The sequence below is a fragment of the Elaeis guineensis genome, chromosome 6, assembly GCF_000442705.2.
Source record: "Elaeis guineensis isolate ETL-2024a chromosome 6, EG11, whole genome shotgun sequence".
Lineage (NCBI taxonomy): Eukaryota > Viridiplantae > Streptophyta > Magnoliopsida > Arecales > Arecaceae > Elaeis > Elaeis guineensis.
This window is the reverse complement of record NC_025998.2, coordinates 22860753-22932841: the sequence shown is the minus strand read 5'-3', so window position 1 is coordinate 22932841 and position 72089 is coordinate 22860753. Positions and strand designations below refer to the sequence as shown.

At 39.0% G+C, this 72089-nt stretch overlaps 1 protein-coding gene across 1 annotated transcript; it reads right to left on the bottom strand.

The window, feature by feature from the left end:
* Positions 1-27831: 27831 nt before the first annotated feature.
* Positions 27832-32009, bottom strand: LOC105032731 (sugar transport protein MST6). Its single transcript, XM_010907262.4, has 4 exons — positions 31760-32009; positions 31337-31659; positions 29040-29669; positions 27832-28528 (listed from the first exon to the last, which is right to left on the bottom strand). Exons 1-4 carry the CDS (start codon positions 31890-31892, stop codon positions 28049-28051), a joined length of 1566 nt encoding a protein of 521 aa, XP_010905564.1. The 5' UTR covers positions 31893-32009; the 3' UTR covers positions 27832-28048.
* Positions 32010-72089: the final 40080 nt, after the last annotated feature.

Below are 72089 nucleotides of genomic sequence, written 5' to 3'. Positions count from 1 at the left end.
TTTAAAATAAGTAAATAAATTTATTAATACTGCTTGACTTACTAAAATGGCTGTGACAATGAGCTCAGCTGATGCATAGATGTGGGTCCCGAAGAATCTCAACCATCATATCGCAGATGGTGTCCTAAAAGCTTTGAGGTTGTTAGTGAAAAAACCTCTGCATGACCTCCTTAACATGTGCATCACCCCATGTCTGGGTCGTCGAGGCCTGAAAGGAGGATGTCGAAGATCAGCAAGCTACTGGAGGGTCGAAGCTATACCCGAACCCTATGATCCAGCTCCTAATAATTCCTCCGGTGGCTCTGAGCCATCCCTTAAGGTCAAGAAAAGGCTGAGAGGATGGGTCCTAACCATGCCACACTACGACATACTCCACATAATTGTTTAAACAATTTAAAAATTTATTAGTGCTAATATACATATCATTATATATAAAAAATTAATAAATAATATTTTAAATTATCGTAATACATCTAGACCTAGAATCTAAGTAATCACCAATCCTCCTAGGCTGGTGCGTGGCTCCTACAACTACAGCTGTTGTGGAACATGACCCAGCTGTCATGTTTACAATAAATAAAAAAAATCAAGTTAATAAAAACTAACATATGACTAACTAAATATGAGATTAATATATGTTTAAAATTTTTACAATCTATCTGTAATGACATGTGTGCCAACAGAGCCACCGATGTACTTGATCGGATCCTATTGGATAGTTCGATTCTACTGGATCCTCTACCGTCTATCAGAGTACTCCTCACTGCTCCACTGGTCACAGAGGATCTCCCAAATATCCCCCCGCATCTAACGATCCATGAAAAATTTTTAGTCCTACAGTGACTCAGAACTGGAGAACTCAATGGTGGACTACTTGAGGTGGTATAGCCCATCACGGAGCCGACGTGTGGCGACCTCCTCGAAGGTCCAACGGCCAACCTTTCCATCTTGAGAAGTCTCGAATCGATAGTATGATTGTAAATAAAGGATGGTATGTATCAATAAATAGAATACAAACGTACCGTGAATTTAAAAATTAAACATCTTTGACTTATCAGAAATATCTCCCATGCAGCATCACAAGCCCCCGATGGCCAACTGGAGAACTCATTCACCGGCTCTGGCATCAATTATCTGATGATCCCAGTAATGACATGAGACAACCCAGGCTCCCTGAATATCCTGCAAAATTGATTTTAAACAATAAAAGTTAATTCTAAAATGGTAAAAATTTTTAAAAAATATTGCTTGAGGATCTAGTACTTACGTACGGCTTTGAATGTGCACTAGCTTTCTATCTTCTGGTCGAGTCGGAGGTGCCGCGAGCAGAGTAGGTCCTCTACCATGGTGCTGAGGCTTAGAGCTAGCTGCTACTCTGTGTGACTATGGGGTCAATGGTGATCCCATAACATCCGAACCTAAGAGTAGCAAAAGATCATAAAGAATATTATATCAAATAGTAAAAAATAAAATAACCTAATAGAGAATTTCTAGTATTAGATTTTATCCCTTGGTATGGATGCTGCAGAACCATATGAGCTGCCCGTTTGAGAGCTCTTTTCTCTGGAGCTCTGTCCTCTGGAGCTCTCTCTTCGGCTAGCATGGCTTCATCTACCAGGAGTACTCATCCTGTAATCTCTAAAAATAAAAATACATAGATTCATGGATTAATTATACGAATTGACAAGCAATGTAATAATTGAAATGATGCAAGATAAGTATGAAAAGTAAATAAAATAATTAAAATTATTCAATAACGGCTCCATCTACCATGGGGCCGACTCCTGCTGTGTGCCAGTCTTCTCCAGCATGCTAGAGTTAACTTCTTTGTCCTTGGGGTCGCCTCCTTCCTTCTTATGGTTGACTACTTTTCTTCCTCTTCAAATATTTGGTACCTTTTAGATTCTTCTACTAATTCTCCTCTTCCTTCTCTTCTTCCACTTCTTCCTCTTCTTTACTTTTTTGGATAGGAAGCTCTTTAAAAATAAACTCAATATGATCTAGCTCCTCATGTTGGCTATCATGTAGAAGAATTTCTGGAGCATCTAACTCTGCATCTATGAAATGATGATAAACTCCTCATGTTTCATCTTTCTGAAAGTATTCTGATAAATAAGACTCTTCTTCTTCTTCGAGCTCATAATGAATGGCTCGAGACTTAACTTTATATACAGCCCATCAATCTTTTCTTAGTCTCTCCCTTAATGGAAAAAGAGTATAATATACTTGAATAACTTGTTGAGCTAGAACAAAGGGATCATTGAAATATGCTTTTGATCTATATTTGATTTCAATAAGCCCATGCTATGGATCAAACTTCATATAATTATCGGTATCAAACCATCGGTACTTAAATAGAATGACACTATTACCTCCAAGGTAGGTCAACTTTATCACTTCTTCGAGAATTTCATAGTAGTCACTCTCCACCTCTGCCCATCAGCTTCTTTTATATACATATCACTATTCATTGTACTCTTATGATATCTATATTACTGCATGTGAAATTTAAAATTATTTACATTACTGCCATTAATTATAACATGTCCACACTTTGTTGGTCTGTAACCTAATGGTCTTAGTTTTTTAGGTATGGATTCACCATCTTGCATGACCTGCATATTATAAAAAGAGTAAATTAAAAAAAATTAAAATAAATAAAATGACAATGGTCACTTACTAGTTGATAAAACCAATTTGTAAAGTTCTGTGAGCGCTGAGTGAAAATTTCTTCCTTGCTTATCATCGGGTTGTCCCATCTCAACATCTCATCATATTGCCTATACATGCATAAGATAAGTACAGCATGATAAGTGATTAAAGAGTTGAGATTGTGATGGATACTTATTCAATATATGGATCGACCTCTGTATAGTTTAGCAAAATATATGCCTTTGCCTATTGAATTTCAGTATCAGTTAATATCCGACGAACCTCATGCCCAAATTCACAAATGGGATAGGCAAATATTGAGATCTTTACCTCTGATCCCTCACCACCACCATCATCATTTTGATCCACTTGAGTCAGCTTTATCTGCACGCTGGGGTTAAGGTAGTGTCAGCTGAAATTAGAAATTTTTTCAATTATATAAGCTTCCACAATAGAACCTTTGATTCTGACTTTATTTTTCATTTTTTTCTTGAGACTGTGCATGTATCTTTTAAATGGATACATCCACCTTTATTGCATTGGTCTCATGACCCTAGCTTCATATGCTAGATGAATCATGAGGTGCTCTATAGAGTCAAAGAAACTAAGAGAAAATATCTTCTCCAATTTACATATAGTTTCTATACTACTAGCCTCAAGACTGGAGATGTGGTTGGTGGATAGTTCGATAGCACAAATATCTTTAAAGAAAAGATTAAACTCGATCAAAGAACTCCATATAGGGTTGGAAAAGTGATCACGCCAAGCCAATGAAAGTAATCATTGCATGAAGACATGGCAGTAATGACTCTTTGGCCCATACAACCTGTAATCTTTGATATTGACGCACAGAGCTTGATTACTTGCATAACTATCTGAAAATTTAAATTTTTTACCTTATTCACATATGTTCTTTAACTACTCTCTCATTAAGGTGTCAGTTGCTTTCGGCTTCAGAAATTTTTTCGGAGACATCTCAATCAGCTCTAATAGAGGATGCTTGCATATATTCTTTATATCTGCTCAAGCCTTGGGGTTGTCCTTCTTCTTACCCTTCACATCCATAATAGTGTAGAAAATATTATCAAACACATTCTTCTCAATATGCATGACATCAAGATTATGATAGGTCAAATTGATGGATTAGTATGGTAATTCTCAGAAGATGCTGCACTTCATCCAGTTATGAGTTCTACCGAATCTTCGAGATTTTTGCTTATCAAATAGTATGCCAAACTGGACTTTATCCACTTGAGATAGCCTTTGAAATACTTCCATGTCATTGAGTTGTAGGGGTGCTTTATCTTTCTCTATTTTATTCCTCCTGAAACTGTCCTGCTGCTTTCGAAAAGGATGATGCACGGAGAGAAATTGACGACAATCAAACCAGCAGGGCTTACGACCATGCTCAACTTGAAATCTTTTATATTCTCCATGCAATAGAGACATGCTAGCTTTTCATAAGTACTCCAATCTAACAACATCCCATAAGCAAAAAAATCGCTAATAGTCCACATTAATACAGCCTTCATTATGAAATTTTACTTCTTTGATACATCAAAAGTATGTATGCCATCAGATCATAAAAATTTCAACTCATCAACAAGAGGCCTTAGATATACATCAATGCTTCTAGCAGGATGTCATGGTCCAGGAATGACTAATATAAGAAAGATGTTATATTCTTTCATATACATCTCAGATGGTAGATTGTATGGAGTAATAAAGATTGGCCAATATAAATAAGGTGCCGCTGCATGACTGAATGGTATAAATCCATCGGTAGATAGATCCAGTCTGACATTGCATGATTCATGAGCAAATAAAGGATGACAAGCATCAAATTTCTTTCATGCCTAACTGTCTGATGGATGAGTCATCAAATTGGAGTACTTGCAAATTTTTTTTTTGTGCCATCTCATCTGTCCAGCAGTATTCTACGACAAGTAGGGCCTTCGAAGCCTAAGAGTGAGGGGAAAGTATCGAAGAATCTTGTATGGTATATCTTTTTGATTCCTATCCTCTTGCTTCGCTTAAATCGACTTTCATTGCATATGTTACATGAGCTCTTCAGTTGGTTCTCCTTACAAAAAATATGTAATCATTATGGCATGCATCTAATCTCTCGTATCCCATGTCTAATTCTTTCATCATTTTCTTTGAAGCATAGAAACTCCTAACAAGCTTCTCATCCTTGAGTAGCATTTTCTTTATGATTGCCACCATCCTATCATAGCAATTGATCGTCATATTAAATTTGGTCTTCAAGTTCAACAACGCTGTACAGTCGATAATACAGTGTGTGTTTCATATCCCAACTATAGTGGTTCATCAGCATCTCTCAGCATAAGATAGAAATCTTCATTGCCAGCTTATAGATCGTCCTTCATATCTCAGATAAATTTAGGACTAATAGCATCCATAACCATATCTACCATTCTATCTGTGTCTCTGTCCTACTCATTTCTAACTTTTGCAACTGTCTCCCACACCTCCCTATGCAGGTACCAATGCTTATAGTTGGACATAAATTCATTCCTATATAAACGGACAGTCATTGTATCCCTATCAAGTATTTTTCTATTGCCACATCTCTTACAAGGGCAACGAGCCTGTCCTTAATATACGAGTGCCACATTTTCAAAAGCATAATCACAGAAGTACTTTGCACCCTCCTTATATTCAGCAGAAATCATCTCATCAATTATTTGGTAGTCCATCCAACTACAGTCTATGGTGCACTATCCAAAGATTCTGCATATACAAATACAAGGCAACAGCTAAATAATTATTTTATCATTTCAAACGACTTATGTAATAATTGCATCCTACCATCAACTAATAGGTATAGAAGGTTCTATTTCATTCAAAAATTACATTAGTTCTATAGATCAAGTACAGTAATCAAACGATATACAATAAGGACTAAAAAAATTTCGACAGTATATTCTCTTAGTTCTCCCCCATATAGCGTAAGATGTATGAGAACTAAAGAAAAATACTATCCGAGATTTTTTTCGAACCGTTTGATTACTGTAATGATCTATAGAATTAATTACATTTCCTAAATCCTTCATATTGGACAATCAATTGATCAATATACATAATTTTTTCATCCGTACAAAAATATATAAATATACGAATGCTGTAAATTATATATATTAATCAAAAGATGAGTCTATGATTATATGTAATGTAATATTTTTAAAATTTTTAAATTAGAGTCTTAAAGTACATAGCATCATTGTAGATGGGGATGGTCGGGATGTGCATCCCATGCATATGGACCTAGAGCGTGCTAGATGACTAGGCTGCACGAGCTCACCAGTATGGCATCCAGGCAAATCCTATTCTGAATATTCCAAAGTATCGAGTAGCACTGCAAATAAGGTTGGAAATGGATCAGACTGGGCCGGGCCACATCCCTTCTTGAGTCTGATTTAAAAAAAATTTTGAGCTTCGGGACAGGTCTAGGGCCTAGAATCCAATCGCTGAGCTGCTCCAGCCATCGTCGGAGTAGATTAGCAGGTCAGAGCTGATCTGGTGGTGGCTCGACCTTGAACCCTTACCGTCGAAGGCAGTAGGGCTACTCTCATCGAAGAGTTTTCCAGAGTGATTTCACCTTCCAAGAATAATATTAAATTAAATAATATTATTAATTTAAATAATTATTAATAATATTACTTAAATTAATAATATTATTAATTTAAATATCATTAATATTTAAATTAATAATATTTAAATTCAAATTTATTAAATTAAATAAATCTAATAAATCTAATTTTAAATATTTAAAATTTAAAGAAGAGGCAATGGGGTGTGGCAATGGCTTCGTCACCGTCACCGTCACTGTCACTAATGCTCACCGGGCAGGGAAGACTAGGGTGCAGGTCCGGTGACATAGCTAGGGAAGAAGGGGGGTGGCGGTCCGAGTCCGACAGCGCATCGCTCCGACGGTGTGGCTAGGGAAGAAGGGGGGAGGTAGGGGAAGAAGGGGGAGGTGGGGCATGGCAGATCTGGCGATGGGGAGGGCCGATTCAACAGGGCATGATGGGGCACGGTGGCAGGGGAACAAGAGGGGAGGTCAGGAAGAAGGAGGGTTGTCGGGGAAGCGCGACAATGACTCCGAGAGACTTCTAGGAAGAAGGGGGGTGGTCAGGCGACGCGACAACGACTCCGGGAGGCTTCCAGGAAGAACGGGGGAGTTCGAGAATGCGGGCTCGGGGATGCGGGCTCGGGCCCATGTGATTTCATAGGGGGACATTGGATCCAAAGTGGCTCCGACGGTGCGGGGGCTAGGGGAAGGAGTTCGGGGGCTCCAACGGTGAGGCGGGAGAAAATGAGGACTAGAGATGGGGGAGGAGAGGGGAAGAGGCTGATAGAATCGAGCCCGTCGCGGACCTAGTGGATTTTTAGGACACGTTATTAGTGACAGCTAATTTACATCGCTAAAGCTGTCGCTAGTAATAATTTAATTTTATAGCGACAGCATTCCGTCGCTAATAATCGAAAATACCATTGCTAATAAGTCTAACGATTTTAACTATAGGTATGATTTCTGTCGTAATTATCTATCGATAAAAATAGCTATTAGCGATGGCTTTTTTGCCATCGCCAATAGCTGTCGCTAATAACTTTTTTTCTTGTAGTGCATCAAGAATAAATCTTGGCTCCATAATAAAAATAATAATCATCACTAAAAAAATAGGTTTTAACAATAAACAGGAATAGATCTCATCAAATATGTGGATACTTGAAATAATTATTGAAAAAAAAAATTTTAAAGATCAAAATTATCTAATTTATAATTTTTGATATTTGAAATAATATATTAAAATTTTATTAAATTTAAAATGCGATCAACTATCCAATCATTTAACAAAAGGGTCTCAATTTTTTTTTCCTTCTTTCCTGTTGCCGCCCCCTGATTTTTCTGCATCTCAAAGATTTCCGCGTGCTGTCCCAAAGCTTTCATGCTCGGCTCTCTTTTGATTTTCACGCCCTCCACCGTTGCCCATATTAAATAGACACAATTAATAGAATCTTATTTGGACTCTTCTTCTCTCTTTCTTTTTTTTTTTTTTTTTTTAATTTTATTTTAAGGAGATATAATCTGATACTAGGAGAGACTACCCAACAATAAGGATGGAGATTTCTTAGATAGGACCGTGGTACTTAGTGGTAGTAATTAATTTGGTCATAGTATAGAAGAGTAAAATTATCAATGAAATCCCTGCTCTAATGGGAATGTTCAAGAATATAGTGAAACATAGTTTCCTTTCTTCCTCCATTATGGAATAGAATTCAATTCCAAGTTGGAAAAGAACTGAGTACAATCTTGTAGGAATAATCCCACTTCGTCCGGTTTAGCTAGTCGACTGTCACTTCTCATCCCATGCTCTATTCTCCTTTGGAGCATTAATAAACAATTCACCACCATACATATGGACAGTACTGATGATTACCTAAAGACATAAATTGCTATATATTTAGCGAATATAACAAACTCGCACCCATTCCAAGTTCGAATCCACAAATAACTCTACAGTCCACAATTATAGGAGATCATCCTTTTCTGCGGAAACGTGGGGGATGGTGAATTTCTAAAGTGGGGGACAAATTATGGATATATACTAACCAATTAGGCTATGCTCTGAATTTCTTGTTCCACTCTACAATCCCCTAAACACCCTGGTTCTGCTGTTGGCTGCGTATGTGAGTGACATGCTTGATCCAAAAATTGTATATTCTAGTAGAAGTGCAGGAAGGGCCTTTGTATGCTCTAAATTATAGTAATGATACGATTTAATGTACAGAAATCAAGGAGATTCAGTTAGAGATTGCATTAAGATTGTGTTGAAGATCTGAAACATAGAAGGGAACACTCAAGCTGTAGGTTAGAGGATCTGAAACATAGATGGAAAGACCTGGAAAACAGTAAAATAAGCTTTATATGATTATCAGCAAGATAAGGTCTAGAATGCCCATGTCATTAGCTTCTAAATTGTTCGATGTGCAATTTTGAATGATATTATAATCTTAAAAAAAATTACAATGACACCTTTGAATTTTGACCCATCTATATTTGGATCCTAAAAGAAAAAATTTCAAATAGACTCCAAAACTTAAAAAAAAGTTACAAAGAGGCCTAACTGTCTGTCTCCTTTAGGCAACATTATGATGTGAGGGTCATTTGAGAGGTTAAATTTTATAAAATATCATAAGTATCTTCCTAATAAATTTTTTATTTTGGCACTATCAGAGCTCGATACATGGCCTGAATGAGACTTTTGAAAATAAAAAAAATAGAAAAAAACTAGAAAAAAACATAGAAAAAAATCAACGAAACCAAGGAAGGGTGGAAAAATTAAAAGGCATAACCTTTTCCCGCATAGATTGATAATTTTTTTTTCCTTTCTCCTTTTTCTTCTCATTTCTTTATCTTTTTCAAAGATCTATGGGAAGAAAAGTACATAAGAGAGATCAGAGGGAAAGATTGATGCTGGTAACGATGGGGAGGAAGGTGATGGCAGAGACCAGTGGGAGGTGGTGGCGAGAAGAGTAGGAGGAAGTCGGTATCTCTCTTTTTCAAAGATTTGAAGGAAAGAAAGCACCTGAGAAAGATTGGAGGGGGAAAGTGGACACCAGTGATGATGAGGAGGAAGGCGACAATGAAGACCAATGAGAGGTGGCAGTGAGAAGAGCAGGGAGGAGGTCAACGTTTCTCTTTTTCAGAAATATATGGCAAAGAAAGTACCCGAGGGAGATTGGAGAAAGAAGGTCGACATCGGTGATGATTGGAAGAAAGGCGACAACGGAGACCAGTGAGAGGTGGCGGCATGGAGAGTGGGGAGGAGGTGGGCATCCATAAAGGCTCGAAAAAGATTTGAAGGAAAAAAAAGAAAAAAAATGTTGCTGAACAAACCCATCATGGAGAGAGAACTAAGGTTATTTTAGTCATTTCATCTTTTCTATTAATGCTATTAGGCCGGAGATAGATGGCTGGGCCTCTTTGTAACTTTTTAATTTTGGGATCCATTTGATTTTTTTTTTTACAGGATCCTAGTATAAATAGATCAAAGTTTGAGAGATGTTACTGTAATTTTGTCTAAATCTTGTATGCATTATATGCCTTTGTATCTGTCCTTTGCTCACCATGAACTAATAAACCTATTTATAACTGAATATTTTGAATCATACAGAAGAGCAGCAAACAATATATTTGTCATAAAAATCAGAATAAAATATACCATTACACCTCTTGGTAATCATGGCAGATGATTCTACCAAAAAAAAAATTCGTGGTAGATGATTAAGCTTAGTATTTATGGCAGTCATTTAATTGTCAGCTTAAAAGCATCAAAATGCTAAATAATTATAAAGATTAATACTTATATCATATTGCGATGGAACAAGACAGTAGCCAATTCAAGCTATGACTATTACAACATCAATAAACAATGTAACCTACAACAAAAAAGAAAAAAGAAACAAGAATGCCAGCAGATATGATTATTCACACAACCTAGGAGTAATTTGAATTAGAGATTGAAGAAGAATCTCAAATTGTGATTAACATAATAACTATTTCTACCCAAAAGCTTGCTTTGATCCCTTTTTTATATCTTTTGATGGTATTGCTTTGATCCTTCATGGAAGTGACTTCCAAGCATATATGGATAGTTAATTCCATCTTAATACAATATTAAAGCAAGAAAAAAAATCTACGAACTCGTTTGGTTTGTAAGAAGAATTTTTTTTTTCAGAAAGTAAGAAAGTTACTTTTTAGGAAGTTATTTTCTGAGAATAAAATTTTGACAATATTTGGTTAACCATATAAAAGCAACTTATTGCATAGTGTCTTATATTTGATTGAGTATCAATTTTTTCGAAAAAACTATATAGAATACCTATTATATATTTAATAGATATAAGACCATATATTGTTGCTCCTAAACTTTATAAATAATAATATTATATTTATATTAACATAATTATAATATTAAATCATAATAATTTATTTTATTAATATAATACTAATATATATTAATATTATATTAATATAAATATCAATATATTAATATAACTACTATATTAATATTAATAAAAATATTATACTAGTATAAATATTAAAATAGTATTAAAATATAATAAATATTATAATGTTAATATTAATATTATATTCATATAAATATTAGAATAATATTAATAATATTATATTAATATTTATGAGGATAATATTTAAATGATATTTTTAAGAATTTGTCTGCTCCCTAATCACATATTTACAAAATTATCATCATCTAACCATCTATCGATATTTTGCAAAATCTTAGTCATGGATTTTAAAAAGATATTTTTAGAAAGAGAAAAGCATCATCGATTTTCATTTTGTGAAAAATTCTAAAACCCATCTTCCTCATGGATTTTTACTTTTCATGAAATGTACAAAATATCTTCCTATAGAAAAAGATTTTTTTCATTCTTTCTCCTCTTAAAATTTCAATCAAACAAGAGCCTTTTTCTCCACTTTTCAGAAATTACCTCTTCTCCCTCTACTTCTCATGAACCACACAAGTCCTACATATTCATTTTTTCTTTCTTTACAAGAATAGGCCTCCTCAAAATTAGTGATGCATGATAAATTCAAGAATTTTAGGTATCCAACCCTTGCAGCCTTTTCTTAAGAGTAACTTGATGGTTCTTTAGGTCCGTAGGTATCCAACCCTACTCTCGCTTTATCACGATCCCTGGGGAATCGGGAATAAACCTGATGGGGACTGGGGATGAGTTAGTCGGACTGTCGCAGATTGTTGTGTCAATAACCTCAAAGTTACTTTGGGCTCTTTTTCTTTTGGGCTAGGCCTAGCCTCCCCCTAAGCTCTCAAGCAGGTTGGCAAGCCGCGGGGTGGATCCTTCTTCGCCCAGAGGCAAAGAGGGATTCGCTAAGGCTGTAGTAGAGGTTACTGTCAAGGTTAGGTTCAAACATATCGAGGAGTATAAGGTTTCGATAGATTTTGAGAATGAACTCATCAAGGCATCTTCGATCATTTTCATCTAGGGATTCTAGGATTTCAAGGCACGCCTGCAATGCATGGTCCTAAAATTGAACTTGAGATGCCTTCATCTCGGGAATAATGATGAAGAGGTTGGGAAGTTCTCTTTGGATGAAGGCTAGTTCTTCTTCTTTTTTGTATTTATTTTTGTTACCTTCTTTTTGACAAATTTTGTAATAAATGTCTTGGTTAATAAAAAACATATTTTCATTGTGTTTACCTTTCAAATGAAGTCTCTTGTTTCTTTCTGATATTTGTGCTAATTGGCCCTTGTCATGGTCAAGGACTCGGATGGTTCGGATGGGTCAGCTGCGTCGGTCTTCATATCCAAGCCAAGATCTCTCTTAACCCTCATCAAAGCATTTACTTTAGTACTATATAGCAAGTGGATTTTTTGAAAAAAATTATAGACTTGTTTATGCACTAGATACTAGACACTGGCGGATGTCGTACCACCTTTCATGGATCAAAAAAGATGATCCATCTTTAGGGTCGTGGGGTGGCGGATCATACGACTTAGGAGTCTAATGGGGCATGGCCTTTAATGATGGTACTATCTGATAAAGACGATACATTGGGAAGAACCATTGGGGCTCTTTTCTCCTAAGGACATGGTCTCTAAAGCCTTTTGGATGGTGATACTTGTTGCACCATCAGTAGGGCATTTGAATGTACTCGGGCTTGCCCCCCTTATAAATAAGTGTCTTACTGTTCAAGACTAATCTTGCCTAGATTATCTTTCACAATGTCATGGTGGTGCCGCCTCGTCCGGTGTCAAGAGATTGTTGGAGCTTTTCTCTATCCTAGGCAGTCTTCTCCTTCCTCTGGCTAGTCACAGAGCACTTCAAGAGAACACACCAGTGAGCGTCTCGCTTTGGCATGAGAGATATTAGAAAATTCAATCATTCCGACTGTGGAGCCACAACGGTAGTCCCTTGGAGTTTGCTAATGCATTGTCCTCTGTAGAAAGATCTTGGACTTTTTTAAGGTGTTGTCTTTTGCCTTCCCCAATGTAGCCTTCTGGCCTTCTCTATAGGAATATTTTAAAAGTAGATGGATTTTTGAGAGAAAATCGATCATGCCATCCCTGATATCTTTTAATGATCATCAAAAGAGTGCTTCTCCTTATGTGCATTGTCGAAGATGGCATTGGGTGGTGCTCGATTCTTTGCTCGAGTATATCGGTTGAGTTCATAGAAGCCAATTAAGTCTGAACTTTGTATCTTTTTTTTTGTTATAATGAGCCTTGCTTGAATGTGTACGAACCTCTTGAATGAAGTGTTTCTCTATCAATACCATCTTCATGTATCTTCTAAAGTTTCTTCTTATTTGAGGTGGGGTCTCAAGAGGGTTAGCCCTTCTGCGTTGTCATTGCCAGCTTCTACTAGCAGTGCAGGGTTTTTGGAGAGTTAGCCCCTATCGGCCTAAGTTGGCCATACGAGATCTCTGAAGGGTTAGCCTTTATCTACCTCAGTTGGCCATGCAGGGTCCTCAAAGAGTTAGTCCCTTCATCTTCATCGTCATAGCCTCCGCTTCGATCTGCCTATAGATAAGAAGTGCTAAGTGGCCTGGCGGGGTCCTCAAAATGTTAGTGCCTTCATCTTCTCCATTGTGACCTCCACTTCAACCCATCTATGGCCAGGGAATGCTATGTAGCCTGATAGGGTCCCCAAAGTGTTAGCTTCATCATTCTCTCTATCGTGGCCTCTGCTTCAACTGACCCATGGGTAGGGAGTGCCATGTGGCATGGTGGGGTAAGGTGTTGACTCGAGTTTCCTAAGGCTTTTGCATCTGTGGAACCTCTAAATTCTAAGAAGCCCTAAAGGATCTCTTTATGCTTCTTCGGACACTGAAACACCTTCAATCCCCGAGCCTCAAGAGGTTCGGGGCTTCGTCCTTATGAGGGGTCCAGCATGGGGACTCGATTCCCTCGATTTTGAGAAGTTGAGCTAATCAAGATATCTCTGTGTTACCAAACTATTCGATATTTGATCAAAGCGCAATCAGTTCATAGTCACTGTTTGACAATGATTAAGGACTTGGATGAGCTTGAAAAGCTCAGTATATCCAAGTACAAGAAATTACGAATAGATTTGATCCGGCAATCCCTTATCAATTCATATGAAAGTTTATAGTAAATTATCATATGCATAAAATTGATTGCACCTTAGTTGAGTTAGTGACTACCGATGGGACCTTGAAGAGTTCAAGGAGAATGGTTCCTGTATACCTAAAGAATCTAGAGAAAAAGATAAGGGACATATCTTTAAAAGATTTATTGGATCTATTTGATATTAGTATCTGAGCAGATAGTGAGTGCCGTAGGATCTAAAAGATCCATGGATGAGATAAATCTGAAGTATATGTGGTACCTCAGGTTTGATCATAATGGAGAGGATGGAATAAATAAATTGAAAAAGCATGAGCTCTTAGGCTCATCGACTCTTGAGTCATTTTCGATTTATGAATTTTATCTTCAAAGAAAGACGGCCAAACCACCCATTGTGGACATGAGGTGAAACCACTAATATACTTATCCTAATATATTTTGATGTATGTAGCCCATTTGATGAGCTGGACAAAAGGTGATTCTCTTTACTTCATTATTTATATTGATGACTGTTCACAGTATGGGTATATGTGTAAGACACAAATCAAAAATCTTGAAAAGTTCAAAGAATTTAGATATGAAGTAAAAAAATTAATTTAAAAAATTCTTAAGATTTTTTGATGAGATTGAAAAGGTGTATGCCTTAATGAGAGTTTTCAATCTATTTCAAAAGAATGACATAGTCTCACAATTGACTCTTTTTGATGCACCTCAACTTGACAGGGTATGGAGAGTAGGAATAGGACTCTATTCGATATAATCCGATCCATGATGAGCATCACTTCTTCCTTTATTTTTTTTAAGAATAAGCTTTACTTAATGAATAAGAGTTTTCTCTAAATTTTTCTTATCACACCGTATGAGATGTGAAATGTTTAGGATGCTCGGCCCATGTCAAGTGTTGACATGTAGACAAGTTAGAGGTTAGATCTATGAGACTTATTTCAGAGTATCCTAAGGATTTTAGGAATACTTTCTTCCTAAAGGATCACAATGTGACTGTGATCCAACATGCTATATTCTCGAAGAAATAATTTATCCAAGAAAAAAATAGTGGAAGAAAATCTAAGCTTAAAGAGAAAGTCTCTTAAGAACAATAAGTCATAGAACCTATAGAATCTATTCATGTTGAGCCAGTACATATAGTCCCTCCTTCATCTTATAATCTCTTGTTTTACTCAAAGATACTTAGGTATTTTGGCAGAAGACGTAGAGAAAAAATTTCTCAAAGGAGATAAAGAATATAGTTTTGATGTGATCAAATATTTTTTGAGGGAAACATGTGTTTTTAAGAAGGTCAGTGGAAGCATTGTCACAATCCTCATATTGTACATCGATGATATCCTCCTGATTAGAAAAGTTGTTCCTATACTAACATCGGTTTAATATTTGATTGTTTAAACAAATTCTCTATGAAGGACCTTGAGAAGTGTCCAATAAAGATTTATAAGATAGATCTAGGTCTATAAGATAGACTAAGGAGATGTTAAATCTTTCATAGAAAATATGTATAGAGGAGGTACTGAAAGGATTCAGCATGAATAACTTCTAGAAGAGTTTCTACCCTTTAGGCATGAGACTGATCTTTCTAAGAAGATGTGTTCTGATATATTTGAGAAGATTCAGTACATGAGCTAGATCCCTTATGCTTCGGCTAAAAGGAGCCTCATGTATGCCTTACTATACATACAATCCGATATACATCTTACTGTGAGTATCACGAACAGATATCGATTGAATCCAGGTTAAGAATATTGGATAGCTATGAAAAATATTTATAAGTACTTGAGAAACACTTAAGATATGTTCATAGTCTTAGGAAGGAGAAGAAAAATTAAGGACACATGGATTCATAATTCAAACTTTATATTTGATATTGATGGAGAGAGTCTACATCAGGATGTATTTTCTTATGCAATGAGATTCAAAAAATTGAAAGAGTTTCGAATAATCGATCATTGCTGATTTTAGAAATTGAATATGTCGTTGCTTATGAGGTAGCTAAGAAAGCATTTTGGTTTGTTGCAGAACTAGTTATAATATCATGAGATGGCATAATATTGTTCTTCGACAACGATGGCGCCATAGCTTTAGCTAAGGAGCCAAGGTCTCACCAGAGTTCTTAGCATATAAGAGCGATGATTTGCGACTATTCCGATAAGTAAGACTTCGAGGATCAGAGTAGACCCCACAAAAATATGGCAAGCCCACTGACTAAATGATTTAGCCAGTCAGGAGGTGGGTTGGGATTGGCTCCTCATTGGGTCATCATAAATCCTAAGATCTTTTCGAGACTACCTCAGGGGCACTGTTGTCGAGATCAAGCCTCATTTGACCTTGCCTCAGCTCTACCTTTGCCTCCCTTGGGTCAGCTGGCAATTATATTCTTCAAAGAGCATCATGAAGCAAGATGTCGATCAGACTTTCATTATGAATTGAAATTTTATTTACATCATGGCATGCTCTTGTCAATTGTATGATGATAGTGCCATTATGAGGAATGCACTTCCCTCAAAAATCATCATCAAAAGGGAAAATAATGCCTCCCGAGCATCATTCCTTTAACTTGGTCTCTTGCCCGCCACACTATCGATGAAGCCAAAAATGGTTTGATGACGCTGCCCATCAGTTTATTGTCATTGTTTTCTTCATCGACGGCCTAATTCCGTTGCTCTTGAATATATTTGCTGAGGTAATCTCTTTGAATTAATGTCTTGATCTCATTCTTGAGCTAGCGGCATTCTTCGATGTCATGGTTATGGTCATGATGAAAATGACAGTACTTTCTCTTGCTTCTCTTGTCCGAAAAAATCTTCATCAGCTTGAGTCACTGTAGATACCTCTGATGTGCAATCTGCATCAGGATTTAGGATCAAGGGGCGAACAGAGGGATATAGCTAGAATCATCAAGGCGGACTTCTTGGTATGCAGCTCTTTGGTGGTTAATTGGGAGGGATCTCTTTTGGTTCGGGCTGCCTGAGGATCATTCCAACCCCTCTTTTTGTTAGAAGTTTTCCTTCCTTTCATCTACTTGTGCACCATCCGGGCTTCTACTGTACATACTTCCAGATTCAAACCAGTAGGTCAGCATAGTCTCTCAAAAAATTTTTGTTGAGAAAGAAAATGGGATGCTTATTCCATAGTGCTCGCTTGAGCACCAACATTACTACAGACTCATCAAGGTTGTGCACCTCGAACATGGCGACATTGAAATATACGACATAGTCACGTAGCGACTTATCCTCTTCTTATCAGAGAGAGAGGGCTATCAATTTTTTTTGACTGAGCTCGACTATTATCAAAGTAGATAACAAATAGCTTGTTGAGCTGCACAAACTAATAAATGGACCTGGGTTGGAGTCTCGCATACCATGCCCAGGCTGACTTTCTAAGGATGGTAGGGAAGGTGAGGCAAAGGAGTGTTGGAAGGATCCCTCACAAATACAGAACACGAATCCCCATCTAAGATCATAAATGCTGGTGATGATGTAGATATCACAAGAGAAAGGAAGAAGAGAGATGCACAAAAGATATAATCAAATAATATGGATCAACTCAAGACTTACCTCCACGGGGTATGCAAGCTTCACTATGAAAGAAAAATAAATATAAAATATAAGAGGAGATCACACATTCTTAACTCTCATATATCAATCTCTCTCTCAATAAGAAGCTCTAAAATTCTCACAAAAGGCTCTCAATCAACTCTCTAGAAGGCCCTCTCCCTCTCTGAGCCACTACAAGCCTTAACACTTCTCTCTCAGCTCCTCGCCTCCTTTTATAGGGCCCAAAGCGAGTCTAAATCGAATCCAGAGTTCTAACAGGACTCAAGAATCCTTCTGGCCACATGATCATGCTCGCGTCACTCCCTAACTGTTCAAAAGTGCAAAATAGCATTCGCTCACCATCTTAGCCTTCAGATCGTGCCTAAAGAGCCACTGTCACCATCTGATCGTGCCCACTCGATCATGTAGCCATCTAATCACGTGCTCTGCATGATAGATTGTGATGAAAACCATGGTGGACCATGACTCTCGTGCTCCTAGACTGCGCAGTGGATCATGCAGTGAATCGAGCACTCGTGCTTGGGCCGCATGCTTGCGGGCTATGTGTGTTTGTGGGTTGCATGCGCCTGTAGGCCGTGCTCGCCTATGCACTGACAGACCGAGCCTGTAGGCCTGCGTGCGGTGGGCTTCTCTATCTTGGGCCTCACTGCTGTGGGTTTCTCTACTGTGGTCAAATTCGAGGTATCAAAATCCAACAATCTCCATCTCGACTTGATATTCGACCTCCATATACCTTTGAAAACTTCTAGATGATCTCACTCCCATGCCCTAGGATAAATGTCTGGCTGCTCATAGATAAACAAACATGGGAGTCGAGCCAGACCGCTCGATCCTATCTCCATCATGTGCTGTGATCTGCCGATCTGAGACCTGCTCGAGACAGTCTCCTACGGTAATAGAAACTTCACTCTGCAACATCACCTGTCATCCTTTCGAGTCTCCTATCTCATACCCAATCTATCTGTACTTGAAGCTCCACCTCACATTGAGCTCTCATTAGCACCTGAAGCTCCACCTCATGCTGAGCTCCCTACCAAGAGGTAGTGTCCTCCACACTTCTTCTCCTTCATAACAACCCTACTGCCATGCACAACCTTTAATATTTCATTATTAGCTCTCCATTTATAGCTTTTTGAATCCAGTCTGCTCAGTGAAATCAGATTACTCATAAAACTGGATATGTATTGGACCTCACCCAACTTTCTCACTGCTCTATCATGTGTCTGCAAGTTGATTGTCCCAGTATCCTTGATCGTACAGTTCGATCCATCTGACAAATATACAGTATCCTCACTACTCTTTAGAGAGTCAAATAGCTTCTCTCTATAACAAATATGATGTGAACATACCGAATCTAAAATCTACTGAAAAAAAAAGTAGATACCTCATCTGAACCACAAGCTCATTATCAGTCTCATTAGTGTCGCTACCATGGACCATTGCCACTATAGCCTTCGTCTGATCTCTGAGTTATGTGTAATTTCTGACTTAATGTCCCAACTCATCACATCGGTAGCATCTGATCTTGCTGAACTCCCTCGACTTGGATCTGAATTGACCACCTTGCGATCTTCTATCGCTTCGTCCTTTGCCACTACCACCTCCAGTCATCGTCAAAGTCGAGTCACCGTCTGACCTTGAAGCTCAGTTTTTCCATCTAAAAATTTTATTCTGAAAAAGTATAGAAGTGACATCATCCATCTTAATGGTGCTCTTTTTCATAAGAAGAGCAGTCACCAAAGACTCAAAAGAAGGAGAAAGTGATGAAAGCAAGATCAACGCTCTGGTCTTCTCCTCAATCTTCTCATAATGCTGAGGAGATCACTGAGAAGATCTTCTAGAAGTTGTTGAGATGCTCTTACACGCTCTGCCTCTCGCTCATCCATAGGTGGTCGAACTGCTTCTAAAGGAAAAGAGCGTTGGTGAATGACTTCACCATATACATCTTCTTGAGCTTCGTCCTCATCGCTATCAGAAAAATCTTGTTAAGTACATGGATCACCATGTCATCCATCAAGTACAAGTAGATTGTGCTCACCACCTACATCTAAAGCCACTTCCAATCCTTCTCCTTTATGGTAGTCAGCTTTTCTTCGCATAAGAGAGCATCAATCAACCTTTGTTGGATTAGCACATGCTTCACCCTCACTTGCCATAGGGAGAAATTGTTCTTTCCATCTACTGATGGATCTCTACCTTGATTGAGCTTATCTTCTCCATCTTCTCCGACTTCGACCAACACCGTCACAATTTGGACAACTGTATGCTTTGATACTACTTGTTGGAAGGGTCCCTTATAAGTGCAGAATACGGATCCCTGCCTAAGATTGCAAATGCTGGTTATGATGTAGATACCACAGGAGGAAGGAAGAAGAGAGATGTACAAAAGATACAATCAAATAACGTGAATCAGCTCAAGACTTACTTTTATGGGGCATGCAAGCTTCACTATGAGAGAAAAATAAATACAAAATACAAGAGAAGATCACATTCTCTCAACTCTCATATATCAATCTCTCAATAAAAAGCTCTAAAATCTTTACAAAAGGCTCTCAATCAACTCTCTAGGAGGCCCTCTCTTTCTTTGAGCCACTATAAGCCGCTACACCTCTCTCTCAACCCATTTGCCTCCTTTTATAAGGTCCAAATCGATTCCAAATCGAATCCAGAGTTCTAACATGACTCAAGAACCCTTCCGACTGTCTGATCATGCCCATGTCACTTCGTGGCCGTTCGAACATGCAAACTAGCATCCACTCACTGTCTCAGCCATCAGATCGCACCGGCAGAGCCGTCGTCACCGTCTGATCATATCTGGTCGATCACATAGCCGTTCGATCGTATGCTTTGCATGATAGACCATAATGAAGAGTGCGGTGAATCGTGACTCCCCCCTCTTGGACCGCGTAGTGAACCGAGCACTCGAGCTTGGGTGTGCACTATGGGCCACGTGCCTATGTGTGGGCCTGCGTGCACCAGCGGGCCGCACTCACTTGCCCACCTCTAGGCCAAGCTTGTGGACCTACGTGCATTGGGCTTCTCTATCTTGGGCCTCGCTGCTGTGGGCTTGTTTATTGTAGGTCAAATTCGAGATGCCAAAATCCTACAAAGAGGACATTTGAGATGTCCTACGGCATCATGAGGGTTCTATAACTCTACAGATGAGCAAAGGGATCTATGGAGCCATCATACTGCTTCAACTAAGGTACCTTAAATCAATTTGGGATCGGTTCGCCTAGATGGTCTGTGAGAATGGTGATTGGGAGTTGAAATTAAGGCCATCGTTGTTCCAGTGAGGCCCACTCTAGACCTCACCAAGTCGCGCTCGATGTCTTGAACTCTATTCTTGAGCTCCTCCTCTTGTCAAGATCTTTCAAGCCTAAGAAAGTAGGTCGAGGTTGAATCATTAATAGAGGAAGAGCTTTTCGATCATGCCTCCTCCCTCAAGCTCCAACGGGAGGAAAAGCGAGCTACGAAGGCATGAACATGATGGGAGTGCCATCGAGGCAGATCTCAAACTTTGGGAGTGAGATCGCTGACTGCGATGGGAGGGAGCTGCTTGGGGATTCAACTCCACGTGCTGCTGTTGCTGCTCCGTTACTCGTCGAGTTGCTGCATGGCACCAGTGAGCACCTAGATCTGGTGAGCCAGGACGTCAAGCAGTGGCGGATCTATTGTGGCCGAGATTGCACTACAATGGACCCGCATGCAACACTATTCTGGCTGTGATAGAGAGAATGTCGGTGGGAGATGATGAAGTTTTATACTCTTATCCGCACAATGCTCTCTTTCCTTTCGAGGGGACTAAAGTCCTTCCTCTAATACCAATCTATTATTGCAAGACTCCAAAAAGATGCTAATGTGGCTAGAGCTAGACGTCGTCTGGGACTCGTGACACTGAAGGGAACCTGCAAGAAGAGTCTACACTCACTGGCGGTGCTCTAGCGAGGGACCCTCCGATGCTTTAGTTAGTCAAAGCTTGGGAATAACAGAAAAAAGAGAGAGTGTGTGTGTCATAAAGCACAGTGCTCCTCTCCTAGTTCTCTTTCTTAGCTGAGTTAGCTTGTCTTTGTTACCTGAGGGTCTCCTTTGTATCTTTTTCATATGGAGATTTAACTGTAGGCCATTGGCCAAAATCTGTAGGTTTGTTAGGCTAATTCTTTAGATCGTTTTGCCACATTCTGGCTGCTCATTTAGAGGAAAAACTACCCATCAATTTTTGGATCAAAGTTGTTAGTCGTGGGCATTCATCACGGACTTCATCTGGATGGTTAGTCGAGCTGGTGCTCTAAAATGGGTGTGGGGTCAAGATCCCGCATCCGCATCTAGTGTGACTTTGTCAAATCATTTCGGACACTCTCTATAGAAAACGGTTGATCCAATTGGCAGGTCACTTTCACAACAATCCTATGTTCGCTATGGTTGATTCACAAATTTTCAATTAATTTTTCCCCAAAAACATACATTCTGTAAGAGGACATCTATTTTTTGTTCCACCTATCTATGTCATCCAGGAATTTGGACCCTTCAAGCGATGGGAATTCATCAAACACATTAGAGAGCTCGTCCGATACTTTGTCAGGTAACACGATCCACTCGCCCATTCCCTCCATAAACCCGAACCCATCAGCTCCTCAAAGCACACCCCCCCCCCCCCCCCCCCACAAAAAAATGGGGAAAAATGCTCATTGTTTGATTCTATGATCTTTGCTGACCATTTAATTTAATTCGTAGGAACTCCTTGGCAAAAATCACCATTTATGCCAATCATTTTAGCAAACAACAAAACCGATCAGAAGCTCAGTCCGGTGGTTTCATTGGTACCCAATTTTTCATTGAAAAGATTATAGACAACCTCAATGCGAATTTTTTGGTTTTAGTTTTCTCTCTTCTGTTTGCCAATCAAGAAGGAAGAATTAGTGGTGAAATGCAGGGCAGGGGTTTGTAAAATTTTCGATAGAGCTGGCATAACTACTGGGCTTACCCATTTACATCCTGGGGAGCAACCTTGGGAAAATGACGGGGACCATCTAGGCTCCAAAGTTAGAGAGGCTTGGATTCCATCTCAATGGACTTGGAGTAGGCCTGGGGCATATCCCGAGATACAACCAGGTTTGGTATTCTTTTATTATGTTTGATCTCCAGTTGTATGAGACATTGGAAGGTAACCCTAGATGGCTAGTCGAGTCCATGTATTAATCAAAGAAAGAATTTTTCTTTGATAAATTAGGATAATCATATTAGTCTAGTATTAATACAACCTTAAAAATAAGAAAATAAAACATTGCGAAAAGGCAAAGGGGGCACTTTAAGCATCGATCCATAAGATCCTATCCGAGTGCTCCATGATAATCGAGGTGACCTAATTAGCAGCACTATTTGCCTTCTGTTAAACACGCTAGTATTATACACAATGCTTTCCAAGTATTATGCAACAGCGAGTAAACCTGAGCTGCCCTAGTCTGCTCCTATAACCAACACACAATAGCGGTTGAGTCCTCCTCAATGATGATGTCATCTGCTCCTAGGGTTAGTTTCACGTACATGATATCTGCCTGAAGCTACGCCCTGGGGATAGTGAAATCTACTAGATACTCCCCCTTAGCAATGAGTTCTGGTACAACTAGGTTTTAAACCAGCTATTGCTTGTACTCGTCTTACATACAACTCTTACGTAAGTTCTCTCTTTGTTCATTTCATGCGTAGGTGCAACTGGAAGGGCTTTACCAATTTTTGATCACAGTGGATGAACAAAGAGTGCACTAGTTGCTGATGAAAGAGATTGAAGCCACTCACCTTACAATCCCCTCCTCCTGTGCATAGGCGTCGGGGTCTCTTTTGCATTCTTACGGTACCATGGCAAGCAAAAAGTAAAAAAAAAGTTTTGCTCATGTTTGTGAACCAGTCCAATCATGAAGCAACATACATGATGATTAGTAAAAAGAAAAGGTGCGCAATGCATATTTATGCTTGTTGCTTCGCAATTGGACTAGCTTAGTATGGCCAGTTAGTAAACACTAATTATACGGATTCGGTGAATCATTGCTCATCTAGAAGGTATGGAGTAATGATGACATCTTAGATCCTGCCGATGTGTCACGAGGTGATGTCAAACTTTTTCAAGTCCACTTTTGCATGATTACAATGAATTTCCACGTCACTACATTCTTATCCATTTTTTTATCCACACCATATATCCACAATCCAATTGGACTTGGGGAGGACGGGTCAAGCAAGCACTTTGTATTGAACCTACGCTGCCATGCAACTTTTTCTCCCTTTTCTCATTGGAAATGCGTGATAAACAACTCACCCATCATAGCTTTTTCATGAACTCACATATAAACATTAATCCACGCCCAAAACTTTCGGTTTGACATGTGAAAATTGGGCCCTCCAAGTATTGGGTGTGACCATGCATGTTTCATTTAATTAAAAGGACGTCACCTTCACAAGCTGCACTATAGAGACCATATGTGGTGTATCCAAGCCTCCCTAGCTACATGATATAACCATATCTTTACTGAGAAGGAGAGTAGAAAAAGGGGGAAAAATAAAAGAAAGCAGCTAAAGTGGTTGAAAAAAAAGGAAAAGGCAAAGATTTCCATCACTCGAGGAATACGATTACATTTATTAGGAAAAAAAAGTGGCAAAGAGATGGGTATGTAATAAGATGACTTCAATTGTGGATTAGGTTTGCCGGCGGTGGAGTGGCATGTCCTCACCCATAGGCTGACCATGCCCCATGTTATACATAACGGATGAGTCTACATGGTTATGCGGGTAGCTGTCATGCCGATGAGCAACGACATTCTATTATACTGCAAACAGATTAATCAACAAATTGTATTTGTTTAAAGCATTCATTGGTGCTGCTTAGAAGCTTAATGATGGTTTTCACTTCAATCGTTGCAGGAGACAACAAGCCATGAATGTGTGAGGAAAGCTGCAGATTACAAGGCGAACCACACTGGCATCAATCTAGTTCCATCTTGCATATTACATATTCTCAATTTGATAAAATCTTAGACGAAGGGGGGGCATGGATGATAGAGCAATAAATAAGATACTCTAGGTATTTCCTAACCTAAATCAATCCCGGCGAAGCGTGAGGGAACAAAATGGATTGGACTACTTTGGAGCCGAAAAAAGTCTACAGAATGCTTTTTAAACAACGGCCTGCTATAATGCTATCGAGGCATTTTAGATTCTGTTTGAGACTACTATTAGTAATAGAGCTTTTGAGAAATAGAATTTTAAGAGTAGAATTTTTATAAAAAGCTGTTTACTATTTGATAATCATATTTATAAAGTACTTTAAAATTTTAACATATGTTTAATAACTAAAATAAAAAAATACTTTTAGTATAATAAAATGACAATAAAAGATATTATATGATATTGTATAGTGAAAGATTATATAATATAATATTATATATTATTATGTATTAAAATATTATTATATTAGATAATATTATTATCATATAATATCACATAATATTGTAATATAATATTATATTATTATAATAATTATAATATAATTTATAATCTAATATAATCTAATTATAGATTATACTATATTATATTAATATAATATAATAATATTATAGTAGATTATATTATATATTTATAATGTAAATGCTATTATATTTTAAATATTATTTTATTATATAATATTATTATCATATAATGTATTATAATATAATATAATATTATACTATATTATAATATTATTATAATTATAATGTAATAATCATATAATATAATAGATTATATTATATTATTATAATATATCATAATATTAATTTATTATTATATTATATTATATTTATAAAATAATAATATAATATGATATGATATAAGATGTAATTATGAGATTTGTTAATAGATATTTCGATCATTAAAAAAATTTATTTAAGTTAAAACAACTTTTCTATATTAGCTAGAAAGCGCTTTTAGAAAAAGCTTCAAAATGGAGTTTTTCTTAAGTAGACCTTTTCAACTTCCTGACAAAACCAAAACAGCTTTTTGATTTTTTATTAAATATCATTATAATATCCAAAAATATTTTTAAAGAGTCAAAAAGTACTTTCTAATAATCTAAAAGCTTAGTCAAACAGGATCTTACTCTTATTTGAAAGACACACTGTATACATATACAAACTAAATTAAGTGCTTAACTTTTACTGTGGTATCCATAGAGTAGATTTAAGAACTATTTATTTAAATACAAGCTTATTTGTAAATATCAAAAAACCATAATTTTATTATTCACTGCTTGTAAGCCATTGTTTGTTGTGGCCATTATAGGATCCAAGAAAGTGGTTTTAGCAAGTGATGACAAATAGAGCTGGCCAGATAACCATATATAAAAAATGGCCATGGAGCATGGCCATTTTATTATAGCAGTAACAGGGTTAGTAAAATCATGGTCCAACCACACTTGCAATTTCAAAGAATCAAGGGAGTTTTTGGCCCGTGATCGAAATTGAAATCAGAATAGATTGGAATCGAAATTGGAATAGCCTAATCGTCCAAAGCATTTAGTTCGTGACTGGAATCAGAGCGGAATGGATGATTTCCATTATTGTTGCTTGGTTCATACAAAGATAGGAATCGGAGTCAACTTAAATTTTTATTTTTATTCTTAACTAAAATTTTTAAAAATTAATTATTTTAAAAATTGATATTAAATAAAAATTAAATATAATAATAAGAGATGAAATATTTTATGAAATAAAATATAAAATATAAATAATTTTATGAAAAATAGAAAAGAAAGTAAAAGAAAAAAATAGAAAAATAGAAAAAAAAATGAAAGGAAAAAAAAAAGAAGAGAGGTGAAGGAAGGAAGGCACGTCCCCTACCCCCCACTCTCCTCCCGCGATCACGCCGCTCCCGGCTCCATCCGACCACCAAACTCCCTCCCCTCCCCTCTCTCGGCCCTGACGCCACCAAAACTCCTCCCCTCCTCTGGCTTCGGCGCTGCCAACCCCTCTCGTCTCCCCTCCCCAGCCTTGGATGCCTCCCCCACCCCCTCCACCGTTGCCCCCTCCCCTTTCTGTCGCTTCTTCTCCGATGAGCCCCATAAAGGCGTGGATATTCTCGTCGAAGCCCTCGAGCACAAGGGCGCTACCGACGTCTTCACCTACCCCAACGGCGCCTACATGAAGATCCACCAGGCTCTCACCCGCTCTCCCTCCATCATTAACCACCTCCTCCACCACGCCTCTGACTACACCCGCTAAACTAGCCGCTCCGACATCTGCATCGCTACCTTCCACCCTGACGCCTTTCAGGAAACCTCCATCGTCGATAGGTATTTTTTTCTTAATTTTATCTCATTCCGATGGAATAAGATTTTGACTCCCCTGAGGATGGTCCGGATTCAGTTACGAGAAAATTAGGTCATTCCTATTCCTCTCTGAAATAAAAATCGGAATGGGATTCCTTCCAACCAAATAGCTGGAATGAGAGTCATCCGTTTTGCTTCCCATTCCACACCTCAATTGCTCCAACCAAACACCTCCCGAAGGTAAGAATTGGCCGGAAATGAATGATAAGGACATAAACATATCATAGCACATGCTCTGCATTTTGGACCGTCCGGTGGGAAAGAAAAGCCAACATCTTATTTGAAAGACCAGGACTTCTACCCATAAAATCATATAATGGATAGGTGAAGTATAGATTATATGAAAAGAAATTTGAAAGATGCAAAACTAGATTGCCGTCTTCTTGAATGACAGATCTAGAAGCAGAGATATTTCCATGGAAACCGGTCGCAAAATTGTCGGTAGGGTATTAGCAAACATGTGACTTATTTCACCAAGACATTCATCTGCAGTGCCACAAATCGGATAGGGTACAACAGTTGCAAATATTGGAAGGGAAACTAGTAACTGCATCTCTTGGAACTAGAAGCCAAATATGATATAAGATAATTGAAAATTACAAAGCTGGAAGCCTAGCACTCATTTACAAATATCAATATACACTTAAACAGAAACTCTTAACAGGAAAACAATAACTTTGACCAGAAATTTCTATGTTGGAAACCTAACATTACTTGCAGAAGTGAAAACTAATATTTTGATAGCTGAAACAAAAGGGAAAAGCAAAGCTAATATTTGAGATCCTGATTATAAAATTTCAGAAGAATGACACAACTGGGAAGTTTGTAGCTTCATATAACTTTTCAATACCTAACTACCAGAATAGAATCTGAGCTTGTTGAGGATTCAAAGGTAATTTTAAAGATCAGTATATAATAGCAAAGAATCTCTGTTAAGAATAGATGAGAATGGTTATAAGAAGTCCACATCTTACCTAACAGGGTCCATAACAAGAACCATCTAACTGCATGCACACTCTTTGGTACCATGATAAGAATTTTTCCATGTGCAACAACTTCTTTGATGCTTCAGCAAAAAGAAAAGGAGCGGCAGAACAGAAAATTCACATCATCATAATAATCATATAATGATCCAAGCTTTACTGATGTCTCTTAATTCTTTAAACATTGATTGATACCGTATATAACATCAAAAAGAAACAAAAAACTGGATCTAAGAAAAAAACAATTAAAAAGCAAACAACTCAAATCTTGGTTGAAAGAAGCAGACCGCTAACTACGACCTATTTATAGGTCAGTCTATCTGATTTCACTTAGACCTAGCCTTCGAAATGCCATTGGCCATCTCAATGTCGCTTCCGACGTGGATGTCATTATCAGCAATGAACTTGCTCCAGAACCAGTGAGACTTCCAGACCAAAATCATCTCTTCAATTGGCACACTCTTAGTCTCTGGAAGGAAGAGAGCAACAAAAGTGGTCATGATTAAAACCCACCCACCAAAGAAGTAGAACAAGCCAAACTTCATGTGGCAGAGCATCGTTAGGAACGCCTGGGCGATAAGGAAGGTGAAAAGCATGTTAACAGAGACATTGATACTTTGCCCAGCTGATCGAATCTCTAGCGGGAATATCTCACTGGGTACCAACCACCCTAAGGGGCCCCAGGACCATGCGAAACCAGCAACATAGATACAAATGAAGAACACCACGAAAGCTGAATAGGTCTTGGAAAGAGTTGCCTCTCCACTAGTCCCAAATTTGATTGCAATCAGTGTTCCGACAATGATCTACACAGAAAAACAACCATGTCTTAGCATATGCACTGAAAAGGAGATAATATGTGTGATTTATAACTGGCCTGTTTGTGAAATCAAATAGAGTTGGTGTTAAGATACTTGATTCTCTACAAATTCCAGCATATTTATTTTTGAATGATCCACATTATGCCAGTGAAAGTGATGAATAAATGATTGCGTCAATCCAAATAGATTATGTTCTAGTTGCTCACACAATAGTTTATATTGACACTAGATCATAAAACAAAGATTAAAAACTGACCTTCAACAATCACATGAGCCATCTCCATAGAAAACATTTCAGAAACAAATAGTCCAGAACTAAAGAGATGAACGGACAAAAAAAAGGGCATCTTTGTAGAAAATTTAACCCAAAAAGGCAAGATACTCTTTGAATTCTGATGATGTCATTACCAGTGGTGCAGCAACCTCAATAAAAGATTTTAAAATCAAACATTTACGCAATCCATGACTTTGTTTCATGAATGGGTTGTTAATATACCTGACAAGCAAGCATCTGGGATCCACCCTGCAGGAAAAGCTTCCGCCGGCCAAGCTTGTCGACGGTTAAGATGGAGACTACGGTAGCAAACACATTAACCAGCCCGGTGATTACGGCTGACATGAGAGCCGCATTGCCTCCAAATCCGATGGTCTTGAAGAGCACAGGAGCGTAGAACATGATAACGTTAATGCCAGTTAGCTGCTGGAACAAGGGAATGAGGATGGCCATGGTAAGCTGGGGGCGGTACTTCCTCGCAACAATGTTTCTCCAGGGGTGCTTCACGAGCTTCGCCTCTTCACTGGCGGCAACGAGATCGTTATACTCCGCATGGATGTCATCAGTTCCACGGATGCGGCGGAGCATGCGCATGGCCTCATCAGCATGGCCACGCTCGATGAGGGAGTTCGGGGTGTCAGGAAGGAATAACGAGCCCAGGGTGATGATGCCAGCAGGGACGGCAGCAAGACCAAGGCTTAGGCGCCAGCCCCATCCACCTTTGATCTTGGACGTTCCATAGTTGATGAGATTGGCGGCGAGGATGCCGATGGTGATCATCAATTGGAAGCCAATGTTGAGCATTCCACGTAACCGGGCTGGGGCCATCTCAGAAAGGTACACCGGAACGGACTGTAACACCATCAAAACAAGGAGACACGATAGACTCAGTTGAATACTTATGTCCACATACAAGCGTATAAGAAATTAGAGAAGCATCCTCTAACGCAGGAATCGTTTGGATACAAGGATGTGGATGCAATTTTTGAAAATAATCACAAAGAATTGTCTCTTATTGAGATACTACTACAAAAAAAAAAAAAAATGATCAAAAAGACAAAAAAAGTTGGACTTTGGAAGTATAATAACAGTAATAAAATAAGCATGTCTGGTAAGCAAATGCATTGGACCGCATTTTAGTCATTAGATATATTATATCAAAACCAAAATATATTATTTTCAATAAAAAAAAAAAAAAAAGGCTACGTCGCATTTCGGCCTCTGGCATTTTTGTTGCGAGCCCTTGGACTTATTGAAAGCCCATTCTCTCTTTATAGGTGAAAGGGACCCAAAAAACAACATTTATAAGCTGGGAACTTTGAACTAGAGAAGTTGCAGAGGTGGTGTTCAGACACAGCCACATAGGACAACAATAAAGCCCTCCTCCAAGCTTATCTTATGATAAATAATTTCAGTAAAAAGTTAAGGATATAAAGACAAAGTAAAAGATTGTAACTTTATGCCAGAAGGAAGGAAAAAAAAAAAAAGGTGGTTAGAAATGTAATGCCCCAAAAACCAAAAAGACAAAGGTTCTTAAAATTCGCCTAAAAAAAGCCCGAGCTGGGAGAAATTATTGCATGCACCGGGTGCAAGTGAACCAGGCCAATTCAAGGGGTAGCGTGGCGCGTTATCCGCCGTGGGATTTGACGCGGTCACCTGGTGCATGCAATACGGAGGCCCGAGCTGGACTCCAAAAGCCCAATTGACAGATTCTGATTCCTGACTCTCTTGATGGACGGAAGGCCTTTTCTATCAATTGGGATTTGGTGTCTGTTTCCGAACAGCAATCACCCAGTGAAAACCGTCTAAAGAAATTCAGACAGATCCCACATGCTAGAAGGGTATTTGCTGTTCAAAGGCAGACAGCAGATCACTTGTCACTTGTCTTTGGAGACAAAAAGGTTGTGCGATATGGCTCTCCAGAGGATGATATTTCTACCACGGTTATGATAACGTGATCACAGCATTGTCCTCCGATAATAATAGTGTAGTAATATCAAAACACCTCTTTTTTTTATTATTAAATTTATCCTATATATTCCATAGTTTGATACCTCTTTTTTTATTATTAAATTTACCCTATATAATCCATATTTTAATATTCTCCATAAAGAAAGCAGTTGGTGGACTAAGAAGCGACGTGGGCCAACGATGCGAAGAAACCAAGACATATTCGGACCTACTCTCTCGTTTGAATGGCTTCTATTTTAAAATTACTATTATCAAATTAATATGCCAAAATAAAATCACAAAAACCTCCGTAAAAATTTTGATGCAATAAAACGAATAAATAGTGGGAGATATGACACCAGAAAGAAAGCCCTTGTTCTCACCCAAAAAAAAAAAAAAAAAAGAAAACCCTTGTTCTCCCGGGATCTAGCAACAAACCGGAACCTTTTTTTTCTCTCTTGTCGGAAATAGGACAAAAATAACGAACTGAAAAAAAGAAAAAGATTCAAACAAGCACTTTCGCTTCCGATCTTAGAAATTCCATAAATTTTTGTTTTCTGGAATAAAACCTGATTGGCGAAGCCGACGCCGATGCCAAGGAGGATGCGGCCGAGGATGAGCATAAGGATGTCCTTGGCGAAGCCGTTGAGGGTGGCGCCGACGAGGAAGGTGATCCCGCCGCCGAACATCGACCACTTCCGGCCGAACATCCTCGTCACCACCGACGCGAAGAAGGACGCGATCAGCGCCGCCAGGTACAGCGACGACGTGAACATCTGCAGCACCTGGCTGTCGAACGCGCAGTACTCGTTCGTGCTGTGGTTCTCCTTCGACTTCCGATACACCGCCGGGAAGAACTTCGAAAGAAACGGATCCATCGTAGTCACCCCACCTAACAAAAAAGAGAATCCATAAAAAAAAAAACCCAAATCTCGTCGGATCCAGCAATGGAAGCCTAAAAAGATCCAAAAAAAAGAGAGCCTTCCTTTTACCAGATATTCCGATATCATAGCCGAAGATGAGCCCGCCGGTGGCCGCGACGATGCAGGTGAATAAAACGAACAAGGTCAGCTTCCCGGGGTAATCCTTCGGCGCCCCGGTGCTAACGATCGCTCCTCCCGCCATTGCTAAAGACCTCCAACCTCTTTGGACAATGCTAAACCCTGACCCTAACCACAAAGAAGATCGCGAGAGAGAAAGACAGGGAGAAGAGAGAGCGAGAGAATCAAGAGACTGCTTGAGAAGAGGGGAAGGGGGTGGGGATTTATAGAGCTGTGAGTCATAAAGTGGGGTGAAAAAGCTGTGTGAGCTGTGGGGTACACCCGATCCGGGAACTAGGCGATTCAGATCGCCAACGCGCCGAGTTTGGAAAGTGTGAGAAGAGATCTCTCGGTGACCGGATCTCGACCGTCGGTTTGGAACAGTGAGGGATTCCTTATTTCCAGCGTCCCAGCAGTCGTCGATACTGTTGAAAATATATGGCAATTAATTAATTCGGTACGCCCTAATCTTGATTTGCCGACTTCCTTAGCTAATTGATCGGTGCTGTAAAAGCATGCGGAATTTCCTAAGATGGCCACTTTGTAATTAATTACAACTACTTCTATAATTATATCCCAATTTCCCTTTCAATGATGGGACCAAAGCTTCACGTGTGCCGCTATAACCGAGTGCCATAGCGTTTACCATGCCCCTCCCTCAAAACCCTAAATTATTTATTATACATGTATTTCATATCATGACCATCCAATTGATATTTCCTCCTCCTGTACTTAAGTTTGGTGCATTACATGTGTGGATCTTCACTTTCTTCTCATACATGGACGCTACTAGTTGATAGTTTTGTGTGTACTAGTTGATACTTTTGTGTATGTTTTCTTATTCAAAAACTAGGAACTCTAGCTAATGTGTGGATTATTAATTCTTTATTTGATTATAAATTTTGGTGGACTTGGAAAGTTAGATTGTCATTAAATTTTAACTTTGATTACAATGACTAGATTGAACCAAGTTTGAACAATTGATTAATAATGTATTACTAAAATAATAAGATTTAACTAATTTATATTATAAACTATCTCTTAATTTACTAATATGCATGAAGATGGAGAAGAACACTCTAACTGCGCTTGATGTCCATGCAACATTAGTGGGAGATGATAGAGCATGAGAGAGACCACGCAATCTAGTGGACCTTGTAATTCCTCAAATCTATCGTGAACTCTTCTTATAAAATATCATTTCACTTGTTATAATATATATATTTTTTCCCACAAGAGAAGATCACCCCTCTTGGAAAAGAAACAATAGAGCATTAGCTTAAAGAATGTAACAAACTTGCAGAGAAAGTGATCCCTCTGGATGCTTTACTGCACCATAAATCCTTCCATCTTAGCTAGAAAATCCACTATCATCTTGCACTATCGAAATATACTAGTATATTACTTATGCAATGCATATAAAAAAAGTTATTTTTACAATTTTTTTTCTAACCATTCTTAAAATGCAATATAGCAATATAATAAATTATAATATTACAAAACTTCAACAGTCAAATTTTTATTATATATGAATTAAGCAATAAAGTTTAATGATAGTCAATCAAAAACTTGTATCTTGATACCAACTTTATTAATACTGGTATTCACTTAGCAAGTAAAAAATTTTGCACGGTCTAAAATTTTGCCTAGAAAATCCTGCCGTTAATGCTAGCCTTAAACAATGGACAAGGTATCTTTTTTTTCTCTTATTTCAACCATTTTTAAAATATAATATAATAAGTTATAACAAATAAAAGACTTTAGTGGTTAAATAAATTTCTGTTTCTTTGAATTGATATATTTCAATGATAGCCGAACAAAAATTCTCATCATTAACATCAAGCTATGCCACATTATTCAATAAACTTTAAAAATAACCAAATAGAAACTTTCTCCAATGATTCCAACATTTATTTAGCAAATAAATAATTCTATACGAGAACTTATATGTAGATAATATCAGCCTACACAATATGTGGCGTATGTTTTTTTTCTCCTTTTTTTTCTAACATTTCTTGACATGTAGGGGATGTTTGGTTCATAATCGGAATCAAAATGAGAATGAGAATCAGAATGGTTTGGAATCGAAATTAAAATGGTCAAATCTTCCAAAACGTTTGATTCATGATCGGAATCAAAATTGGAATCGAAATTGAAATAAAAAATTGAATCCATAAAGAAAAGTAGGGATTGAGTTTTATATAGATTGATCCATTCCTATTTCACTCCGAAATCGAAATCGGAATGGGATTCCTTCCAACCAAACGGTTAGAATGAGAGTCACTCGTTCCGATTCTGATTCCAGACCCTCACTCCCTCCAACCAAACACCCCCGTAATATAAAAATATAACAAATTATAATAAACAAGAGGCTTCAATAACCAAATTTTTATTATATATTAAGCAATAAAGTTTCATGATAACCAAGCACATTAATTCAATTGCTGCTAATTATGTTGTATCAACTTTCCTTTCTTCTAATTTTATTTGTCATCTTCATTTTGGGAATGTACTATTTTTTAAGGGGTTCTGTTGCTTACACTATATCTTAATAAAGTTGTGTCTCTTACCTATAAAAAAACCAAACATCTTAATAACAATATCATTAATGTTGGTTTTCACATGGTAATTACATGGAGAATTCTGCACAAACCTAGCCTCCAACATACAACATAATAGATGGGAGGTATAGAAGTAGGTAAGAGTTGCTTTGAGCCGACAAATATCCCTAGGACAATGATGGTCGGAGTCTCCAAAACCATTTAACCAAGTGACGATCGTCTGAGAACCACCCTTCATCCAAATATTTGAAGCATTAAAATCTAAAACAGCCATTGAGTGACCCTAGCAAGCAACTCTAGGTTCCTCAAGAGGTACCGTATCACCAACAGATGGGATACCTATAGCAACTAAATTCTTTAACCATTTATATGAATAGGACTATGAAAGTTTGTTTTTATAAAGCCTAGCTGTGGGGGAACCCAAATCACAGAAGATGTTGAAAGAGATGGCATAAAAGGGTCAGAGTGAGCTCTCGAGATACAAAGTGAGATGTGGTCATTCCACTTGAGGCTGAGAAATTTGTCTCATAGCTTAACAGCAAATTGACTCTCTTTATCTTATCTTGGACTTCCTCTAAAAGTAGGTAAGCTCACAAAAATAGACCGGATGCTGCTAATCCAAAGACTTGAATCTAAGCTTTCTGCTTAGGAAAGTAAATTTCTTTCATTTGGAGGAATGCTTACTCTTATTAATGCTGTGCTTATCATGCCACCTTAATGCTATAAGTCACTCTACAAGTTTCCAGCATGGATAATCTAGAAATTGATTAGTTTAGGCGAGCATTCAACGGAAAGGGTTGGATTTAGCCTATGGGATTTTTTTAAGGTCAACTCAAAAACAGTAAAAAAAATTCCTCTTCCTTCCTCTAATCATCTCGCTCCTAGTCTTCAATCAATCATTAGTGAGATTCCTTCAATTTCTTTTGAATTTTCATTGAGCATACCTCGGTGAGTCACCACCAATTTCTCACTGGTGTTGAGGTAAGGCCTTTGATCCTTTTTCTCCTCTTTTTCATGATGCTAAGATTACCATCACCGACTAAATTGGAGTGATTAATCAATGGATTTCATGATAGATGAGCCTTTCACTATTTTATTTTTTTCTTCTCTTCTTTCATCATGCCAAACATGGACCATGCTCAAACGGCCAGCATCATTGGGGTCTACCAGTATCAGGGGACACTATCAGCCTAAAGCTCTTCTCTTTCTCCTGCTTTTTCTTTTTTTTGTTCCTTCATCAAGCCGGCCGCCGTCGTCGAATATGGCCATGCTCTGATTGCCGAGAGCTGAGATTGCCAAGGGGTGTTGTCAATGTGGATCACTATCGGGGGTGTGGTCAGTCCTAAATCTACTTCTTTTATCATTTTTTTTCATTAAGAGAAAAAAGAAAATGAGAGAGAGAGAGAGAGGGAGGTAGAGGGAGAGAGAGATGAAAGAAAAAAATATATTTTGATTCTCCCTTTTGTCTCCTCTATTTTTCTCTCTCATCTATACTCTTTCTCTCTCCATAGTTTAGGGGACCAATGGTGGGTCCAGAATGTCTTGTGGATTCAAGCTGGCCCTAGGAGGGGTTCTAAATTAGCAATATATGATCAAAAGTCCCGGGTTAGCATTGTGCAAGCATGTATCCTAATGTTTTGAAGTTTTTCCACTAGAAACCGAGGATGCTTTTAATTGTTCTAATGATGAGACTTAGCTTTGTAGGCGAGTAATTATCCAGACAAGATGGTGTTTAGTTCAACCTTTTTTATACTCGAGTTCACAGATCGAGGAGCGAAGTGGTATTCATAGTGCTTGAATCAATCATTAGTAAATATAAGGGTTTTTTGACATAATAACCTACATGACTATGGAAATCTAATATATATATATATATATATATGGAGGTCTTATGATGGAGAAGCCTCCATTTGACACGTGGTTTATTAGGGAGACATTGTGAGGAGGGGCTGGGGGTGGGGCAGACGGCAAAGGAGCAGGAGAGAGTTTTTCCCGTTGGAGAAGTCCTGCACCTAAGCTTTTCTATTCGGCTGCTTGGTTCGAAGCTCTCTCAACCGCCAAAGGAGACAGAGACGGAGGAGGACAGAGGAGACCCACGGAGATGTTGTGAGGAGGGGCTGGGAGCGGGGCTGTTGGAGAAGTCCAGTGCTTAAGCATCCCTATTCGGCCGCTTGGTTCGAAGCCTGCTCAGCCGCCAAAGGAGACGAAGATGGAGGAGGACAGAGGAGGCCCACGGAGACGTTGTGAGGGGTTGGGAGCGGGGCAGACAGCAAAAGAGCAGGGGAGGACTTTTTCCATTGGAGAAGTCCAACGCCTAAGCTTCCCTATTCGGCCGTTTGGTTCGAAGCTAGCTCAGCCGTCAAAGAAGACGGAGATGGAGGAAGACAGAGGAGGCGCACCTCCATGGGCCAGCGAAGGCGGAGGAGGCATGGGGGAAAACCGTGGAGAAGCCACGGGCTACCGACGAGAAGGGCAGGGAGGGGGAGCCCCGTAGAGGACAAGCCACAGGCCGTGCCCATGGGGGTGGTGGTGGGGTGCATAGAGGAGAAGCTGCAGGCTCCTAGGTAGTGTCGGGGATGCATAGAGAAGAAGCTGTGGGCCGCGTGGTCGCAGGGGTGGGGGGTGGGAAGGTGTGGAACCGCGGAGGGGGACGAGGGCGTGTAAAGGAGCCGTGGTGTCGGGTTGGGGGGGTGTGGATGGGGCGGGGAAGGCTCGGGCTGCGGGTGAGGAGGAGGAAGACGGAGGAGGCCTGCGCATTGCATAGGTTAATATACTAGTTATATTTATAATTGTACCTGAATGATTGCGTATTTTATATATATAATGATTCGTGTATTATGTGTTGATGAATTGATGTTGCATAGTTTGTGATTGATTGGTATTTAATTATAGATATCATATTAAATAAGAAAAGTCATAATTGGATATAACTGATGGGCTATGGATGGCATCTAGAAGTCGATCATGCAAGAAACATAATGTATATGCTAGGTCGGTCTTGAAATAAGTACAACGTTATTTTTGGCCTATCACAGACTAGAGCATGATTGTGACTAATCTAATATCAAAAATCAGATTATGACTTTAATAATAGGATGGGGTATGGATGGTGTTTAAATTGATTGACCATATAAAAAACATGGTGTGAATGCTGGATTAGCTTTACACTGAGATATAATATTGTGTTTAGCTTATCACCAGTTGGAGTATGGTTGTAATTAGTCCGATATACTGGAAAGACAAATATTAATTTGTATAACTATAAGCATGGGCAAAGGGAGCATATGGACTAGTCAATCATATATAAAATGTGATGTATCGAGCATGGGCTGAGATGTTTTGGCCTGCTATGGGCTAAAGTATGGTTGACTAATTCAATATCAAAATCAAATGAAGATGATGAACTATATCTGGATTAGCCGGTATGTATGTAACGTGGTATTTATGATGTTAACCATGGGTTGAGATGTGGTTTCCAACCACGGATGGAAAGATGGTGTGTTTGGCTTGTCATGAGGTGGAGCGTGAGTAGATTTAGTTAAGTGCTAGGATGATAACATGGTCATGAATCAATTGTGTTAATCAGATAATGAAAAATAATTTCACTAGAATATTGTTGAATCAAATTGTTACTTGGATGATATATTAGTGACATATAAGATTTCTGTATGGTAATATGTATGCAACTGAGTAGCTATACAATTAGACTTGATATGTATGTTGGCATGACTTATATGATATATTTAGTATATATATGATTATTCAGTATTATTCAAATTATTGACATATGAATTTTACTGCTCTCTTAACGATTAAATATTATCTCAAAACTATTTCATATTCATGCCGGTCTGAGAATGGGAGATTTTTACTAGGCTGTAAAACTCACAATCCTCTTTTCTTTTTTTAGAGACATAGAACATATAATTTCAGATAGATTTAACCCAGAGTTTGAGTTATAGAGTCATCTTATAGGTCTTACATGATCTCTAAGGCTTTGCTTTAAGATTCATACGGTCATATCATACGGTTGATCCAGATGCTGGGTACTAAGTTTCGGGTGTGACAAGATCTTAGTAATTTCAATCAAACTTCTTTTTGCAAAATGAGGCTAGAGATTTCATAGATATGATGACCTTGATACTTGGAGGAAATAGCTAATTTGGTCTTACCATACATGAGAAATTATTGGCAAAATGAAAGCCCAAATGGGAGTGTTCAAGAATTTGGTGGGGCATTGTTTCCTTTCTTCCTCCATTATGGAATAGAATTCAATTCAAAGATGGAACAAAACCGAGCAGAATCATCTGGGAAGATAAGTGGCTCTATCGAGGTCTACTTAAAAGTCAATTCTTGCTCCTATTCCAATTGTGCTGTAAGAAATAGCCTTTACACTTCGGTGCTTAAAGGAACTAGCCTTTATAGTGATTGGACTCTTCTATTGTAACTAGAAAGTTTTAGCAGTCATAAAGATTTTGGGAAAAATCAAACAAGTTTTCATTGCTTTAGACAGATAGTACCTAGGAGGTGTTTGGTTGGGGATAATTAAGATATAAAATGAGAATAAGAATGGATAACTTCCATTCCAATTGTTTAGTTAGAGAGAGTCCAATTTCGATTTTCATTTTAGAGAGGAATAAAAATGATCATTTTCTTCCGTAACCGAATTCGGACTTACCCCAATGGAGTCAAAATCTCATTCCAATAGAATGAGATAAAAAAAAAAATCATCCGTCCAACTCTCACAACCTGAGCCGCCATGCTCATCCTCGGCCCCTCCACCACCTCCTCGCTGGTGCCATCCAAAATCCCATTGCACACTGCCGAGCACTCTGCCATCTCACTGAACTTCTTCTCGAGCATGGCGATGACCTCCACCTCCCCAGTTGCGGTGCACATGATGGGAGGGGCGTGCTTGCTGCCTTCCATGAGGATGGAGTAGTGCATCGCCTCGAAGATTCTTTTCGAAAAACGGATAGGGAGGGCAGCATCGAGCTGGGACTCGATCTGGGGAAGCAGCATCGTCCAGTAGCCACAGAGGTCGAATGAAGCGGAGGCGATGGTAGTGGGGGAGGTGGAGGAGCAGCGGAGGAGGGGGAGGGAGAGGTGGTGGAATTTGGGGGTTAGGGGATGTGGTGGGATCATTTTGGGAATGAAGAGGTCGGGGGAGAAAAGAGGGCTGAGAAGGCTATGAATTGAGATCGGATGAGGTGATTAAACCCTTTTTTTCTCACTTTCTTTAGATTTTTTTTTCTTATATCTGATCTCTTTGCTTGGCTTCTACTATTAAGCTAATTGATGATTTGCATGCAACGTGGATGACGGTGGATGGTGGAAGTAGAACAGATGGATAGATAATCTTTTCATCTTTTAAAATAAAAAAAATAGTTCTTATTTTCTTAAAATGTTTAAAAAAATAGTTGTCATTATGTTGACGACCGTTGTGAAATACAAGGAATAATGTGGCATGTTATCCATCATGGGATTTGTGCACTCTAATTGCACCTGATGACGTTTAGGGGAGGCTGGACAGCAATATATACAAAAAAAATTTACTATCTATATTTTTTAGTAATAATTTTTTTAAAAACATAAAGATATTATTATTATATTTAATTTTTATTTAATATTAACTTTTAAAATAATTAATTTTTAAAAATTTTAGTTAAGAATAAAAAAAATTTTGAGTTGACTTCGATTCCTATCTTTATATGAATCAAACAACAACAATGGGAATCATCCATTCTGATTTTGATTCCGATCACAAACCAAAACACTTCAGATAATTTGGCCATTCCGATTTCGATTCCAATTCATTCCCATTCCAATTTCGATTTTGATTTCAATTACGAACTAAGAACCCCCTTAGTGGATTCTGCTCTGATGTATTTCTTTCAACAATCCATTTTACTTAGCTTCAAAACATATTCTTTGGAAAATTGATGCGAGAACCCCTACGTCTGTGTATTTAGTCACACATCAGTTATTTACTTAAAATATTTTATACATTTATATAGAGACGGTGAATCCAAATAATACCTTCTAGCTAGTCTTTTTGTGTGAGGTCTTGTATTGTTATAAATGGTATCAGAAACGATCTGATCTATAGTCCATATAAACTAGAGAATACTATAGTACTAGTTCAATGGGGCTGACCACGAACCAATTGTGGTGTTTGTGAATGAAAGTATAAATTTAGATCTTTAGCCTGATATGGATGCCAGGACTTAAAGAGGAGTATATGAGGACTCATGCATGTGTGTATTTAATCCCACATCGATTATTTACTGAAAATATCTTACGTTTTTATATAGAAAAACCTAAATAATAACTTCTGATCAATTTTTTTGGATGAGATCCTGCATTGTTATAATTGAAATTCCTATTTTAACCATTTTGCTTGGCCTGATGCCAATTAAATAGGCTGCTATAGCCCTATTCTTCAATTGTAGCACAATCCATAGGGAACTCATCCTTTCTTGCGTTCTGGGGAGTTTCTTCATAGTTGGAAGCCTTCCTGGAGTGAATGAAGTTTAAGTACCTGGAACTCCCCAAGCATTCAGATCTGATGCTGAGAAAGCTATGGTACTCAGGCTAATCCCACTTTGTCCCTCATAATGTTTGGTTCATCTATTTTGGTCTATGTTCTTTCCTCTATTCTAACTACAACTTTTCTTTCAATGCTCTCATCTCCTTGACAGCATCTCAAGACGTAATTACCTATCTTGTCGAATAAATTAGATAAAGTAATGCCCCCTTCAATTCCCCTCCCCAAGAAAAAAAAAAAGAAAGAAAGAATAGAAACCAGATGAGATAGAAAACAGGATACAACATTGTAGGCTAGAAAATGAACTCTGCGAATAATCCTAATAGGTTGTTTCATTCTCCTTGAAATACCTCAAAGTTCCTAGTATTCCATATTGGTCATAATAAATAAGTCACTGATGACTGTGTCATGTGATCTTCCTCCCCAATAGGTTATTAGGATAAGAAAGCTATAAGTTGTATCATGGTTGTTGGGTATAAAATAACCCTAGCCGAAGTTCGTAAAAGGCCGACCCTTCCAGGGCTCTTTCGGCTTCCAACCTTGTGCAGCATCTTTCTGAACTTCCCCGACCGTCCGAGCTTCCATAATACTATCCGAATTTCTCCGATAATGAGCTGCTCCATTCATCTACCGGGCTGCTCCAAACACTTTCTGAGCTTCGCTATCAGCCGGTTTTCTACAGTGATCGACTATTCTCCGAATCTCTTCCAGACTTCTTCTGACCACGGACGACTTTACTCCAAACTTCTTCCGGACTTCGTCAATGTCCGAACTTCTTCGACAGCAGGATTTCTACAGTAACCAGACTCCATCCAAGTTTCTACGGTGGTCGACCGCCTTCCAGATTTCATCCAAGCTCCTACAAGAGCCGGATCCCAGCCGAACTTCTACAGTGGATGGATCGCAGACGAACTTCTACAACGGGACAGGCTCCACCAATCGGGTCTCTACTCCGAACTTCTACAACGGGACAGGCTCCACCAACTGGGTCTCTACTCCGAACTTCTACAACGGGACAGGCCCCACCAGTCGGGTCTCTACTCCAAGCTTCTACAATAAGAAATCTCCACCCGAGCTTCCACGACAACTGATTTTCGACCGAGCTTCTACAATAAGTAATCTCCATCCAGGCTTCCACGGCAACCGATCTCCAGCCGAACTTCTACCGCAAGCAGTCTACTCTGAACTCCTACCACAAGCAGTCCACTCCGAACTTCTATTGCAAGCAGACCTCTACTGCAGACTTCAGCCGAGCTTTTTCAATAAGCGGTCTCCATCCGGACTTCTACAAGAATCGGACTCCGTCTGAATTTCCATAGCGGATGAATTTCAGACGAACTTCTACAGCGAACGGACTCCAACAGCTAGATTTCTACAACGGCTGACCGCCTCCAGTGTCTTCCGTACCTCTCCAGCCATCAACCTTCAATAGCGTCAGCCGGACTTCAACAGTGCTAGCCAGACTTCAACAATGCCAATCGGACTTCCACAGGATCCTCCAGACTCCTCCAGCGGACAAACTTCCACAATGCCTTCCGGACTCTTCTATCGACCGACCTTCAGCCAGATTCTTTGTGCAATCGGACCTCTCCAGCAGATAATTCTTCAGACAAGCTTCTACATCATACAAATTCCAGACGAACTTCTCCAGCAATCGGACTCCTGCGGACTTCTCCAACAGGCAGTTCTCGTCGGAGCTTCTACAGCAGATGACTTTCATTTGTAGCACCAATGGCACCCAACAACAGTTAACTCGTCAGCAACCTCGAAAACATCCGAGCTCCTCTCACATTGTTGAGGCAGAAAGCTATTCCATTCCACCAAATGCCCCAACCGAGCTTCAACCATTCGGCCCAAACTCTCTGGCAAATCACGACAACGGCCACCACTCCACTCTCCGTAACAGACTCCATGTGGCTCCGAACGGCCCACTGACATCACTGCTCTCCGTAACAAACTCCGCGTAGCTCCGAACGGCCCACTACTAGGTAGTTACGGACGTCGCTGTCAATCAGTTATGCTCTCCCTTCTTAAAAGAGACTCCCCAGATACGTTCTCTTCTAAGCTCAAAACTCTATCTCAAAACTCTACTAAAATTTTATTTGAGTACTCCATTTCTGTTGAGGCAGAGAACTAACTTGAGCATCGGAGGGTCTTACCAGAGCACCCCCAACTCTGGTTTAGACTTCTCTTGCAGGTCCCGATGGCAGACGCGATCTCCTCGACTCCGGCTTCTCTGATGTCGGCGAAATTCTGCACCAACAGAATTGACGCTAGAGGAAGGGCGCTGTGTCTTTGCAGGACCCTTATTCTTAAAGGAGTACTCAATGGGACTGTCTCCGGTCGTCTTCTTCAACATCTTCCTCTTCTTCTCCAGCCAGATCCTCATCAGATGCCTCTTCGAAAGGCATCCACCAGACGATTTACGGCCTCCGGAGCCAGATCTCAGCGAGATCCGCAGGCCCGATCTCATCTCCAATTTTTCAGGCTCCTCCTCCTCCGACAGCGGTAGTCGGCATGGAGCAGTTTGACCTGCTGGTTCAGTAGGTCAGGGGCCTCACCGAAGTAGTGCAGGCCATGCAACAGCAGCAGCAACAGCCACAGGCATCTGTGCGGCTGGAAAGAGTATCATCGGAGTTTCAGAATCCGACGATAGGGTGGGCCACTTGGGCCAGTCGCCCTGTCTTCCCCAAAAATGGGAAGCAGAAGGTGGAGAGCCCTCCGTCCGATCATGATTCCACCTCCGGAGGGTCCCTACCTCTATTCCACCAGAAGATCCTCGAGACTCGCAATCGAGAGGACCTCCTAGATCAAAGATTCCAGGAGATGAACCGGTGGATCAAAGAGCTCTGTCATGCTCCCACTGCTTACGGTGAGGATATCTGTACTGACCCTCCTTTCTCTCAAATGATCATGCAGGAACCAATCCCGTCGAACTTCAAGCTCCCTCAATTCGAAAGCTACGATGGGACCTCAGATTTGGTTGACCATCTGGAGGCCTTTCGGATAATGATGCTGCTCCATAGCGCGTCAGACGCCATCCTGTGCCGAGCTTTCCCATCCACCTTGAAGGGAGCAGCAAAAAATTGGTACTCGGTACTGAAGTCGGGTACCATCTTCTCCTTTGATCAGATGAGCCACCAGTTTGTGGCTCATTTCGTTAGCAGCCGGTGTCCCCGAAGAGGTTCGGAGTCCCTCATCAATATCAAGTAAAAGGAGGGAGAATCCATCCGAACTTACGTCAACCATTTTAACACCGTCGTATTGGAGATCTGGAATCTGGATCAATCAATTGCAATGGCCGCCTTGAAAAGCGGTCTTCAAAAGAACGATCTTCTGTTCTCCCTAGAAGGAAGTATCCCAGGGACTTCGCTGATTTGCTGGCTCAGACCGAAGGATATGCTCGAGCGGAGGAAGCCTTCAAGATGAAAGACGAGGAGGCCACGAAGGAGCAACAGGCGGGTGACTCCAGCAAGCCCGCAACTGAAAAAGAGGCGAGTGAAGCTCGGCCACATTCCCAAACTCCTCCCGAACACAAGCGTGTCCGAACTCCCCCCCCCCCCCCCGCGAGCTCGTAGGCAGAGGAGCCCAGACTGCAGGGTTCGGCGGAGTTCTCCCCCAGGAAGATTCCACAGCTACGTGTTGATCCCAAACATCGACCGATGAAGGAAAAAATCTGAGTTCATGCACCGGAAAGGCAGAAGGCAATAGCTGAGGAAGTTGATAAACCCCTGAAGGCCGGGTTCATTAGAGAAGTCAACTATCCGAACTGGATCTCCAATGTGGTTCTCGTCAAGAAGGCGAACGGCAAGTGGAGGATGTGTATAGACTTCAAAAAGCTGAACAAAGCCTATCCGAAGGACAGTTATCCTCTGCCCAGAATTGACCAATTAGTGGATGCGACCCCGAGCCACATGCTTCTCACTTTCATGGATGTATTTTTTGGCTACAATCAAATCAGGATGGCACCGGAGGATGAAGAAAAAACTATTTTTATTACTAACCATGGTCTTTATTGTTACAGGTCATACCTTTTGGTCTCAAAAATGCAGGGGCGACCTATCAACAGCTGGTGAACAAGATCTTCAAAGAGCAGATCGGCCGCAACATGGAGGTCTACGTGGACGATATGCTCGTAAAAAGTAAATCCTCAATGAACCATGTCGTCGATCTTGAGGAGACCTTCACCACCCTCCGAAAATACAAGATGAAGCTAAACCCAGCTAAGTGCGCTTTTGGAGTAACCTCAGAAAAATTCTTGGGCTTTATGGTGTCGGAGCGTGGGATCAAAGCAAATCCAGAAAAGATTCACGCCATCCAGAAAATGACTGCCTCGAGGTCAATAAAGGAAGTTCAGCATCTTACTAGGAGAGTAGCAGCTCTAAATCACTTCATCTCAAGATCGGCCGAATGGTGCCTACCTTTCTTTCAGACTCTTAAGCAGCCGAAGAATTTCTGTTGGACCACTGAATGTCAATAAGCATTCGAAGAACTGAAGAACTACCTCGGCTCATCTCCGCTATTGGCAAAGCCCGAACCTAGAGAGGAGTTGTTCCTATACCTGGCGGTCTCCCCTGTAGCTCTCGCAGTAGTTCTGGTTAAGGAAGAAGTAAAAATTTAACGGCCGATCTACTACATAAGCCAAGTATTAAGAGACGCCAAAACCAGGTATACTAGGTTAGAGAAACTAACTTACGCCTTGTTGATTGCAGCTCGAAGGCTCCGACCTTACTTTCAAGGACATACCATAACACTGCTCACCGACCAGCCGATCAAGGCGGTTCTATATCGAGCGGATGCTTTTGGAAGGATAGCGAAATAGACAGTTGAGCTCATAAAATTCGACATCGACTATCGACCTCGACCGACGATAAAAGCTCAGATATTAGCAGACTTCGTAGTGGAATGCATTATCCCGAAAGAGGCCGAACTTGGACGAGGTGAAGCCGACAACCCAGGGCTCCAATCGAACTCTCCTGAAGAAAGAACAGATCTTCCTGATGGTTTTTGGGCCCTCTATGTGGATGGTTCCTCCAACATGTCAAGCGCAAGCGCGGGCCTGATCTTGGTCAATCCAGACAGAATTATCGTGGAGTATGCACTGCACTTCGAATTCTCTACGATAAATAACGGAGCAGAATATGAAGCTCTGATTGCAGGACTGAGGATCGCCAAAGAGTTAGAAGTAGATCGGCTCCAAGCCTACAGTGACTCTCAATTGGTGGTGGGACAGGTCAGCAAAAATTTTGAAGCTCGGGAGGACAGTATGGCCAAGTATCTCGAAAAGATAAAGGATATCATCCCTACCTTCGGCAGCTTTAACATCAAGCAGATCCCAAGAGCAGAAAATACCAGGACCGACCTTCTCTACAAGTTGGCTACACTGGCTCCGACTGAACTGCTTAAGAAAGTTTTCTTTGAAGTTCTGAAGTGCCCAAGTACGGAAGAACCACAGCTTGTGATGGAGATCAGCCATGAACCCAGCTGGATTGACCCACTGGTTGCATACCTCAAGGATGGGGTTCTTCCTCCTGATGCAAAAGAAGCTCGAAAGCTTAGAAACCAGGCCTCCCGATATGTTCTTTATGAAGGCAAGTTGTACAAGAGATCGTACTCTTTGCCCCTCCTGAAATATCTCCGACCTTTTGAAGCCGACTTCGCCTTGTGGGAGGTACATGAGGGAGTCTACGGAAGTCACCTAGGGGCCAGATCTTTATCCCACAAACTACTCCGACAAGGCTATTACTGGCCTACCGTGTACCATGACTCCATCGAATATGTCAGAAGGTGTGATCGGTGTCAGAGACATGCAAATATCCAAAGGCAACCCACCTCCGAGCTTACACCCTTGAGTGCTCCATGGCCTTTGCATAATGGGGGATGTATATCCTCAGATCTTTTTCCATGGCATCTGGGCAGCGAAAGTTTCTCCTGGTGGTAATTGACTATTTCACCAAGTGGGTCGAAGCTGAACTTTTAGCAAAAATCACAGAAGCTAAAGTGCAGGACTTCGTCTGAAAGTCAATTGTCTGTAGATTCGGCTTACCCAGAACTCTCATTACTGATAATGGACGATAATTTACTGGAGCAAAATTTGCTGAATTTTGTGAGGACCTAAACATCTCCCATAACTTCACGTCGGTAGCCCATCCACAGGCAAACGGCGAGGCCGAGGTGACTTACAGGACTCTATTGCAAGGAATCAAGGCGAGACTTGAAAAAGCAAAGGGAGCTTGGGCGGACGAGCTTTATTATGTGTTATGGGCATACCGAACTACTCAGAGATTGCCCACAGGGGAGACCTCCTTTGCCTTAGCCCTCAGAACAGAAGCCGTGATCCCAATCGAACTCAAGCTTCCGTCGGCATGAGTCGTGGCATTCGATGAGCAGCGCAACTCACAGGATCTCAAGGCCAACCTCGACTTGTCAGAAGAAAAGTGAGAGATAGCTCAAGTTCGGATGGCAGCCTACAAGCAGAAAGTAGCCCGCTACTACAACTCTCGGGTCAAGAGCAAAGCCTTCAGAGCGGGGGGCTTGGTACTTCGGCAAACTGCTGTTTCATAACCACAGAACCAAGAAAAACTTGCCCCGAACTGGAAAGATCCGTATGAAGTCAAGGAGGTAGTCCGACTCGGAACATACTATCTAAAAGAGCTCGGAAGAGCAGACCTTCTGCGACCGTGGAACTCGAAAAATCTACGAATGTATTACCGGTAACTTTGCCTTAAATGAAAGTTTTATATTTGCATATCTTTTCTTTTGACATGAGCCTATAATGATAGGGAGTAGCTCCTTCAGACAATCGAAACTAAGCATGTCAGAAACAAGAGGAGAACCTCGTCCCGACACAAATTTAGGCCCGATTATTAAGAGACCGGATGGGAGGAGAGGCCCTCACAACGGCCCTTATGTGCCCCCACAGCCATATTAGGAACAGGAGGAGAACCTCATCCTAACATGAGCAAAGTCGAAGGCCCGATTATCAAGAGACCGGATGGAGAGAGAGGCCCTCGCAATGGCCCTTATGTGTCCCCACAGCCATGTTAGGAATAGGAGGAGAACCTCGTCCTAACATAAGCAAAGTCGAAGGTCTGGTTATTAAGAGACTGGATGGGGGGAGAGGCCCTCGCAACGGCCCTTATGTGCCCCCACAGCCATATTAGGAACATGAGGAGAACCTTATTCTAACATAAGCAAAGTCGAAGGCCCGATTATTAAGAGATCGGATAGGGGGAGAGATCCTTGCAACGGTCCTTATGTGTCCCCACAGCCCTATTAGGAACAGGAGGAGAACCTCGTCCTAACATGAGCAAAGTCGAAGGTCCGATTATTAAGAGACCGGATGGGGGGAGAGATCCTTGCAACGGCCTTTATGTACCCCCACAGCCCTGTTAGGAACAGGAGGAGAACCTCATCCTAACATGAGCAAAGTCGAAGGCCCGATTATTTAGAGATCGGATGAGGAGAGAGGCCCTTGCAATGGCCCTTATGTGCCCACGCAGTCCAAACATGAGCTGAAATTGACTATGTCAGGAACAGGAGGAGAACCTCATCCTGATACAAATGAAGACCTGATCGGTCAAGACCGGATGAGGGAGGAAGTCTCCTCAACGGCTCCTCTACACCCCTACAACTCCGTTAAGAGCAGAGAGAAAATTCTCACTCGAACATAAAAAAAAATAAAATGGGGAACAAAAAAGGAGAAAGCGACGAGCTACGCCGGTGATAAGAAAAAACCAAACTACATCAAAGATACAAGAAATCTCGTCTCAACGAGGAAGGAGACCCTTGTAAAAAACTCTCAGTCTCTAAGAGGGAACCCGACACTGGCAGGAGAAAATCGACTTCCTCAAGGTAACAAGAAGTTCAGACCCCCAAGCTCGAGCATCGGGAGGAAGCGTCAAACTCAAGTGGCCTCGAAAAGACCTTTGGTCATGAACAAAAAAGGATAAATCAACACGACGACGACCAGAAACCTTCAAACAACGTCAACATCGAACAAGACAAAAGACGAAAGAAGCTCGGTAAACAACAATTTAAAGCAAGAATAGACAAGGTAATAAAAAAATTCCTTCTCATTTCATTAGTAAAGCGTGCATTACAAAGCCTTTGAAAGCCAAAAAAAAATGACAAGAAAAGAAAAGAAAAGAATGCATGGAAGCTCTAAGAAAGCTCGATTTTTTCTGACTTCGAACTCTCGGTTCCAACTATTATCAGGGATTGCCTAAAGTTTTCAACTTCTTCTTCTAGTTCCTTCTTTCTTAACAACATCTCCCAATACATTTGGTGGAACTGTCTGCATCTTTGACTGCCCGCTGCTCATAGGTCAGTTGAATTTTTAAATCGAAGGGAGGCAACTTCGACTGTGAAAATTTCTCTGTACTTCTTTCATTCGAAATCCGAACTCGAAAGTAGGGGGACTGGTGTTGGGTATAAAATAATCCTAGCCGAAGTTCGTAAAAAGCCGACCATTCCAGGGCTCTTCCGGCTTCCGACCTTGTACAACGTCTTTCTGAACTTCTCCGACTGTCCGAGCTTCCATAATACTATCCAGACTTCTCCGATAATGAGCTGCTCCATTCATCTATCGGACTGCTCCAAATGCTTTCTGAGCTTCGCTATCAGCCGATTTTCTACAGTGATCGACTATTCTCCGAATCTCTTCCAGACTTCTTCCGATCACGGACGACTTTACTCCAAACTTCTTTCAGACTTCGTCAATGTCCGAGTTTCTCCGACAGCAGGATTTCTACAGTAACCAGACTCCATCCAAGTTTCTACGACAGTCGATCGCCTTCCGAATTTCATCCGAGCTCCTACAAGAGCCGGATCCCAGTCGAACTTCTACAGTGGATGGATCACAGACGAACTTCTATAACGGGACAGGCTCCACCAACCGAGTCTCTACTCTGAACTTCTACAATGGGACAGGCTCCACCAACCGGGTCTCTACTCCGAACTTCTACAATGGGACAAGCCCCACCAGCTGGGTCTCTACTCCGAGCTTCTACAATAAGAAATCTCCACCCGAGCTTCCACGATAACTGATCTTCGATCGAGCTTTTACAATAAGCGGTCTCCATCCGGACTTCCATGGTAACCGATCTCCAGCCGAACTTCTATCGCAAGCAGTCTACTCCGAACTTCTACCACAAGCAGTCCACTTCGAACTTCTACTGCAAGCGACCTCTACTGCGGACTTCAGCCGAACTTCTTCGATAAGCAGTCTCCATTCGGACTTCTACAAGAATCAAATTCTGTCTGAACTTCCATAGCGGATGGATTTTGGATGAACTTCTACAGCGAACAGGCTCTAGCAGCTGGATTTCTACAACGGCCGACCACCTCCAGTGTCTTCCGTACCTCTCCAGCCATCAACCTTCAATAGCATCAGCCGGACTTCAACAGCGCTAGCCAGACTTCAACAATGCCAACTGGACTTCCACAGGATCCTCCAGACTCCTCCAGTGGACGAACTTCTACAACGCCTTTCGGACTCTTCTATCGGCCGACCTTCAGTCAGATTTCTTGTGCAATCAGACCTCTCCAGCAGACAATTCTTCAAACAAGCTTCTACATCATACAAATTCCAGACGAACTTCTCCAGCAATCGGACTCCTGTCGGACTTCTCCAACAGGCAGTTCTCGTCCGAGCTTCTACAGCAGATGACTTCCATTTACAGCACTAACGGCACCCAACAACAGTTAACCCATCAGCAACCTCGAAAACATCCGAGCTCCTCTCAGATTGTTGAGACAGAGAGCTACTCCGTTCCACCAGATGCCCCAACCGAGCTTTAGCCGTCTGGCTCGAACTCTCTGGCAAATCGCGACAACGAACACCACTTCACTCTCCGTAACAGACTCCACGTGGCTCCGAACGGCCCACTGACACCACTGCTCTCCGTAACAAACTCCGCGTGGCCCCAAACAGCCCACTACTAGGTAGTTACGGACGTCGCTGTCAATCAGTTACGCTCCCCCTTCTATAAAAGAGACTCCCCAGATACGTTCTCCTCTAAGTTCAAAACTCTATCTCGAAACTCTGCTAAAATTTTATTTGAGTACTCCATTTCTGTTGAGGCAGAGAACTGACTTGAGCGTCGGAGGATCTTGCCGGAGCACCCCAACTCCGGTTTAGACTTCTCTTGCAGGTCCCAGTGGCGGATGCGATCTCTTCGACTCCAGCTTCTCCGGCGTCGGCGGAATTCTACACCAACAATGGTCATGGATGTTAGCATCCCAGGCATCTGCAAACGACATGCAAATTTGTCTAACCTTGTAATAGCACCAAAGCAGCTTGATTTATTGACTCAGATTTGTCTATGATTGCTGAGATGGGCCAGGGGTGTATCTTTCGTATGAGAGAAGGATTCATCTTCCCTCTCATAAATCCACCATTAGATCATCTACTGATTGCTTTGAGATCTATGCAGATAGATGAATGATAGAGTATGGAGCATTTTAAGATCTATAAGGTGGATGAACGAATGGTGGTCAGCCCAAAGGAAGGTGAATTCTTTTTTTATGCGAAAGATACAACCGGCATACATAGGACATTTGGGATGCAATGAATGCCATCATGTTCCAAGAAACAAGATGTAGCTGCCTGCCTGACCAACCACATCCCCGCGAAATAGTATGGTTGAGTCTAAGCAATTCAAAAATTGTCGAGGGGCTGCTGCATTAGAAAGTAAATGAATGGGATTGGATGCAATCACAAACTTAATCAAAGTAAGACATCCAGTGATTGAAAGAGTATGCAATGTCCGATAATCCAATCTATTCGAGATTGCCTTTAAATATTGAAGATGTTGAACAGTCTCTTGAGAGACTACGATAAGCTGCTCTACAAAGAGAATATGATGTAAAAGAGGCTTGACTCCATTTGCCAGAATTTTCCTACTATTTTATCCGTAATAATTGAACACACTAACATTAGGCCAAAATGGTTTAGCTTCAGATGGTCGATCAACCTTAAGGAATCAGAGCTATGTGGGTACTGTTTCAAACATGGAAGCCATTCGATAAAGGTGCTTGATACCAGCACAAAAACTACTTTGTTTATCTTATTTTCATAGCTACCGGTGGTGTTCTGGTTTTTGATGCAACCGTGCCGGTGATAGAGTATAGTTGAGGAGTATGGGAGGCTCTCATTTATGCTGTACATATATTATAGGCTTCACAGATTCATTTAGCGGATGATTCTTTGATGGTTAATCTAACTCACTATGCACATAAACATCATCCTATTTTATAGGACTACTTGAGGCTATTGCAATCCTTCCAATCTGTTGAGATTCGGCATATTTATAGAGAAGCAAACAACAGTGTTGATTGGATAGCCATGTATGTAGCAAATCACACGGGATCTACTTTATCAACATCTATCTTTGATTTTCCGTTGCATTCATATAATATTTTATTTTCTGACTCATATGGATGTATTTTTTTCAAGGAAGGTTAGCTTCCTTAATAGGTGTTTGATATTGCTTATTTTTATCTTCTTCCTTATAAGGAAGATACTCATCGAATCATGATCAAGTCCTCCTTGCCAATTTCCTAGGGGTATAATGGGAGCAGTGTATTTAGGAAAATAGCTATGTACTAAAATAGTTTGGTACCTGGTAGAGTCATGCACGACGATGCCCATCACGACACGTTCCTTTATTTACAAAGTCATTTTCTAAAGATAAAGAGTGAGGCGGTTTTTTGTAATTTTCACTCGAATACAAATTTGGGATTGACATCAAGCATCTTTTCCTCCTAATCTGCAGTTATACTGAAAGAGAAAAAAGGTAGGGAAATTTTGATTGTAGAATAATATAAAATTCTTTTAAATTTGTCAGTATCAAAGCCCATGCAGGTTTTCCACAAAATAGTTACATCGACGCAGGATATTTGGTGGACAAAGAACGTTTTGGCTCGAACACATTGTCTTTGGGCATAAAAACGTGATCATCTGATTGGTACTACTTCCACTCTGTCACTGTCCTTGATAAAGTTTTTTTTTTTTTTTTTTTTTTTGACGATTGAGGGAGGCTCAATTAGCCACTGTCCTTGATAAAGTTAATTAATGTTTACAGGATGATTTGGAATTTGAACTTATCAATGGTGCCAAAGTAAGAATTAGAAGATGCTATATTTCTATCAGCCTTTGGGTCGATACGATCATAAGTCCAAACCATGGCTTCGACATCGTTATTATAAAGCTGGGGTTCCCTTAGATGACCGTCGTTTATTGTAGTGTGAGTGAGAAGGAAAACAAGAGAAAAAATAAATCTGATGTGTGAAGTATATACATATTACAAGAACTGGTGTCTCCCACGTCTTAAAAAAAAGTATATATGTCATCGAATTCCTTATTTTATTTTTTTAAAATAAAAGTTCAAAGAAAATTCTTTCTGTTTGGTAAAAAATAAAATTCTTTAATTTTGAGAAAAAAAGATTCTCAAATCTTGTTATGCAGAGATGTCAAATTTCAAAGAATTTTCTTTTCTTCTTCTTTGAATCAGAAAACTCCGCTTCCAACCCTAAACAATTCTTGTCCTATTTTCCCTTTTCTTTTGTCATGTTTAAATAATTCTAAGTTGAGTAATGATGAAAGGATGGAAAGTTCTCCTAATCCGGGGTGATCGGCTGATGTAAGTCACGAGAAATATCAAGGTCAACATCCATGATTTTTGAAAAATTTTTCACACAGATATGAGCACCGCGATAGGGGCACATCATTATTGTCTCTTCCCTAACGGTGTGTCTTAGAACGTTGCTATCAATACATAACATTCTATATAATTTTTTTTCTTTTTTAAATCTAGAAGATAGAATCTCAATGATTTAATCTTCTCCTAACCCGGGGTGATCGGGCTGATGTAAGTCACGAGAAATATCAAGGTCAACATCCATGATTTTTGAGAAATTTTTTGCATAGACATGAGCGCCGTGATAGGGGCACATCATTATTGTCCTTTCCCTGATGGTGTGTCTTAAAACGTTGCTATCAACACATAACATACTATATAATTTTTTTTCTTTTTTAAATCTAGAAGATAGAATTTCAATGATTTAATCTTCTCCTAACCCGGGGTGATCGGGTTGATGTAACTCACGAGAAATATCAAGGTCAACATGAGAAATTTTTCACACAGATATGAGCGCCGCGATAGGGGCACATCATTATTGTCCCTTCCCTAATGGTGTGTCTTGGAACGTTGCTATCAACGCATAACATACTATATAATTTTCTTTCTTTTTTAAATCTAGAAGATAGAATCTCAATGATTTAATCTACATTTCACATGCACGTCTATATCTAGTAAAAAGTAGCCTAATGCAAGACACATATTGTTTGTTGTTGCAAACTAAAGGTCATCACTAGAAATCATAAAGTGTTACTTAAGACCTAATTTTTAACACATTAGGGCATTCATTATAAATATGTGCAATATATGTTCACATCAGAATACGACCCCTAATAATTAATTGTCTTGTTCATCATATATTTATTTGATCAAGACAAACTGTTGTAGGGTTTTCATCATGCTGATAACATTTTCAAATCGCATAATAAAACTACAAAATCCATAAGCCCATTTTTGCTTGGAGAGAGAGGAAGGGAGAAGCCCCACTTGATTCATTGAGACAAATGCATCATCTATAGACTATAGAAGAAGCATTGTGGAAGTGACCAGGCAGTCAAAATCATGTCCAAGGACCCCCATTGGACATTAAGGAAATTGAGGACCACATGAGCCTTAGACTCCAAAAACTTGAACCCATGATCCCATTCGCCATTTGGTTGGTTGCAGGCGGCTCCAAGAATTGGGCCCCTCGGATGAGCACAAGGGTGGACTCACTGGGGTCAAACTGCGTTGCGGTCAATTTAAGCCGTCGGCAACGGCTATTTTGGCGCGGCCAAAGTGCCAAGGCAACGGACTCGCGTGCGTTCAAATTGTGCTGCCTTGACTTCGTGCTTACGGCTTCAAGGTGGAAGGTGGTCCCCACGCATTCTTTTTACTACGGTTGTAGGCTTCGCGAGGGGCCCAAAACACTGCTATGGGGATCGGATGCGTTACGCGTACGTTTTTATGTGCTTCACTCGTTTCGTTAACCTGGCTCGGCGCAGTCCTGACTCGTGGGCAGTGTGAAAGGGATCTATTGTTGGGCCCTCGCCGCCCACATCATCAAGCTTGGTATCTCATATGCAAACTTCGTTGTCTCGTTACTTGGACTATTTATAATATGCTTCATATTGGTCACATCCGTAGCTGGACATATGGACAATTTCTTGTGCTTCGTATCTCAACGCTTGCTCTTGTTTTCTCTGATTGATTTCCTTCTTTTCACATGTGAGAGGGTCTCCATAGGCAGCAACATGGTGAATGAACATATTCACCTTTAGAACTTCTTGATTTCTCAAAAATAAAAAAAATCAAAAATGGAAATTGTGTCAAAGAGTCTTAGACCACAAAATAATTTCTTTGCATTTATTAGGTATAAATAAAAGACTAATTAGCAGGGAGTTCCATGCACTGAAAATAAAAGAGATTGATTAATTGTTTGGCTTTTATGGTCAAATTAGGGTCCGGAAAGTTCAATTGGTGCAATCTGAAAAGAAGCATCGATGTTGGTCTATCAACACTGGATCTAATAAACGATATGCACCGGTAGTTACTTACAATGCATGCCTACAGCCTTTGGGCCTCAACTGCAAAGGAAAAACAGAAGGTACAAAACTCCAAAGGAAAACTGATTTAATTTACTAGCTCCATATTTCTATATGGATCACACTGCATATATGCTTCATTGGTTTCACAGGTAGCCAAGTAGCCCACCTTCCCTTTGCATCTACACTTTCAGGTCACCATCCACAAATTGCTTCCTGACTCATACGTGATGCGGCAAAAAACTCAATTGTAAGTCATTCTGCCCTAGGACTGCAAAATATGATTCAATCTATCAATTCGATCCATATTCGATCCGTCATAAATATATTTGAATTTAGGCTACATAGATTCGGGTCATAAATAGGTCGATCCATTTAATCCATTTAATAAGTGAGTCTGATATGGATTTTAGATATCTGATCTGTTTAACCCGTTTAACTCATTTAATATTTAGGTTGGATTGAGTCAGATAATCCATTTAACCTGTTTAACCTATTTTTGGCCCATTTAATCCGACCTGTTTAACCCATTTACGATTCATTTAACTTGTTTAATCTGTTTTTGACCTATTTAACTTGACCCGTTTAACCTGTTTAATCTGTTTAATCTAATTTGATCTATTTAATAAATAAATTAAATGGATCGGATTATCTGTTTAATAAATAGGTTGAGTTCAAATTTAAATTTTTGATCCATTTAATAAATAGGTCAGATTTGAGTTGATTATTTTTTGACCCGATCTATTTATGACCGATCCGATCTATTTGCCACCTCTATTCTGCCCCCATCTAGTGGCATACCATTCTTCATCAGCTTCTTTCTTGACTACATATATTTTGATGAGTCTTTTGATGGTTTCTTATCACACTCTCGACCTTCTATTGGCACCAAGGAATGTATGAGACTCCCCCCATTAAGGCCCACTTAGTAGCAACGTGGCGAAGAAAACTTACCTTCTAATGCTTTTGGCTTATCCATCAAGACATAAATCATATATTGCCGCACTCATAATGTATGGGCAAGAGGATGACATCCCTATATTAGATAAATATTCATTCACTGTACCTATTTTATTATATATATATATATTTAAATTGGAGGCTCAGCTTATATTGAGTTTTCTATTGATCGTATGGATGTTGGTGCTGATGATGATACTCATATTAATATGCTCGACCATCATTAAAGTAAATAATGTTAGTAATAATATACTTAATTATTATTAAATTTTATTAATTATTATAGAATAAAAAATTGATTATTAAAATCTTTTACTTATTATAATTTGTTTATATTGCATTTGAAGAATAACCGAGAAAAATAGAAAAAATTAAACCACCACATGCATCACATGAGACTGATATAGTAATGGGAGTTTCTGCTTGATTATTATTAAAGTTTATTTTCAATATATAATAAAAATTTGATTATTAAATTTTTTTTATTTTTTATAATTTATGTTATTATTATTTTATATTTTAAGAAAAAATTTTTGAAAAAATATTGTATCCCATACATTACATAGATTATATACCCGTGACATCAAAAATTGCAGGCCAACAAGCAGGTATGATATGCTGACCATACGGGGATACATGCAGCGGCTGTTGGGTAAATTAAGTCTCCCCTCCCCTATTGTCTTCTCTCATCTTTGGTGTAAAGCACTGTATCCTATCCAAGCCTTTCTTTTCCGCTCGGATCTTTGACTCTGACAAGGTAATGCTGTTGGAACCATAAAGACAGATTTGATGTGGTGAGATCTTTGACCCTAAAACCGTAAACCTATATTTGACGAACCCTCTGTAAGCTATACTTCTTGTACCCAAATCAAACACCAACGTATCTTGCCGGTGGAGATCTAAGTAGAATTTTCCAGCAAGCTTGCAAGGACTCCTATCAATTTTTGATACTTATATAAGATTAAAGAGTCTAAATAATATTTTTTAGCTAATTTTTTTTATCATCCTAAATCAGTACAAATGGTATCATGGTGGATCGGATTCCCACTCCATGCAGACCAGAAAATATTAGAGTAGTAGAAGCTCATTTGGGGCTAACTTTATGCCAATCATGTTGTTTGTGATTGGATTTGTGATAGCCCAGCAGCCCAAACCAAAAAAAAAAAAAAATTGATGAAGACTCCCACAGAGAGTCTTCTTCTCCCGACCGGCTCCTAATCGGAGTCGGAAACCTCACCGGAGAGGAGTCAAACTCCTCTCCTTTGGTTCTATTTAAAGGGGAGACCCTTTTCCCTTCTTCCTACCAAAGAATCCCGGGGCAAAACGGCGGCAATCGCCGGAAATTTCCTCACGGAGACCCGTCCTTGTGCCATCCAATTTCTCGCCGGAAAAACTTCGCCGGCGTCGGAGGTAAGCTTCCTCCCCTTCCTCTCTCCTCCCCCTTCCTTCCCGTGCCGATGTGCACGCTCGCCGGCGACCGAAGTCGCCGGATTTTGTTGCGGAAGAATCTTCTTTTTGCCATTTTTCTGTTGCCGGTGGTCACCGTCGACCATCGATTTGGCCGCCCCTTGCCGTCGGAATGTCTCCTCTCCTGCCGATGGTCGTCCCACACCGGCTGCGCCGCCGGCCGGCCACCCAACGAGGGAACCTCAAGGTCCCCTGTTTCAGCCCAAAACATGCCCACGGGAAGAAGAAAAGAAAAAGAAGAAGAAGGAAAAGAAAAAGAAAAAGAAAAGAAGAAGAAGGAAAAGAAAATAAAAAGAAAAGAAAAAGAAGAAAAAGAAAAGAAAAGAAAAAGGAAAAGGAAAAAAAAAGAAAGAAAAAAAATAATATAATAATATATAATAATATAATAAATAGGATTTTTTCTCCTCTCTCTTCCGTGAAGAAAAAGAAAAAAAAAAGAGAGAAAGAAAAGAAGAAAGAGAAAAATAAAATTAATTAATAAATAATGAGATAAATAATAAAATATGAGAAAGAGAGTTTCTCTCTCTTCCCTCTCTCTCTTCAGCCTGAACTAGTATTTTCTCTCTCTAGAATTGGACTTTCTCTCTCTACTTTCTCTCTCTAGAATCCTCTCTCTAGATTATTTCTCTCTCCTAAGATTTTTAATTTTGAGAAGAATGATGATGAATTTAAATGATTCACGTGATGAATTTTTGATCTGTGATCGTCGGACGATACACCGACATCCACTTTGATCAGATCAGGTATTTTTAGATTTTATTTCTCATGATCTTATTGAATTATCCACATGATAATTTTAGCATGATTTGATCTGATCGATCAGAATTTATTGAATCATATTGTCTAAAAATTCAAGATGAGTTTTCTCTCTCTAAAATTTTCTCTCTCTAGAATTTTCTCTCTCTAAAATATTCTCTCTTGATTGATTCTCTCTCTAAAAAAAGGTTAGTGAATGAAAAAATTTCTTTTAATAAGTCTGATCTGATTCTAATGAAGAACCCTGATCCATGATTGTCAGACAGCGTACTGGCACCCACCTTGATCAGACCATGAATCTTTAGATTTGATCATCCATGATCCCGATCTAGTCATGATTTGATTTGATCATGTTGATTTCACCAATCAAGATATTGGATCAATCGTAATGTTGGATTGTGTCACCTGATCAATTCGAATTATACCTCATGAATTCTCTCTCCTCTGATTGTCTCTCTCTACTTGATTTTATGAAATCGATGAAGAAACCTCGGTCCTATCACTTCGAATCTGATTTGATCTGATAGTCAAACTTTGGATCATTTAGGTCCTAATTAGATTTTGATTAGATAAAATTAGATGATCGGACCCAATCTAAACCGTTGAAATATGGTATTCGTATTCTTTCTAATTATTGAAATTGATTCTGTATAGGATTGTGGATGTTTGATCATGAAATATTGCGATATGATCTACGAATAGAATTTTTGGAAGAAAATTTATAGAATTATGTGGATTTATTGGAATGCGTTCGAGGTAAGTAATGTTTCACTTTTTCTAGATTTATCGACAAATTATAATGTATTCTTCTGACATGATTTGTGAAACGATGCATGAATTGGATGAATGGTATTTTGTTATGAAAATATCTTATTTGAAATGTTATGATGAAGCATGATTGAACATATTGATTTATGATGCATTATATTGATTGATTTCGATATTACATGATTATATGTTTTATTATCGAAATTAGAATATGAAACATGATTTATGAAGAATTATGATATAAGAAACAATAAGAATTGACAACCTGACTATGTAAAGGACCCTGCCAATGGGGGCATGTACGTTGGCAATTGATTGTCCTGGGGGTTTATGTCGCCAGCGAGACCAGCGACATGTCGCCAGAGAGACCAGCGACAAACCGCCAGCGAGACCAGCGGTTCTAAAGGACATGGCTGCCAGATGATTCGCAGCCTACCGCAAGCAGATACGCGGTATTATGACCCTGCCACAGGAAAAATATGGTCATAGCTCATGGTTGACGAAAAGAAATTGAAGAACAAAAGAAATTGAAATTTGGAAAGATACTTGAATTTTTGAAAAAGAAATGAATTTGGCATGAATTATGTTGCATAATTGAAATTGATTTCGAATTAATGAACTCTATATGCTTATTTTCTATAAATGATTATTTACTTATATGCCTGATGAAATCTGTTGAGAAGTGATCATTGCTTACTGGGCTGTCTAGCTCATTACCTCTTATTTTACTATTTTTACAGATGTTGAGAAATTAAGATGATACAAGATATGAATGGAAGAGTGATCAGAAGCAGTATCTTCATACTTTTATTTTAGGTTGAAAGGCTTATTGAATTTGATGCAAAGCCTTTGAATTGTTGTTGAATTTATTGAGATATTAAAAAAAAAAATTTAGGTCGTTATGTTTTGGATTTAAATTATTGAATAATTATTCCGCTGTTGTTTTAGGATAGCATGATAAGATGCCTTGCATGCTTATGGGAAGAGTTTTCTATGAGTATGCGGCGGTTGCCATGACCCTCGATTCATAATCTCGGGTTGGGGGCGTGACAGGATTTGATTAAATTTATAATTAAATTTGGATCTATGATTTGATGAAAATGCTAGAGCTTAAATAAAGAGAGCATGTAAAGATTCGATGTAAGTATATGTTTAATCCTATATTAGTGATGCGCTAAGTAGATTTTGTGTATTTATACAAGATTAAGAAACTCAATTAGTTCATTCGGGTTAGTATTTTTGTGTGAGGTCTTAGGTCATTATACGACTCTTCCTCCTTGCTCCCTTTGTCTTCTATACCCAAGCCAAATTATTTGTTTTATGGTCGAATAAATGTAGATTTGACTAGTTTTGCTTTAACTTTTTATGTATCATTGATATAGTTCGGATTTTTTGATATTTTGATTATGCTTAATTAAATATATTTTTTTCTTTCCATGCTTAATCTTATGTGCGGATCCATGGAGTACTGATTTGATCATGTGTTATTTTTCTACATCTATGCTTGCATATGTCATCTTTGTGAGATTAGCTTTTTGTAGTGAAATGCATGTCCCATTAATCTAGGATCTGGTATTTATGATATATAATTTGATCAATTTTGCCATGTCCCTCAGGATGATTTTGTTATTGATTAGCATAACGAGTTTTAGCAAGGGATCATTGGTATTCCATCATTATTGCCACGTGCAATATTATCTACTCAAATTGGATTATCATAGTACTTTTTATATATACTTTGGCTTGCCATCAATATTTTTTTTTCTTATCTGGTGGCTCCAATTTCTTTATTCATATCAGTCATCCGGAGTTTTCTATGCATTGTCGTAAATCAGTATGGATATCATGCCTAATTTTCTGTAGTTTTATGGATGCTTGCAATCAAGCATGCTATATGTAATTTTTTTCCTCTCTCTATATTGAATTGTGCACTTTTTTTTGGTTTTTGCTATGCAGGTGAATCCACTTTAAGCAGTTGAATCCAAGTTGACAATGCAGTGTATATTGGGGTAGGCATGGGTATAACATGTATGTTCCCATTGCACTTGTTACATATTGTAAAGTATTGTTTGGGACCAAGTATTACCTTATAAGTAGAGCTGTTTCCTCCCCATTCCACTTACTCCTCTATTGTTATCTGTTGGCGCACTAAACCGATCTCAAGTCATGTGGTATGATCATATGAGATCAAAGAATTATCAATCTCAATGTACTAATCTGCAATACATTAATTTGCTGATAAACAGATACTTAGGTCGGTCCTCTACCGACTTTAATAAAGATACCTCGGTATTCTATATATCTGAGATCGAGAGTCAGGAGATAATGACCAATCTCCTTCAGCTCACATCGATCTTCTGTCGAGGTCAACTATTACATTATCGGTGGCAGTTTTCTCTGTGATCTCTACAAATGAGCCACAACTTGGCCACAATCTTACATACAGCTAGCCACGATCTCATATACAGTTAGCAAATACGACTAAATATGACTTCACTCCCAACTAATATATACAGCTGCATCCCAACTAACTTACAAGTGGCTCTAATCATCTAACAAACTCCTCTAACGGTTTAACAAACTCTATAACGACCTCATCAGTCCCTCTATAAATAAAGGGCCAGAGATCCTCTAGAGATAGATTCACAATTTTAAAAATCAGAGGAGGCTCTGTTGATAGAAAATTTTATCAATTCTTGAATAAGAACTCTAGTTCCTACTTAGTCCCCTCTAGTTCCACCTCTTCTTGTGCTCTACTACTCTTTTTCGCCTCTTATTCTCGAGGCTCGAACTAACTTAAGCATCGGAGGATTAATAACTGGAGGATCTCAATCTGATTTCTTGACTTATTTTACAGATTTTTTTGAAAGCACTTCAAATTGGACTGCAGCCTACTTTCAGCTTAATTTCTTCTGATTTGTCCTATTCTTAAATTTTTGAACCTCGCAGCAACAGATTGGCACTAGAAGGAGAGTTTTTTTATCTTTCTTATGGCAAAGATGGTCAAAGGACGAGCACAGCAACCCTCTCCATCCTCTCCTGAAGGATAGCCATCAGTTACTATTGATCTTCAATAATTCAACATCTTTGATCAGTAAGTTCAAGCTCTGACAGCAGCTGTTTAACAACTTCAAAAGAAATAACAGCAAAAAGAAGCTCCTCCTCTGAAGGCTGTGTCTCAACACAATCATCAATCGGTCCATCAAGATGAACACCACATTAATGATGAGGCTGATGGTGAATCTGCCCCCAACACTATGAAAATCTAGTTAGGAGACGATCTGGAGCACAAGATTCTAGATCTTGAGAAATGCTTGATGGAGATCTAGGTAGGAGGTCGATCTCAGAATAAAAATAGTTTTAACTTCCGATCTCCTTTCTCTCCTGAAATTCTAAATGAGTCAGTCTCAAATCGATTCAAGATGCCTACAATCAAGTCTTTTGATGGCTCCATTGATCCGATGATCCTATTGAGAGCTACAGAGCCCTCATGGCTTTATAAGGGGCTTCTAATACCGTACTATGCATTGCTTTTTATGCTACCCTCAAGAAAGCAGTAAGGATATGATTTTTTGGACTCTCACGGGGATCCATCTCTTCTTTTGAACAGCTCGGGAGGCTATTTGTTACATATTTCGGTACTAACTGACCTCACCTAAGGTACATAGATAGCCTATTTTCTATTCAGCAATAGGAGGATGAAGACATTCGAAAGTATGTGGATCGCTTCAACGCAATCACTTTGAAAGTAAAAAATTTTAATGAGGTAGTTACTATATTTGCCCTAAAGAGAGGACTCTAGAGCAACTGCCTAATCTTTTCTTTAAATAAAAATTTTTCAAATACCTATGATGAGATGCTCAATCGAGTATGAAAGTATGCTCAGGTCGAGAAAGAGGAAGCCATTATCAGGCAAGCCAAAAAAAATAAAAATAAGAAGAAGCAATCGAGAGAAAATGATGGAGCTCAGCAGGATGGAGGCTCCAACCGACCTCAGAAAAATTCAAGATCAAAAAGCCCACCATGGTGTTTTGACTCCTACGCTCCTCTGATCGCCCCCTAAGCATGGATCTTGATGGAAATCGAAGGGAAAGGATATCTCCAGAAATCCCATCCTATGAAAGCTCCACCAAAAAAGAGGGACAAAAAGAAAAATTACTGTTTTCACTGAGACCATAGCCATGATATCGAAGAATGTAGGCAACTGTGGAATGAAATAGAAGCTTTGGTACGTCGAGGCTACCTCGATAAATATGTGAGGCCAAACAAAGCCATAGAGTATCGGCCTGAGGTTGAAGGCAGCCTTGGGGATTATAACCGACCAATGACAAGAGTCATACACATGATATCTAGTGTCCCACAGAGCACTAGTGATCCATTACCCAAGAGGCAAAAGATAGAAGAAATTATCTTTTTTTTGAGAATGATGTAGAGGAGATTCAAACCTCACATAATGATGCTATTGTTGTCTCTATGACAATAGCAAAATATGATGTAAAAAAAAAAATTTGGTTGATTATCGAAGCTCTGTCGATGTATTGTTCTACGATACATTTTAAAAAATAAATTTGGTAGGTCAGTTAAAATAGGTCAGTATCCCACTCATTGGGTTCTGAGGCAATCCTATAGCTATTGAAGGAGAAATTAATCTACCGGTTACAGCAGGACAGGAATCAAAGCAGTTAACGGTGCAGCTCATATTTTTTATGGTTAAAATTCCATCCGCTTATAATGCTATTCTTAGCCGATCTGATCTTAATGCTCTCAAAGCTATTATCTCTACTACCACCTATTGGTATGATTCCCGACTAAGAAAGAAACTAGAGAAATGCATGAAGATCAGATAGTAACTTGACCATATTTCATGATCGCCTCCAAGATGAAACAACCCTCAGAAGGTGTGCCAATTGATGAGCTAGATCCAATAGATGAGGTCGGAAAAAATCGAGGTGATGTCGCTGAAAAGTTGGAAATTATTTCTTTAAGAGATGACTCGAGAAAAATAGTTCAGATTGGGTCAAATCTTAAACCCAATCTGAGAGACAAAATGATCAAGTTTCTTAGGGCAAATGCTGATGTATTCGCCTGATCGGCTTCTGACATGCCTAATATTTTACTTTTGTGATTATCCACAAGCTGAATGTTAATTCAAAGTTCAGACCAGTTCAATAAAAGAAGAGAAGTTTTGCTCCAGAAAAATAAAAAGCCATTGATGGAAAGTTGATAAGCTCCTGAAGATGAAATTTATTAGAGAAGCTTATTATCCGAAGGGATAGCCAATATTGTTATGGTCAAGAAGGCTAATGGCAAATGAAGAATATATATTGACTACACCAACCTCAACAAAGTTTGCCCAAAGGATAAATTTTTTCTATTAAAAATTGATCAGCTAATGGATGCCACTTCAGATTATAAACTCCTAAGTTTTATGGATGCTTTCTCAGAATACAACCATATCAGAATGGCTCTTGAAGATAAAGAAAATATGACTTTTGTCATCGAAATAGATTTATACTATAATAAAATAATACCTTTTAATCTTAAAAATATAAATGCAATATACCAGCATCTCGTCAACAAAATCTTCAAACATCAGATCGGTCAGAACATGGAGATTTATGTTGATGACATACTGGTGAAGAGCATCGAGAAAGATTGGCACATCATCGATCTGGAGGAAGTATTTGGAGAGTTCAGGAAGCATCAGATGAAGCTGAATCTGAACAAATATGCTTTAGGAGTAATCTCGAATAAGTTTTTTGATTTTCTTATAAATCAAAGAAGAATAGAAGTCAATCCCAAAAAGATCCATGCATTGTTGAAGATGAAATACCTAACCACCATCAGAAAAATCCAACAGCTCACAGAATGAGTCGCAGGCCTCAGTTGATTCATCTCTAGATCGATCGAAAGGTGTCTCTCATTCTTTAAGACACTGAGGTAGATTAAAAATTCAGCTGGACAGAAGAATGCTAGACTGCCTTTGAAAATCTAAAGAAGTATATCGACTTTGCACCTCTTCTCTCAAAGTCGGTTGAAGGTGAGGAGTTGTACATGTATATATATGTTTCATCAAATGCTATTAGCTCGGTCTCATCTGAAAAGATAGGAGTATTCAAAGACCGATCTATTATACAAGTAAATTATTACGGAATGCCGAGACTCGATACAAAAAAGCTAAAAAGATGATATATACTTTGATCATATCAGCTCGACAACTTCGTCCATATTTTTAAGCTTATACAGTTATAGTGCTGATCGATTAGCTGTTGAGATCGGTATTACAGCAAGTTGACAGTTTAGATCGAATGGCTAAATGGGCCATAGAACTTAGCAAGTTTGATATTCAATACCAATCTCGATCTGCAGTAAAAGTCTAAGTGTTAGTTGATTTTATTATGGAGTGCACTATTCCTGATGATGGGAAACTCTGAAAAATCTTGAAAATCTTGATGATAATGATTCATTTTGGGTCCTACATGTGGAGAAGCTTCAAATTTTTAAAAAATGATGCTGATTTGATTCTGACAAATCCTGAGGGATTTATTATCGAGTAAGCTCTGAGATTCAACTTCAACACTTTCAATAAAGGTATTGAATATGAAGCCCTAACTGTGGGGTTAAATATGGCAAAAGAATTTGGAGTCAAAAAGCTAAAAATTTTTACCGACTCACAGCTTATCGTTGGATAGGTACAAAATCAATTCAAAGCTAAAGACTCCATGATGGCTCGGTATTTGCAGAATATAAAGGAACTATCGAGAAATTTTGAGAGTTAGAAGTCCTACAAATTTAAGATCAAAGAATATCTGAGCTAATGCCTTATCACATCTTGCTACATCGAGAGTTCTAAAATTTAATCAGAAGGTCTTGATTGAGCAATTGGAGAAACTAAGTATTGAAGTCCTTCCTATTTTTCAGGTCGGCCATGAATTGAGCTGGATCAATCTACTCGTGAATTATATAACTAAAAAAAAAATATCTGATGGTCTCGTCAAGGCTAGAAGCATTAAAAGCAAGCTCCCTAGTATGTTCTCCAAAGAGATCAACTATACAAAAGATCTTATTCACTCCCTTTACTTCGGTGTTTGAGACCATCTGAAGCTAATTATGCACTCGGGGCGTGCATAAAGAAATATGAAGAAATCACTTGGGAGGTAGATCACTTACTTATAAAGTAATTCGATAAGACTATTATTGACTAACTATCCAAAAAGATGTAGCCGACCTCATCAACAAATGCGATCAATGTCAAAGATATGCTAATATCCAATATTTGCCTGTTGCTGAACTCATTTTACAATTTGGGGGATAGATATACTGGGACCTTTTCCAGTGGCAACGGATCAAAAAAAACTTTTGGTGATTGCTATTGATTACTTCACTAAGTAGGTAGAGACAAAGCCTCAGACTCAAATCACTGAGAGAAAGATGCAGGATTTTGTATGAAAATCAATAATATGCCGATTTGATTTATCTCGGATAATTATTACTAATAATGTCCGATAGTTTGATAACCTTAAGTTCAAAAAATTCTGTTCTAAATTTCATATTGATCATCGGCTTACTTCTGTTGGGCATCCACAATCGAATGGTGAGGCTGAAGTCACGAACAGGATTATCCTTCAAGGGTTAAAGATAAGGGTTGCAAATGCGAAGGGGTTATGGGCTGAAGAACTTTACAGTGTTCTATGGGCCTACAAAACCATGTATCAAATTTCTACTGGAAAAACTCTTTTTAAACTCACTTATGGAGCTGAAGCTATGATTCCAGTTGAAATCAGCCTATCATCCGATAGTCAAAAACTTTTTTGAGGCGACGAATTTTGATTGGTTAAGAACTGACCTGGATCTTCTTGAAAAGACAAGAGAGCAAGCCCATGTCAGAAAGGTAGCTTATAAGCAAAGAGTCGCTAAGTACTATAATACTCAAGTAAAATCAAAGTCATTTCAAAAGGATGATCTCGTTCTCAAATGAGCTGAAGTTTCTAAGCCAAGTGAACAAGGCAAGCTTGCCCTGAATTAGGAAGGGCCTTGTCGAATCTCTGATGTTATTCACCCAGGAGCCTATAGAATTGAAAACCTCGATGGATCTTGTATTTTTCATATTTAGAATTCTGAAAATCTCAAAAAATATTATCAATAAAAATACTTCAAGGAGCTCATTTTTGTACGACATATGTCTTATGGTAATTAAAAATTGATCTCCAGATCGATAAAGCCCCGACAACCGAAAAGGAGATAAGATCTCCCAATCTTTAAAAATCTGATCTTTGGATCGGTAAAGTCCCAAAAGGTCGGAAAGGAGATAAGATATCCCGATCTATAAAAGTCCAATCTTTGGATCAGTAAAGCTCCAAAGAGCCAAAAAGGAGATAAGATCTTTCGATTTATAAAAATCTGATCTCTAGATCGATAAAGCCCTGAAGGACCGAAAAGGAGATAAGATCTCTTGATCTATGAAAATTTGATCTCCAAATTGGTAAAGCTCCAAAGGAGTGGAAAGGAGATCAGATCTTCCGACCTACCAAGATCCGATCTCCGAATTGGTAAAGCCCTGAAGGACCGAGAAGGAGATAAAATCTTTCGATCTATGAAAATCTGATCTTCAGATCGGTAAAACCCTGAAGGGTCAGAAAAAAGATAAGATATCCCAATCTATAAAAATTCGATCTTCAGATTAGTAAAGCCTCGAAGGATCAGAAAGGAGAAGATCTCTCGATCTATGAAAATCCAATCTCCAGATCGTAAAGCCCTGGAAGGTCGGATAAGAGACAATCTCCTGATCTATAGAAACCCAATCTCTGGATCAAAATTACCCTATTAAAAGTATCGATCTTCGATCAAGGCTTTCTTATGGAGAATACCGATCTTCAAATCAATGTTATCTTGGAATTCTATCTCTGGATCCAGGTTATCTTGAACTTCTATTGAAAATCTATGGATCTTTAGATCTTATTACATTGAAAGTCTAACTTGTTCAACACTGCATCGGATAAAGGTATATCTAAACCTTGACTTTAAATCAATTATTAATTGGTAAAGCCAAAATTGTTAATTCTTTAGTTTTGTTGAGCTACAATCTTGTAAGATATGTGCAGTTATTTTGCCTTGAAAAGTTATGAAAATTGCTAAGTAATAGGAATGTACACATCGGACCATGACACATTGAAAAATATTTCATTACTATAAAAGAAGAATATAAAAGAAAGGACCCACTTTGGGTCATTATAGCTCAAAAAAGAAAAAAGACCCACAACGGTCGTTACAGACTAAAAGGACCCATACTAGGTCAATACATTCCAAAAAAGACACGAGTTATAAAATAACAATGGGAGCCTCAAAGCTCTTGGAGCTATTTCTTCTTTAGTTTGCTTTGGCTCCTTGATGACCTCAGCAGTTGCAGGGGTCTCCACAGATACCACCTCGACTGTAGAGGCTTCGACTGGAGGCACCGTGGTGATTGGTGTCCAGAGCCTCCTCATCCTCAGAGAGAATTTCATAATTAAAGTTTCACTTGGTGTCCGGACACCCCCACGAAGTCCCAAAACTCCATGGAATGAGAGCTCAGACAAAAAAGAAACGACTTTTCCAATCGTGAATGGAGAAGGAAGGCTAGGGCCAAACTTATAATTTTTTTATGATAAGAAGTACCATCAACCCTTCTCACACAAGTGTCTTTTCTAAATAACTAACGATCTGAATAGAGAAATTCTAAGTTCTATATGCTGGAAACTACATATTATTATGAATACTATTATCATCCTAATGGCATTCGGATCGCTTGAGTAGGATGAATCCTATAAAAATCAAAGACATTGCAGAAAAATAGGTGCAGTAGAAATCAAAGTCTAGATCAGATGGCTTTATCATAAAAGGCTATGCAGCTTCCAGAGGTTCAGAAATCCAACCTTCTAGGCTGGCACCAGTATTTCATATTTTTTTTGAAGATTCATCAGGTTCTCAATCAAAATGGATCCCTCCATTTTTGAACCAAGATAGTCTAGAAGACCATGTACAGGTTCTAAATAATTCTACAGAATCGGTATCAGGGTTTTCTTGAGGAGGATCTTCTAATTCAAAAGCTAATAAGGGCTGGGTTGATCAGATCTGTGGTGTTCGATGTATGTCTTAGAAGTCAATATAGCTGATACATTATAATAATTCTAAGACATAATTTTATACTTAAAATATTGATTTGATCAATAAAAAGATAAAATTTTATTTTTATTTAAGTGTGATATATCTTTAAATCATCCATAGAATTAATACTTACGATACATATTCTTAAGATGTTGAGAATTAGAAGCATGTATAATTAATTTTAAATTATTTTTGATCATAGTATCATCATAAGGATGATGATCGATCCGATAGATCGATGCATAGATCGCTTCCTTCAGAATAGATGAGTCTCTAGTTTACAGTGTAGAGACACTGAGCAATAAGTGCAGATAGTACTGAGCGTAACTATACGAGAGGTCATATAGATTTCTACTCAATCGTCAATGATTATCTTGATGCTGTAGTTGTGTAAATGATCTTTTGATCTATGATGCATGATTGCTCACAGTGAGTTCCTGGAGTTTGACTGCATAGAAATATAACATCTTTGAGTCCTTATAGTGTATGTTGGTGATAGTTGGTCCACTATAGAGCAAGATATGCATTTAGATAAAATTTATCGATCTTGATAGAAAGAAGTAGTCCTATAAAATTTGAGAGGCTAAGTCTGTAAGTCTATGGTCACAGCAGTATGATGGATGAAAAAGAATTTTCATGAGAATCACAATTGGACTTGAGCTAATCGAATCTAACATATAACTGATATTGAGGTTTGATGATTTATCCATGATCTGCTATCAAGTCGGGACTCACGATAGAGGAACTTGATCATACAAAAAGTATACCTTGAGCTTCGTTATTCGATTATACTAGGTTACCACTACATACTGCTAGGTGTCACTGATGGATTGTGAGAGCTCACTAGGATTGTTTTAGATCGATAATCCTTATTGAGTTAAAATGAAATCGTTCCGACTCATTAAAAAAAAATTCAATGATATCATAATAGAGATCATGGTATATCTTACTATTAAATAGAATTGAACCTATGGGGTCACATAAATAAAAAAACTAATTTAGATTGATCAATTAGACTTAAGAAGTTCTAATTGGATTAGAATTTAGAGAAATCTTATTGGGTTTAAGAAAGCCTTGCTAGCACATGGTTAAATCTAATTTTCTTTGAACTTGGATTCCTTATTTGATAAGGATTAGATCAAGTTAAATTACATGCATTAAACCTAATCCAAATTAGAATTGAAATTGAGTTAATGGAGCTTAATTGTTAGGCGCCAACATACTTTAGATCAAGCCTTAATTATGCCATTTGATTTAATCAAATTGGGTGCATTATATGGGATCAATTAGAGGGACCATGTCCCTTTAAATCTGATTGGGGCATGGGGCTATGGGATAGCATGGATGGGACGCACGCCCCATCCCCTTGTGGCATAAGGACTCCTTGTGGGTGCCAATAGTTGGCGCCCCCTTCCCTTTTTTATGAGATAAGGATTAATTAATAGGTTTAAGAGTTTAAAAAGACTCCTAATAAGATTAAGAATCCTCTTTAAATAAAGATTGGAGTTTGGTTTGGACTTTAATTGAAGACTTATTTAAAGAGATCCCCTCTTAGCCTTATGGTATTACATCAAAGCCTCAAACTAACCCCGCCAAGTGTCTCCATGCCTCCCCTCTCTCCCTCTCTTTCTCCAATCCCAAAGGGTTGGGCATCCATTTCTCCATGCCCAAAATCTGGTTAGAGCATCCCCTGTTCCTTCCTTTCTTTGGTTGTGGTTGACTACATCAAGAAAAATCCAAAAAAAGAAAAACAACTGATTAAGGAGTTGATCTAGAGTTCCAAAGGCTGATCAAGAGTTGATCAATTGTATGTAAAAAATCAAGAGAATCAATCGATCTTGTTCCCACATGGATATCCGTAGAGGTCGGATATTTGCACAGCTAAACTTAAACCTATTCTTTTTCTAGATCCAAGGTTGAAGAAAGAAAAAATGAAAAAATATGTGATCTGATCACATAATTTTATTTTCAAATTAAAATCAGTATGTATTATTTTCAGCATATGTACTAGATTTTTAGATACTTTGATCACATATATGTATGCTTAGATTAAAAGAGTTTTGATCTATTATTTTATTGCATTCTTATTCAAAAAGAATTTTGAAATCTGTATACACCAGCACCATATGAATTTTTAAATAGTGGTATCAGAGCCATAAATTCATATGTTTGAAAATAATATACAATTTTTGAAAAAAACTTCAAAATCTAATTTTTATTGACACATGAGATGTGTGGATGCTTGAATTAGTTCTGAAATTTATTTAAGATCTGATTTATAAATTGTATATGTGATGTATGATGGCATGCTTAGGTTTGAAATTTATTTTAGATATATTTTTAATTTATGTATGAGATACATGAAGGCATGTATATGATCTGAAATTTTATCTAGATCTGAATTTTGATTAATAT

Coding starts and splice junctions, on each gene's coding strand:
- LOC105032731 (XM_010907262.4), bottom strand. CDS start 31,892: ATGGCGGGAGGAGCGATCGTTAGCACCGGGGCGCCGAAGGATTACCCC. Junction 31,660..31,759: donor CTATGATATCGGAATATCTG/GTAAAAGGAAGG, acceptor CTTTTTTGTTAG/GTGGGGTGACTACGATGGAT. Junction 29,670..31,336: donor GCGTCGGCTTCGCCAATCAG/GTTTTATTCCAG, acceptor ATGGTGTTACAG/TCCGTTCCGGTGTACCTTTC.